We start from the raw sequence: 72,089 nt of genomic DNA on the forward strand, positions 1-72,089 counted from the left end.
AGTAATGATAGTGTAGAGAGGAAGTGCCCTCCAATAGGACTCTACTCTAAATTTTACAAAGGTCCTCTTTCGGTTTCAAAGAGTACAATTATTCGAGAACGATCATATTATGTAAAGTTTTGCACCAGTGAAAGTTAAAGTACCAAATACATGTTGTCTAGGTGGTGTAATGTCTCTGGTTAGCTATGCTCATCTCTCCCTCACACTCCCACCGACACTGTCACCTTTCCCTCACACTCCCACTGCCACCTCTCATCTCCCCCTCCCACTCCCACCGACCCTGTCATCTCACGTGCATTCCCACTGCCCCCTCTCATCTCCCCCTCCCACTCCCACCAACCCTGTCATCTCACGCGCATTCCCACTGCCCCTTAATCATCTCTCCCTCGCACTTCCACTCTCATCTCTCCCCCACACAACCACTGCTCCTCTCATCTCGCACACCCAACGCCCGCCTCTCATCTCACCCTCACACTCCCTGCCTCCTTTCTGTACTGCCTGCTCACACATGCTGCCTTCCTGTACCTCCTCTAGCTTAGCTGAGCACTTGTCCTCTCCTCACCCCACACCCCTTCTCTGGGTGACCCCCCACTCCTCTCGGTGCTGCTCTCACTTATGCTTGGAAATTGGAAGATGTGCACAGCCCGTCTCTTTCTCTGCTCTCTCTGTCGGCTCACACACCTCTCTCAGGCTGGTGCCCATCCTCGGTGCCCTGCATCAGCTGGGGGGGGGGGTCACTGCCTCTCTGAACGCCTGCCTTACTTTTGGTTATTAAGGTTTATCTGGGACGAGCAACCAGTCTCTCTCTTTTTCTCGTACTCTTTCTCACCCCTCTCTTTCTCTCATTCATTCACGCTTCCTGCCTCTCTCATGTGGTTGACTTCAGGTCTTAGAGCAGTTTGTTTCTTGTGTGTTTTCAAGGTTTCCATCCCTCAATCCCACGCTCTCCTCCTCTTCTTGGGGTATAATCTGCGTACACAGGCGCTTCATCTTCATGCATCTGCGTCCTGCTCTCCCCTTCTTTCTCTCATTCTTACACACTCTTTCTGCTCCTCTGTCTGGAGTTCATTCTCCACTTTGTGCACAAACTACTTATCAGAGGCTGCTCCTCTGCAATAGCGGAGTAGCGTTGCCCTACTGGCTAAGAGCCAGCAGCTGAAAAATAAAACAATATTTTATTATTGTTTTATTTTTCAGCTGCTGGCTCAGCAAGCATGTGCAGGGAGGAGAGAAGTGGAGTGCACTAACTGCGCTGTCAGTTTGGCCAGCTGTCTTAGGCCGGCCAAACTAACATGCGCACTTAGGTTTGTCCAACCCAGCTGTGTCTCACAGCTGAGTAGGAAAAACTGCACAGACCCGAGTGCCCTGTCTGAGCAGCAGACCAAGCTGCTCAGACCAATCCTGATGCTGCTCTCATGCTAAGAATAGCATGAGAGCAGCACCAGGATTTTGTGGGGGAGCCTGTGCTGCAGAGGAATGAGGTGTTGGGACTGTAAGTTTTTAAAAAATGTGCTTCCCACATTGTCATTTACAAAGCCAATAGCTCTAACTCTTGCGAATGGCCTGGTCGTTATTACTAGTCCCAGACCAGTAAAAAGTTTAAGAAAAGCAGTGAAATCCAATATATTTTGGATTCCGAAACATAAATGTTAACAGCAAACACAAACCTAGATCATTTAGAAAGTATGTGGCTGGTGCAAGAGCGGCTCACGGTGCTAACTGGGGTGGAGTAGAACACGGAGGGGGTGAAATTAATTTAAAAAATAAATAAATAAACGTACCTTTATTATCGCCGCCATCAGCACCGCCGCCGTCACTACTGTGCCAATGCTCTAATGCAGGCTTCAGGGACAGGCTCCCAGCCTGCCCTGCAGCCAATCCTCACATTGCTTAGAGCAGGTTTAGGATTGGCTGAGAGTGCCCAGCCATCGCGCTCCCAGGCAGACTGGGAGCCTTTGCCTGCTCTCTCCAGCCCGGCAACACAGTGCCTGGCTGGAGAGAACCTACTGCGCATCTGTGTTTGGCCGGCCTGAGACGGCTGCCTAAACATACATGCGCAGTGATGGGGAGTGCTGTGCACTCCCCCTCAGTGCTCATCAAGCCTGTGGTCCCACCCCTTTTACCAAAAACATAGTTTATTATCGTTTTTTGGTAAAAGGTTTGGCAGCTGTTGCTGCTGGTGGGATGCGATGCTACTCCACCCTAATGGAAGAGCCGTGCCTGGGCTGGTGACTAAATCGTTTCAGAATGATCATTAAGGCAAAAAGAGGAAGAATGTCAATTTAAGAAAACAATCCTGACAATTGAACATAAATTACTTTTCACCCGCCAGCTCTAATTGCCATATTTTCTTCTAAGAAAGGTGGCAACCCCTCTCCATGTACACACTGCACTGACACTTATAAAGCATCTTCCTGCTGCAGCAGAGAAATGTCCCCCCTTCAGACCTCTTGCAGTCACTCTGTGGCAACCAAGACCCCCAGAGCTCTCAGCTCATCACAGCAACATGGACTGGTTTCAGGAGATGTTACTCGGAGGGAAACATCAACTCTGAGCAAAGGTGTCCCTGAGATATACGACCAAAGTAATGAATACTGTTCTAAACCAAAATTTCTGCTTCCGAAGAATAAGCTTCCTGGACCAGCAGTCACTCCCTCTTGTGTAAATGAGCCTCTGTCCCTGAAATGTCGTTATTACTGGCGGAAACTCAATTACAGAAAAATACACGTAACAAAATATTTCTAATTCAGAAGTTATGAAAAAATGTGTTTCGACATATTAAACAGAGAAGAAATTAAACCTTCCCTAGACAAAATAGAAGTACTTAATGAAAATAAAATATAAATTCTTCCCTGACCGGGAATCGAACCCGGGCCGCGGCGGTGAGAGCGCCGAATCCTAACCACTAGACCACCAGGGAATCTAGCTTCAGATGTCGCCACATCGGTACTCCAAAGTTGGACGGTGTATGTTCTTTTCAAGGTCTTTATAAGTGGTACATTGCAGTAGGTAGAAAAAGCTAAGCTTTTGTTAAAAGAGGGGAAATAGCAATAGACACAGAAAACACACTACACTGAAGCACACTAAGACGAAGAAAAAATACTGCAGCTTAAATAGACAGAACTCTGCTGAGGGTGGATCAGACTTTTGTATCAGATGCTGAAGAATGAAACGATCAATAACAAATCAACCATCAAGATGCATAATAACTACAATTACAAGGGCATCGGTGCTTCTCCGCAGCGCTCCCTGGCGGCTGCCCTTAGGTTCCCCAGGTGCGCGAGCTGCTCCCCCTGTGCCGGGCTCCACCCTGGACACAGGGACCCGCAGTCCTAGTTTATAATTGTAAACACAGGAGTCTGAAAAATAAGCCTCAGTTACATGTTTTTTAATCAAGAAAGTACACAGAAGATTAATAATAAAAAAGGCACAAATCCTGCCTAAAAGGTAACACGCTTAGAAATTGCTCGTGACAGATTTTGAAAGGTGTGAGAATGCTTTGGCAAATAATGTAACTTTGGCGAGGTCTGGGCATAAATAAAAAGTATCACCCTCTATAGTGTCAGATCATAAATTGCATTAAAATAGGTGTTGAATCGTCAAAATGTAGGGTGGAAGTAAAAATACAAAATTTCTCCCCCCCGTCGGTCTCCCGCGTGACAGGCGGGGATACTGACCACTATACTAACGAGGAACTGGTACATTTTCGGCTTGAATATCTCCTCTCGGTGTTCCGCAACCCTCTCTGTCCTCACCCAGTATCCGATTCTTCACATTTCCTAGCTGCTTCCATCCACACAGGGGGCCACAGGTTCAACAAACACACACACCCACTGCACAAAACACACACACAAACCCGCTGCTCCTCAACACTTCACACAACCTCCTCCCCTCCCAGCAGACGCTCTCAGCAGCTCCCAGCAGCATCACCTTCCACACTCACAACAAGCAGCTCCGGGGCTGCTTCAGCCGGGGGTGGGGGGCACCGGCCTCGCTCCTCAGCCCAGGGGCCCCCGACTCTGTCTCATGGGGGGGGGGAAGGATTGCACAAAGGGACTGAGGGGACACTCTCCCACCCCCCCAGCTGGAGGGGGGAGCTGGACTGGGAGGGGGAAGTGAAGAGTGTATTTGGGCCCCTGGTGTGACCCTCACACAATTAAGCACTCATTGAGTGCGAGTGGGCCCCTGGTGGGGAGGGGAGGGGCTCAATGACAATCAGTGGGATTGTGCTGTCACTCACGGGGTGTGTCTACAGTGTGCGAGTCACATCACACACAGACTGATAGTGCGCACAGGGCTGTCATTCAGTAAGTGCGACTGAGCATAAGGTGTGAAACTCACAAAGTAATTAGTGGGATTGTGCGGGAAGGAGATCTAAGTGTAAGAAACGTTTAAATAATGAAAATGGAAGGAATAAAGGGCAGGAGGGATGGAACAAAAACAGGGAAGAGGGATGGAGCGAAGGATGATTGGGGGTATGGAAGGAGGAGAAGGGAAGAAGGAAGAAAGAACGAGGAATGAGGGAAAGGAGGAGGGAGCTCTCAGCAATGTACAGCTGGAGGACGAAAGAAAAAGAGATAATGTTGGTGAGTCTGGTTTTATTTCCCAAAGTATCTAAAAGTGTGACTTTTAAGTCAACAAAAAATTTCTGCCAAAACCAAACCAGGGACCTTTAGATCTTCAGTCTAACGCTCTCCCAACTGAGCTATTTCAGCCGATTCTATATTCTCCTGACTCTTCTATTTTTAGCCACGTTCCCCTGGAGGCGTGTGCAGCGCGGGGGAGATCCCAGGTGCCTAGGTCTCACACACCAGAAACACAGGTTCCATCCCCAGGGTCACAGGTCTCTTCCCAGGGTCACAGGTCTCACCCCCAGACACACAGGTCTCACCCCCAGGTTCACAGGTCTCACCCCCAGGGTCACAGGTCTCATCCCCAGGGTCACAGGTCTCATCCCCAGGGTCACAGGTCTCCCACCCCTTCTCTTACACTGACAGAAGCCGTCGCTGCCTCCTCCCAGCACTGAAGACCAGAGACTGAGCTGACATTTAAGCGGTAACTCCATCGATGCTCCGACTCTTCCCAAAGATCAACCACATTCGAGCAGGAGAAACTGCCCCTGACCTAACCCCGGCCCCTCCTACCCTCTATGGGCCCCTCAGAGACCTCACTCAGCTCCTCCATACTGCGTCCCCTTCTCACCAGGGCCCGGTCGGTGTCTGACCCGTCAGACCTCAGTCACCAGCTGACTCCAGCATCACCTCCCGGTGTCACCAGCATCACAGGTGTCTGACCTCTTCCTGCACTCTCTCCTGCCCCTTCTGTTCCCCCGTACATCCATGTGTATAGGCAGTGCTTTAAATGGAAAAATAGAAGTGCAGGTACTCTGTATCAGAGTACCTGCTTGTTCCTGAGAAGTGCCGGTACTCTCCAGTTAAAAGTATTACGTTTTTCTTGAAATATGCCGGTACTCTCCCTCTCAAAATAAAATAATTCCGGTACTCAGTACCGGTGAGTACCGGCCCATTTAAAGCACTGTTAATATGTACAGACACTCGCAGGAGGGTAGGAGTACAGAACAGGGCAGTACGGTCACGCATTATATGTGCGTCTCACGAGCAGACACGTCATGGATCACACCGGCCTCTTACCCCTCAGGTGGGTGGGGTCTGGCCCGGCTGCTGGGGTCCTCACAATCCCCTCACACTTCCCAGTGTCTCCCTCGGCTCACCCTGCTGCCCCCAGAGTGTGGGTTTAACACGAGATGCGCATCCCCTGCTGTAGGATTCTACGCATGTAACATACAGCCCCCCCTCCAATGCTGATGTGGCAGGGTACCCCCCCCCCTCCAGCTGTTTCTGCAGCTGCACCACTGGTCTGGGGCTCTGATTCTAGTGCAGCAGGTCCTATGTTGAAATTCACAACCATCAGAGGATATTTCAAAGTAGTTTGTTTCCCGAATCGTCTACTTTCTATTTATTGAAATATGACTTTAAGGATGAGTAAATTTAGGAAAAGAAAATAGGGCTCGTCCAGGATCTCTTGCACCCTAAGCGAGAATCATACCCCTAGACCAACGAGCCATCTGATAACTGACTGTTACACATGATATATGTTGTGTTGATTGTGTACCAACTACTGTTTTTTGGCTGTACCAATGTTAGATATAGCCAGGGAATCCCAGAGAACAAGAGGAGACTTCATAAGAGGGTCTTCTGACACAGATAATCTGAATTTACAAATTAAAGAAAATATCTGCTTCATTTATTCAAAACTGAAAACAGAATGGAAGACATCCATCACACAGATTGTGTGCGAGGATCACACATTGCGTCTGTCTAGCTTATAAAAGTCCAGTCCTTATTCCACCGAGGCCGGCGGGGGGGGTTTCATTGGGAAAATAAGTAAACGTGTTTCTCCTATCGGCGTCTTTTCACATTATTTATGGCTCCGCGGCAGAGGTGTTGCGGTTTGCATGTTAAAGACCACATCACTCAGATGAAGACAGACACCTAATGGTTGTGATGTCACTTTAACACTGATATGATGCGGGTCAGGGTGTTTGCTGCAGGCTGTAAGGGTATCGGGGTTTATGGAGCACAGACAGGCGCAATATTCTCCCTCGCCACCAGGGGGCGTCTACTGATCTGGGGCATTATCATTCACACTCACCCTTCCCTAGTTGTGTGCTCACTCTCTGCTGTGTTTGTTATCTTTGGTCTGTCAGACTCTCTAGAGCATCCTATAAATAGAAGTCACCTCTCCCTGCCCGGGGGGTGTCTCCTGTCCGGGGGCCACCATGGTTCTCTCTTAGAGATATCAGTCCAAGGAGCCCTCTAATGTGGTTATGTAGTATTATTAGCTCTGATGTGGTCGTGCAGTGTTACTGACTCTGCTGTGGTTATACAGTGTTATCTCTGCTGTGGTTATACTGTGTTATTATCTCTGCTGTGGTTATTTAGTGCTATTGTCTCTGCTGTAGTTATACAGAGTAATTATCTCAGCTGTGGTCATGCAGTGTTATTATCTCACCTCTAGTTATACAGTGTTATTATTCCTGCTGTGGTTATACTGTGTTATTATCTCAGCTGTAGTTATACAGTGTTACTGACTCTGCTGTGGTCATGCAGTGTTGTGGTCATGCAGTGTTATTGACTGTGCTGTGGTCATGCAGTGTTACTATCTCTGCTGTGGTCATGCAGTGTTATTGACTCTGCTGTGGTCATGCAGTGTTACTATCTCTGCTGTGGTCATGCAGTGTTATTGACTCTGCTGTGGTCGTGCAGTGTTATTGACTCTGCTGTGGTCATGCAGTGTTATTGACTCTGCTGTGGTCATGCAGTATTATTATCTCTGCTGTGGTCATGCAGTGTTATTATCTCTGCTGTGGTCATGCAGTGTTATGGACTCTGCTGTGGTCATGCAGTGTTACTGACTCTGCTGTGGCCATGCAGTGTTATTATCTCTGCTGTGGTCATGCAGTGTTATTATCTCTGCTGTGGTCGTGCAGTGTTATTGACTCTGCTGTGGTCATGCAGTGTTATTATCTCTGCTGTGGTTGTGCAGTGTTATTGACTCTGCTGTGGTCATGCAGTGTTATTGACTCTGCTGTGGTCGTGCAGTGTTATTATCTCTGCTGTGGTCATGCAGTGTTATTGGCTCAGCTGTTGTTATGCGGTTGTTGGAGCAGACTCCACAATTAATCATTCTGTGTTTTAATTGATACTAAAGAGTCACAAATGCAGTCTTTTTACTGTGTTTAATATAACAGATATATTAACCTTGGCCTTGCCCTACTCATGTGTTCAAACTGAACATTTCAAATGTGCGAGACTCAGTGCCTGACGCTCATTCTTTTCTCCCCCCGACAGTGCATTAAAAGCCTCAAATGTGACATTCATTACTTGATTAATTGCACAAAATTCAGTAGCTCTAAGGCCTTGTTTGCACTGCAACATTATTATATTGTATTATTTTTATGTTCATGATGTTACTGGAGAGGACAGATTTACAACTGTACACAACTGAAGGCCGGTTACTGAGGCCGGACTGAGGTACTGTTTATAGTTTTGAATGTGGAATTGTTCTCTCTGTAGGACAAATGCAGAGTTACTCATTAGATGTAGAGGGAAGGTCATGTGACCATGTGATGTGGTTTCTGTTGTACTGTTGGGTTATATAATGCAACTTCCTTCATCAAACCACACAACCTGTTCAGTTTCTCTGTTCAAAAGTGTAAAAAAAACTCACAGTTTCGGAAATGAGCCACGTTCTTTCACATCCCGCTTAGAGAGCAGACTCCAGGTTAGTCTGTTTATCAATCTGCAACTGGAACATGTTTCAAATGTTTTATTCTGGCCTATACTGAGCAGCATGACGCATGCGCCGTGGCTCTCATTTGCCTCATGCTAGACCGTGACCAGGCCTGACAATTGAGCACAGAGGGTTCAATTCCCGCTGCCAATGATATCTCACATTTATTTGCACGTTGCACGTTTTGAATTCTCTTCTTTCTATTCTGCATTGATTTTTTATGTTTAAATAAACCTTCGTGGTTTGCACTTTCAACCTAGTCATGTGTAGATTTACCTGTGGGGATTTTCCATGTAAACTCTCTAGTTTTACATGATTTACGTTTAGGGCTCTCGTCTTTAAGACAGTCACACATAGCCCTGACCCTTCATCCTTCTGGATGTAAAAAGCGGCGACCGCCTGTTCCGGGCATTTGTGCAGCGCACCGGGCGCCGCTGGGTCAGAGTCTGATCCGGCTCATGACAGGATGTTGTGTTTGTTGTTTTCTGATCCCAGCCTTGATGTGCGGTGTGGTTGTTTCTTGGAGCTAAGGGTATATGATTGTGCTGTGTCATCATCATAATAACTTTATTTCAATCACCAACTTCATAAAAGTACCAACAAAGCAAAGAATGATCACAGTAGTGCACACATAAACAAAAAACATAACTCAAAGGTCAGTAACACGTAATTCTTCACAAATCCTGCTCGAGTAGTACTACAACATAATTGCTTGGAGCTATGAATAGAGGGCGCCGGGATTAAAATTAATTATAAAATCAAATCAATTATGTGCAGAATCAAATAAACAAGTCGGTTGCTATACTTGATGACTATTGTTGTTTCAGAAGATACCACCAGCCTTCCCTTGAAAGTTTTAGGGTAAGTTATGCAATGCATACTAAAAACTACAACAGCCTCAATAATAAGTGAAAATGCTTAGAGGAGGGGATCCACTTAAAACAATAAAAGTGCAGGTGCAGAGAGAATTTGTAGTCTTGGATCATAGAGACAGAGTTAAAAAGCAGAAACAGGCCACAATCACTTTGGGCTGCAAATTATGTAAAAAACTCAAAGTTAAAACCAATCTCATCAGTACTAACATTATCAGGCTAACTTCATTTCTTACTAGCACAATAACTCATGTGTTTAAAATTGCTGCTCCCATTTCCAAATTGTGCGACAGCAGTAAAGAGCAATAGCTAAGAGTGACATATGCCCCACTTAGGATCCAAACTTTCGATATTAGCAGTATGTTTGTTGTTAGAAATTGGGTTTCTGGTTGTCAGAGTGTGTACCCTATACAAGCAGGAACCACCACTCTACTCAGGGTAAGTCAGATACACACTTTAAATTATCCTGTGCTCACACTCTGGTACCCTGGCATAAAGCTGGCAGGCTTAATTTAAGAGGCAATGTGTAAAGTATTTGGGCAATACACACACAGTAACACAATGAAAACACCAGAAAAATACTCTACAAGGGTTTGGAAAAATAGAGAATGTTTATCTGAGCAACACAAGACCAAAATGACAAAACCCCAATAAATAGAAGTCGAGATATGATATTTTTAAAGAATAAACTGAAAATAGTGCTTAGAAGTCACTAGCTGTCAAAAGGTTACTTCAGGTCACGGGGGACCGCTGCTAATCTGAAGTTCAGGCCGACCGCGATGGAGGGAAGGCCACCCGAAGAACCCAAGCAGGGTCCACTGAAAAAGTACCTCAGATGGAGCAAAGCATCAACGTCGAGGACACGATGCATTGACCTGTTCCATGCAGACGGGTCTGCATCTTTGGCTCCATTGGAATCCAGACAATGCGCCATCATCGAGCAGAGCAGAGCGTCGTCATAAAGTCGTGCAAGCTGTTAATCAACTGTCGCTGAACGGCCTCTGCGTCGAAGGACGATGCATCTGTTCCGACAGGCATAGTGGTGACGATGCATCCGTTTTTGCAGAAAGCAGCTACAGAGCCCACTTCTGTGGCACCTCAGGTAAGGGTAGGATTCACAGATGACAGTATCCAGCAGCACCAGCAGAGTTGCAAAAAGTATTTTGTGTTCCGGAGACTTCAGTAAACAGGAGGCAAGCTAGCAAGTCCTTGGAGTCACTTCGGGGTCAAGTCCTTGTCCTCAGCAGGGCAGAGACCAGCAGGCAGCCGAGCAGAGGAGCAAAGCAGAGAAGCGGTTCCACAGAACAGTCAGCGCAGGCAATGTTCAATCCTAATGCTGTTTACACTCAAATTCGCCCATGTAAAATGACCCCAGACGCCACTGAAGGAATCACCCCTGTTATTGAGATTATCATAGAGAAAAGGAATCTTGAAAGAAGTAATTGGAGGTCTGTGTAATTCACCTATATTGCCCTTACAAAAATCAAATAAGAAATGAAGGATTGAACAAGACCCCCGAAAGATTAATCAGATTGTCATTCCATGCTTTCCTGGGGTACCAAACCCTGCTGTGATATTGTTTCATATTCCCTCAGGTACAGAGTAGTTTATGGTCATTAATCTTTGCCAGGCATTTTTCTCTGTTTGTGGCTCGAAGAGAGCCAGTATCTCCTCGCGTTTCAGTCCCAAGAGAAAACCTGTGTGTGGTGCTGCGCCCCACAAGGCTATACAGAGAGTCCTTCAAATTCTTAAAAATAATTTAGTGACTTTGCAGTTATCTTGTAGCTCGACTCTAATCCAATACATGGTTTACTGATTGTGTCAATGACAAAGGAAGCTTGCAAACAAGACACCACGGCTTTACCTAATCAGTTAGCTCTGAATGGACATTAGGTTTTGCCTGAGACGTTTCAGCACTGTCAGGAGGTAGTCACGTACCTAGGTCACCAAATATCAAAAGGAGCGCAACAAGTGTCTCATGAACGAATAGAGACAGTTTTAAAAATGAAATGAAGCTTTTCATCCGCTTTGGTAAACAGAAAATCTGGATTTTGTTAAAGACACAGAGGCTAATATTATGTAGTAATTCATTTACTGCTACCACCCAGCAGCCATTATGAAGTCACCAGAACTCACAACATTCTAAACATTCCAAAGACTATCAAACTCCTTGGCACCCGGTCCACCTCCTTCTTTTATTGAAGCTGCAAGGTTACTTCATGAAGCAGAACTTGTTCCAAACGGAATCCTCCTCACACGTCAAAATCCTGTGTATGTCCACGTCCGCTTAATCTTGACCTGCCAGAAAAAGCAAACAAATTAGAGAGGGACAGACAACAAGGAGGGATAATACTCGCCTCTTGGTCTTTAATAAAATCCAGATTTTCTGTTCACCAAAGCTGATGAAAATCTACATTTTATGTCAGGACCCAGAGGCTGACAGTACGCAAGTTCAAAGCTTTGCAATCAATGACTTTGCTGCATTATCTATTAGTATGAAATAAAAGTGTTGAAAAGTAGAAACAGAAGACCAGTCAGCACAATATAGGATATCTTGCAAGCTTGCCTCCAACAAACAAGCCTTGGAAGCTGCAGCTCCTCTCACCGAATGGGCACCAAACACATTCACGTCTACACCAGCTCTGTACATTAATTCTGTCACCCATCTAGCTAGACTAGGTGCAGACACCCCTTTGTGTGGTTGTTTAAGTGAAATGAGAATCTGAGTCACTCCAGCCTGTCTCAAACATTCAGTTCTATTTTCATACTCTTTCACACAATTAACCACACACAAGTCCTTTCTTTCTTCAAAATATGAATAACAAATTCAAATTGAATACGTCTTAGTTATCTGCCTTAAATGAAAACATATTACTTCTGGAGTATAAGATCTTTGAGATATTTCCAAGGCTTGTACATCAGACATTCTTCTAAAAAGACCAAACACAGCAACATTGCTAGCTTGAAAGACAAATCTCTTCCACTTAATTTCTCCTTACATTTCCAACTTTCATTGAACCTCAGAACTTTGGCAACATCACAAAGTGAAGTTTATCTCAGCCCTGGTGGCTTAGCAATTTTAATACTGCACAAAAGTCTCCTAACCATAATATCCTGACCTACCGATAACCCTTTGACCAAAAAATGTCCGGCAGCAATTGCCGACTTAGACATGTTTACTGTTCTGTAAGCCAAGCCTTTCTCAAATAACTGAGATAGAACATTTATCTCAGCTACATCCACTGAAACGGGATCCAGATCTCTGTCCATTCAACAGCAAACCCATTTGTCCATTGCCAATCTATTCCTCTTTCTAGTTCCTGTTGCCCACAATTCTTTGATAAGTCCAGAAGCCTCTGATGAAAGGCCTGGCTTCCTCCAAACTCTCCTGAAAGATCCCACCCCACCAGTATTAACTGGTCGGAAATTACTAGATAGTGAATGGCTCCCTCTGGCCCTTGTAAGATTTCTGGAAACTGAGGGAGCAACAGAGGATAATCTACACTCATCTACAACATGATCGGGTCCCAAGCGTGGGACCTCCACAATGGAGTTACTACCACAACTTTCTCTTTCCATCTGCGTATCATGCCCATTACCCTGCTTATCAATGCAAAAAGTGGAAAAGCTTATGGGCGAAGACCTCTCCAATCCTGAAGGAAGGGATCTACCTCTTCTGCCTCCGGATCTGGCCTCCAACTGAAAATCTTTTCAAAGGAGCTTTTACTCTGTTTGCAAAAACATCTACCAGAAATGGACCTCTAAACCTCTCTAGCTCTCTTAAAACATCCACCATTTAATCGCTTGAATCTAGGAAATTCCTTGACAATCTGCCTCTGCTTTCCGTAGACCTGGAATATGTTCCGCCTGAACTTTCAGACCTCACTGAAGACAATAGTCCCAAAATATCTTTGCCAAATCTGCTAAGCCCCTTCAACGTGCACCTCCTAGTTTGTTGACATATCTCACTGCTGAGACATTGTCAATTCTCAGCAGTACAGAACACTTGACAATTTTGTCTGCAAAACATCTCACATAGAAGGATCTTGCTAAAAGTTCTAAACAGTTTATATGCAAATTCTTTTCCTGTTCTGTCCAATGACCCCCCAGTGCATTTTGATCCTCATCTCGCACCCCAACATCCCAAAATTACATCTGATTCCACAATCAAGTCCGTATTCTCTCCAATAATTGTGCATCCATTCCATACCTCGATATTCCTCAACCACCATGTCAATTCCTCTTTTGCTTTTAAAGTCAGACATGCAGATTTTGAATAGTGTAAACCATCTTTTAAATGTTTCGCCTTCAAACTCTGTAAAGCCCAATAATGCAAAGGGCCAGGAAAGATAGCTTGGATTATAGAATCTAAAAGACCCCCAACGGGGGGGCGTGGCTGGGCGCCATGACGGTAGCAGCCTCCCTATGAGGCTCCCGTCCTTCTCTCCCTGTCCCAGGAGATCCTGACCTGCATGGGCCCTACAAACCAGCTGGCAGTGGGGCTGAAGATATGGAGTGTCCAGCGAAAGCACTGCGGGAGCACTTTTAGCCCCAGGGACCATTTTTTGAGGCTGATATTTCGATCGTCGTGGAGCCGCGAGTGATCCAAGATGGCAGCTGCCATCTCTGGCACCGCGCTGAAACCGCGCTGACGCGGCGGAGATCGCCCGGACAACCCGGCTAGGAAACTGTCAGTTCAGGGACCGCCCGAGCCACAGGATCGGCCAGTGGGAGCCGCGTGGGGGCAGATGGACGCCCGAGGACTTGCCGAGCCCAAATTCGAAGAGCGCAACCAAACTTGAAAACCCCCTACTTTGATTTGATCTGAACCCAAATGGAACGAAGGCCAGGGGGACACAAACTGAGTTGAACGGAGGGTAAAAGCAACATTCCAAGAGGCGCTCAACCGCGGGAACCCCAGGTATAGCATCGACCACCTGGTAAATTGTTCAAAAACTTCCAATAAGAGGCGCACAAAAGACCTCACCCCTTTGGAGATACGAGGAGAAAGCCACTAGAACTATTAAAACCGGGTTCCCCCCACCCCCGAGGACCGCATCTTCCTGCAGGAAAGGAAAGGAAAAGAGCGGCCTTGTTGATGACCGTGGGAGGGATCGAGCGGGGCAGACCAGAAGCCCCATTGGAGCAGAACGAAATACTGAACACCTGAGCGGTGAGTTAGGACGAAAGTTGGTGGAGACCACTGCTAGGCGCTTGGGAAGAAAGAAGGGGCTATAAGGAGAGAAACAATCCCACAAACAGAACAAGCCTGACCCCTTATGTGAAAGGACCCCCACTGATCTGGAACAGAACCTAACACAGTGTCTATCTTGAAAAATGAACAGGATGGGTAGGACGGGCAAGAAAAAAGAACTAGAAACAAAAAGTGGACCCTTTCCGAGAGAGATGGCAGATCTGGGAGATCCATTAGATCCCGCTCCAGAGGGGAGGGGAGGAGACCCCACTCTTCAAGATGTCCTACTAGCTATCTCGGCATCCCTGGTCACCCTGGAAGGGAAAATCGACGCGCTGGCCTCTGATTTTACGGTACTTAGGGATGATCATCGTCGCCTGGCTGAGAGAGTGAATGCAACAGACAAACAACTTGAGGAACTACGGTCCGAGATCAAAGACAACATCAAAACAACGCTGCAAATGGAAAAAAGGATCCAAATACTAGAACTACGAGCAGATGCAGAAAACCGCTCTCGCCGGAACAATATTCGGGTAATTGGATTACCTGAGCGGGCAGAAAAACCTAACTTGGTGGAGTTCCTTGAGTGCTGGCTGAGAGAGGAGGTGGCTGAGAATGGTTTCTCCTCCTTTTTTGCAATTGAGAGAGCACATCGAGTTCCGGCTTGCCCCACCCCTCTGGGGCCCTCACCACGACCAATAATAGCTAAATTGGTTCACTACAGGGATCGAGACTTCATACTGAACCAGAGCAGGAAGAGAGGAGACAACACGATAGATAACCAAGTGGTCCGCATCTTCCCATTCTTCTCCAAAGAGGTACAGAAACAAAGAGCTTCCTTTAGGGATGCCAAACAGAGACTCCATAAAATGGGGATTCAATATGGAATGATGTTCCCGGCCAGACTGAGAGGGGTGACCAAAGCGGGCATACAATTTTTCAACACAGCCGAAGAAACCAGGCAATGGATTGACACACAATCCCAGGAAGAACAGTTACAGAGCTCTGAGATCTCTCAGTCAGAACGGCGGAAGAAAGTAAACCGCAGTAGAACCAGCAGAATGGGTAGCCCGTCTCCATCCGAAATATTGAAAGAGAGACAAAAGGCGATGGAGGCACCTGCCTCCTTTGGGAGCCCAGACCCGGACTCCTATAAACCGACACAAGAGGAACCCGAATTGTCAGGATCTGAGCTAGAATCGGATCTATCACGCTCGCCGGATAAAGTTGGCCCCAGTGTGACACCTGGCACCTCAGACTGCATCACTTGAGGAGACGTTGTCTGAACTTGATTATTGAAAATAGCAAGGCCAAAATTGAGAGGATGTTACAAGCAATGAGACGTTGAAGAGCTAATCTGAGATCATCTCTGGGCCCTACTGTGTAACAATAACTGAACTTGCAAAAACACAGGAACAATGTTGATCCAGTATATTACCTGCCCCGGGACGGGGAGATGGTGTCACAGTGCACCTTAGATTTGAGATAAGAGCACCCCCCCCCCCTATTTGACACATTGGATTATAGCTTTTCTTTGGTTTGGGCGAGAGACGTTCCTACTTTTGTCCTGGGGATGGGGAGTTTGGATGTTAGTTATAGGGGTTTAGGGGTGGGGACAACTGAGCTTCTGATAAGAATTCCTACAAACAAGGCGCTAACATGGATATCTACTAAACTGGGAGGAACGAGTGGCAGTGCTAGTGAAGGGGTACTTGGCCAGGTGGGGAGAGGGAAACACCAATATGACGACATTAAATTCATATAAATTCCTCACATGGAATGTAAGAGGCATGCACTCGATGACTAAAAGATATTAAAAAAAATCATATTTGTGCATTCACTCTAGAAAGTCACACAGATGGAGTTGGGGTGTGCCGTGCTCATCTTGATGGCCCATTACCAGGATGATAGGTCTTCCTGTGCTAGAGTTGTGGGAGGAGCTGACACTTGCACCTAAATAGGGCTGGGCCTGTCCTCACACAAAGCAGTCTCCAACCCTCTGGAGTGTGCCTGGGGACAGGGTAGGGAAAGACAGGGACTTGTGCACTACAAAAACTTCACTTTGAAGTTTGCCAACTTCAAAGACAGAAATGGGTATAAGTACTGGACCTCTGACACCACATAGCTAGAACACTTTTGAACTGAGGACATTCTGCCAGGAAGAAGAGCATGATGCTGTAGGAGGGACTGTCACTCTGCTTGTTGCTTTGTTGTGTTGGCCTGCTTCTTGCTGCTTCTGTCCTGGGAGTGAAAGGACTGGACTTTGCTTTCTACATCCTGCATTCCAAAGATCTCCAAGCACTTGAACTGAGCTTTCCTCCTGTTAGGGAGTCTCAGGGCCCTCAAAGACTTCACTTACCAGGACATGTGCTCTCTTGTTGAATGTCGTGACTTGACAAGTGGTGCTAAAACCAGTTCCTGGGCCCTTGCAAAAGAGTTCTGGTGCAACCAAAAACAAACTAGTGCATCGATGTCCAGAATGACATCAGGATCGGCACCGCTCTGTGACTCTGTGCCACTGCCTGCACCAGAGCCATGTTCCTCGCTCAGTGCAATGACTGCGACCTTCACCGCAGGCCCGACGCTGCTGCAGCACCTTCAAAGTCTTGCCACAACATGAGTCTCAAGCGCCACGTCACTGACATTCATGGCACCCGACTCCGACTCTGCCGCAGCAAATGTGGCCTGTGGTGTGATCGTGGCACACAAAGTCAACACCTCACGTATTCAGGTGCTGGATCCATCGACCCCGCCATGTCATAAGGAACCGATGCCTTTCCGCCAATGCCGCATTGTAGGAGGCTGGACTGGCTTGTAGTGAGTACCAAGGGGTACTTGCACCTTGCACCAGGCCCAGTTATCCCTTATTAGTGTATAGGGTGTCTAGCAGCTTAGGCTGATAGATAATGGTAGCTTAGCAGAGCAGCTTAGGCTGAACTAGGAGACGTGTGAAGCTACTACAGTACCACTTAGTGTCATATGCACAATATCATAAGAAAACACAATACACAGTTATACTAAAAATAAAGGTACTTTATTTTTATGACAATATGCCAAAGTATCTTAGAGTGTACCCTCAGTGAGAGGATAGGAAATATACACAAGATATATATACACAATAGCAAAAATATGCAGTATAGTCTTAGAAAACAGTGCAAACAATGTATAGTTACAATAGGATGCAATGGGGAAACATAGGGATAGGGGCAACACAAACCATATACTCCAAAAGTGGAATGCGAACCACGAATGGACCCCAAACCTATGTGACCTTGTAGAGGGTCGCTGGGACTATTAGAAAATAGTGAGAGTTAGCAAAATAACCCTCCCCAAGACCCTGAAAAGTGAGTGCAAAGTGCACTAAAGTTCCCCTAAGGACAAAAGAGTCGTGTTAGAGGAATAATGCAGGAAAGACACAAACCAGCAATGCAACAACTGTGGATTTCCAATCTAGGGTACCTGTGGAACAAGGGGACCAAGTCCAAAAGTCACAAGCAAGTCGTAGATGGGCAGATGCCCAGGAAATGCCAGCTGCGGGTGCAAAGAAGCTTCGACTGGACAGAAGAAGCTGAGGTTTCTGCAGGAACGAAAAGGGCTAGAGACTTCCCCTTTGGTGGACGGATCCCTCTCGCCTCGGAGAGTCGTGCAGAAGTGTTTTCCCGCCGGAAGGACGCCAACAAGCCTTGCTACACGCAAATCGTGCGTTTGGCGTTTTTGGACGCTGCTGGGGCCCAGGAGGGACCAGGAGGTCGCAAATTGGACCTGAAGAGAGAGGGGACGTCGAGCAAGACAAAGAGCCCTCACTGAAGCAGGTAGCACCCGGAGAAGTGCCAAAAACAGGCACTACGAGGATGCGTGAAACGGTGCTCGCCGAAGTTGCACAAAGGAGTCCCACGTCGCCGGAGACCAACTTAGAAAGTCGTGCAATGCAGGTTAGAGTGCCGTGGACCCAGGCTTAACTGTGCACGAAGGATTTCCGCCGGAAGTGCACAGGGGCCGGAGTAGCTGCAAAGTCGCGGTTCCCAGCAATGCAGCCCAGCGAGGTGAGGCAAGGACTTACCTCCACCAAACTTGGGCTGAAGAGTCACTGGACTGTGGGGGTCACTTGGACAGCGTCGCTGGATTCGAGGGACCTCGCTCGTCGTGCTGAGAGGAGACCCAAGGGACCGGTAATGCAGCTTTTTGGTGCCTGCGGTTGCAGGGGGAAGATTCCGTCGACCCACGGGAGATTTCTTCGGAGCTTCTGGTGCAGAGAGGAGGCAGGCTACCCCCACAGCATGCACAAGCAGGAAAACAGTCGAGAAGGCGGCAGGATCAGCGTTACAGAGTTGCAGTAGTCGTCTTTGCTACTATGTTGCAGGTTTGCAGGCTTCCAGCGCGGTCAGCGGTCGTTTCCTTATCAGAAGGTGAAGAGAGAGATGCAGAGGAACTCGGCTGAGCTCATGCATTCGTTATCTAAAGTTTCCCCAGAGACAGAGACCCTAAATAGCCAGAAAAGAGGGTTTGGCTACCTAGGAGAGAGGAAAGGCTACTAACACCTGAAGGAGCCTATCAGCAGGAGTCTCTGACGTCACCTGGTGGCACTGGCCACTCAGAGCAGTCCAGTGTGCCAGCAGCACCTCTGTTTCCAAGATGGCAGAGGTCTGGAGCACACTGGAGGAGCTCTGGACACCTCCCAGGGGAGGTGCAGGTCAGGGGAGTGGTCACTCCCCTTTCCTTTGTCCAGTTTCGCGCCAGAGCAGGGGCTAAGGGGTCCCTGAACCGGTGTAGACTGGCTTATGCAGAATTGGGCACATCTGTGCCCAACAAAGCATTTCCAGAGGCTGGGGGAGGCTACTCCTCCCCTGCCTTCACACCATTTTCCAAAGGGAGAGGGTGTCACACCCTCTCTCAGAGGAAGTTCTTTGTTCTGCCATCCTGGGCCAGGCCTGGCTGGACCCCAGGAGGGCCGCTGCCTGTCTGAGGGGTTGGCAGCAGCTGCAGTGAAACCCCAGGAAGGGCAGTCTGGCAGTACCAGGGTCTGTGCTACAGACCACTGGGATTATGGAATTGTACCAACAATGCCAGGATGGCATAGAGGGGGCAATTCCATGATCATAGACATGTTACATGGCCATATTCGGAGTTACCATGGTGAAGCTACATATAGGTAGTGACCTATATGTAGTGCACGCGTGTAATGGTGTCCCCGCACTCACAAAGTTCAGTGAATTGGCTCTGAACAATGTGGGGGCACCTTGGCTAGTGCCAGGGTGCCCTCACACTAAGTAACTTTGCACCTAACCTTTACCAGGTAAAGGTTAGACATATAGGTGACTTATAAGTTACTTAAGTGCAGTGTAAAATGGCTGTGAAATAACGTGGACGTTATTTCACTCAGGCTGCAGTGGCAGGCCTGTGTAAGAATTGTCAGAGCTCCCTATGGGTGGCAAAAGAAATGCTGCAGCCCATAGGGATCTCCTGGAACCCCAATACCCTGGGTACCTCAGTACCATATACTAGGGAATTATAAGGGTGTTCCAGTAAGCCAATGTAAATTGGTAAAATTGGTCACTAGCCTGTTAGTGACAATTTGAAAGTAATGAGAGAGCATAACCACTGAGGTTCTGGTTAGCAGAGCCTCAGTGAGACAGTTAGGCACCACACAGGGAACATATACATGCACACCTATGAGCACTGGGGCCCTGTGTGACAGGGTCCCAGTGACACATACATATAGGCCACAAACCTATGAGCACTGGGGTCCTGACCAGCAGGATCCCAGTGACACATAACAACCATACTGAAAACATAGTGTTTTCACTATGAGCACTGAGGCCTGGCTATCAGGATCCCAGTGAGACAGTGAAAACAGTGACAAACACCCTGACATACACTCACAAACAGGCCAAAAGTGGGGGTAACAAGGCTAGAAAGAGGCTACCTTCTCACACAACCCCCCCCCCCAAACGAAGGACAATAAGGCTAACCTTGGCCAGTTGAGACTTTATTGTCTAAGTGGTGATAAGTAGAGAGTAGCTCTGCAATAGACTGGTTACTCCCTTTATCATCCACTATATGGTTACTTCCCTGTGGGGATGTAAACCACCCTGTTTGAAGTTTTTTAGCTAAGCAACAATGTGAAGATGTATTTTCAGAGTTTCTATCAGTAAGTTTTAGTTTAGAGCAGTGGGAATTGTCCACTGAAACTATTTGTAGTGATGGAAATGCCAGACAGGGATGCTGTCTCAGAAAAGCCATAGCTGGGCAAAAACTTTGTCCATCTGGCTGGAAGAGAGAACAGGGATGCTGTTTCTCTTGAGTTGGAGCAGGGGAGGGATGCTGTCCTATGAGCTCCACACTAGGGCAGGGATGCTGTCCTAAGTGTTGTGAGGTAGTGCAGGGTTTCTGCACTAAAGTTTCTCTGGGAGGGTTGGAGGGATGCTCCATGTTAACTAAAATGGTGCTGTTTTTCTCACCAATGTTAGTTATCCCACAGAGAGGTACTTCCACCTCAGGGAGTCCAGCTTTGCCAGCTGATGATTCCCTTGGAACAGGTGCCACCCCAGGAGAGGTTTCTCCCACCACAGGAATAGTATCCTGAATGGTAGGGTGGTTAGGGGATACTGTGATACCCTTTTTACCTGTTGATGGAGAGGGATCCTGAGTTTTCAGGCCTTCTCTCCTTTGCTTTTTCATTTCACTTGAAATGAGAGGGAACAATTCCTCAGGGATGCCCAGCATGGCTGCATGGGCATACAACTCTACATCAGCCCAACCTGAGGCCTCTAGGTCATTACCTAAGAGACAGTCTACAGGTAAGCTAGGTGATACCACCACCTGCTTAGGGCCAGTAACTCCACCCCAACTAAACTGAATTATAGCTAAGGGAAGAAACTTAGTGGAGTTATGGACATCAATAATCTTATACTGTTGTCCAATGATGTGTTGATCAGGGTGCACTAGGTTTTCAGTCACCAAAGTGAAACTGGCACCTGTGTCCCTGTAGGCCAAGGCCTCAACACCATTTATTGAAACTGTCTGCCTGTACTTATCCATTGTAAGGGGACAAGCAGCCAGTGTGGCAAGGCCAATGCCACTAGGTGTGACAGAAACTGTCTTGGGACTCATTACATCAGTTTCCACTATGGACCCATAAGTGAACCCAACTACACCCTTTGCTTGACTGTTGCCAGCAGTCCCACCACTAGTACCACTACTGCTAGGGGCACTAGAGCTTGATGTATTAGTGGTGGTAGGCTCAGGGGGTTTACCTGGACAGGACTTATCCCCTGGCCTATGGCCTCTATTTTTACACACAAAGCACCAAGGCTTTTTAATGTGTGCAGGTTGAGAAGAAGAGGAAGAATTTGTTCTATCCCCACCCTCTGAAGAGTGTTTAAGATTTGAAGTGGGATCTTTGGTTTTACCCTTATCCCCATGCTTATCTTGAGATTTTTCACCATCTTTCTTCTTATTGCCATCTTTGTCACCCCCTGTATGAACTTTTCTGTTCACCCTTGTTCTGACCCATTTGTCTGCCTTCTTTCCCAATTCTTGGGGAGAGGTCAGATCAGAGTCTACCAGGTACTGGTGCAACAAATCAGACACACAATTATTAGGTATATGCTCTCTCAGGATTGTGTTATACAGGCTTTCATAATCAGTAACTTTACTGCCATGTAACCACCCCTCCAAGGCCTTCACTGAATGGTCAATGAAATCAACCCAGTCTTGTGAAGACTCCTTTTTGGTCTCTCTGAACTTTATCCTGTACTGTTCAGTGGTTAAGCCATAACCATCCAGGAGTGCATTCTTAAGAACTGTAAAATTATTGGCATCATTTTCTTTCACAGTAAGGAGTCTATCCCTACCCTTTCCACTAAATGATAGCCATAGGATAGCAGCCCACTGCCTTTGAGGGACATCCTGTACAACACAGGCCCTCTCAAGTGCAGCAAACCACTTGTTAATGTCATCCCCCTCCTTATAAGGGGGAACTATCTTGTGCAGATTCCTGGAATCATGCTCTTTTGCAGGATGACTATGGGGAATACTGCTGCTGCCACCATGGGTATCTAAACCCAACTTCTGTCTTTCCTTCTCTAATTCAAAAGACTGTCTATCCAAATCCAGCTGTTGCTTTTTAAGCTTCAGTCTGGTTTGTTCCACCCTCAACTTATTGAGTTCCCTCTCTAACATTCTGTCATCAGGGTTGGTGGGAGGGACATTTCTAGAAACAGAGCTATGATGGGAATGAACAGAAGGAGACCTGTCCCTTACAGAAGTCAACTTAACAGCTTGGTTTACAGAAACATTACTACCAGTATGGTGAGAATAAATGCTTTTGCTATGATGTGAGACAACACTATTTCTTTGGTGTGGCTCATCATCATTACCATCTATGCTAGATTGTCTAGTAATGGGCAGCCTAGGAAGTTTCTTTCCTGAATCTTTTCCTGGGGGAGTCCCTGAATCAGATTGGGAACTATTAGGTACTTTTTCAAGAGATGGCCCACCTCTGGCCTTATCCTGTTCTCTAAGCATGTTAATTAACAGTTCCAAGGCAGGATTCTTCCCTACACTCAAACCTCTCTCTATACAGAGACTCCTTGCTCTTTTCCAGCTAAGGTTGTCATATGCAAGTTTGGACAGATCAACACCTTGGCCTGTGCCAGACATCTTTTAGAGAGAGTTAAAGTGATAGAGAAAGAGACAAAAGTTTTCAGAACTTTTTGGAAAGACAGAAAAAAAACTTTTTAAACTTTTAAGAACTTTTTGAAAGTTTAGGAGTACTTTTCAGCACTTAGAAAAGAGTGAAAAGAGGAAATGCAAAACTTTTTGGCTATGTGTATATACACTGACCTTGTTTTGTATATTTTTCTCTTATGAAAAGTACAATGACAAGAGTGGTAAGTAGTCTCAAGCACTTATCCCACCACTGCACAACCAATGTAGGAGGCTGGACTGGCTTGTAGTGAGTACCAAGGCGTACTTACACCTTGCACCAGGCCCAGTTATCCCTTATTAGTGTATAGGGTGTCTAGCAGCTTAGGCTGATAGATAATGGTAGCTTAGCAGAGCAGCTTAGGCTGAACTAGGAGACGTGTGAAGCTACTACAGTACCACTTAGTGTCATATGCACAATATCATAAGAAAACACAATACACAGTTATACTAAAAATAAAGGTACTTTATTTTTATGACAATATGCCAAAGTATCTTAGAGTGTACCCTCAGTGAGAGGATAGGAAATATACACAAGATATATATACACAATAGCAAAAATATGCAGTATAGTCTTAGAAAACAGTGCAAACAATGTATAGTTACAATAGGATGCAATGGGGAAACATAGGGATAGGGGCAACACAAACCATATACTCCAAAAGTGGAATGCGAACCACGAATGGACCCCAAACCTATGTGACCTTGTAGAGGGTCGCTGGGACTATTAGAAAATAGTGAGAGTTAGCAAAATAACCCTCCCCAAGACCCTGAAAAGTGAGTGCAAAGTGCACTAAAGTTCCCCTAAGGACAAAAGAGTCGTGTTAGAGGAATAATGCAGGAAAGACACAAACCAGCAATGCAACAACTGTGGATTTCCAATCTAGGGTACCTGTGGAACAAGGGGACCAAGTCCAAAAGTCACAAGCAAGTCGTAGATGGGCAGATGCCCAGGAAATGCCAGCTGCGGGTGCAAAGAAGCTTCGACTGGACAGAAGAAGCTGAGGTTTCTGCAGGAACGAAAAGGGCTAGAGACTTCCCCTTTGGTGGACGGATCCCTCTCGCCTCGGAGAGTCGTGCAGAAGTGTTTTCCCGCCGGAAGGACGCCAACAAGCCTTGCTACACGCAAATCGTGCGTTTGGCGTTTTTGGACGCTGCTGGGGCCCAGGAGGGACCAGGAGGTCGCAAATTGGACCTGAAGAGAGAGGGGACGTCGAGCAAGACAAAGAGCCCTCACTGAAGCAGGTAGCACCCGGAGAAGTGCCAAAAACAGGCACTACGAGGATGCGTGAAACGGTGCTCGCCGAAGTTGCACAAAGGAGTCCCACGTCGCCGGAGACCAACTTAGAAAGTCGTGCAATGCAGGTTAGAGTGCCGTGGACCCAGGCTTAACTGTGCACGAAGGATTTCCGCCGGAAGTGCACAGGGGCCGGAGTAGCTGCAAAGTCGCGGTTCCCAGCAATGCAGCCCAGCGAGGTGAGGCAAGGACTTACCTCCACCAAACTTGGGCTGAAGAGTCACTGGACTGTGGGGGTCACTTGGACAGCGTCGCTGGATTCGAGGGACCTCGCTCGTCGTGCTGAGAGGAGACCCAAGGGACCGGTAATGCAGCTTTTTGGTGCCTGCGGTTGCAGGGGGAAGATTCCGTCGACCCACGGGAGATTTCTTCGGAGCTTCTGGTGCAGAGAGGAGGCAGGCTACCCCCACAGCATGCACAAGCAGGAAAACAGTCGAGAAGGCGGCAGGATCAGCGTTACAGAGTTGCAGTAGTCGTCTTTGCTACTATGTTGCAGGTTTGCAGGCTTCCAGCGCGGTCAGCGGTCGTTTCCTTATCAGAAGGTGAAGAGAGAGATGCAGAGGAACTCGGCTGAGCTCATGCATTCGTTATCTAAAGTTTCCCCAGAGACAGAGACCCTAAATAGCCAGAAAAGAGGGTTTGGCTACCTAGGAGAGAGGAAAGGCTACTAACACCTGAAGGAGCCTATCAGCAGGAGTCTCTGACGTCACCTGGTGGCACTGGCCACTCAGAGCAGTCCAGTGTGCCAGCAGCACCTCTGTTTCCAAGATGGCAGAGGTCTGGAGCACACTGGAGGAGCTCTGGACACCTCCCAGGGGAGGTGCAGGTCAGGGGAGTGGTCACTCCCCTTTCCTTTGTCCAGTTTCGCGCCAGAGCAGGGGCTAAGGGGTCCCTGAACCGGTGTAGACTGGCTTATGCAGAATTGGGCACATCTGTGCCCAACAAAGCATTTCCAGAGGCTGGGGGAGGCTACTCCTCCCCTGCCTTCACACCATTTTCCAAAGGGAGAGGGTGTCACACCCTCTCTCAGAGGAAGTTCTTTGTTCTGCCATCCTGGGCCAGGCCTGGCTGGACCCCAGGAGGGCCGCTGCCTGTCTGAGGGGTTGGCAGCAGCAGCAGCTGCAGTGAAACCCCAGGAAGGGCAGTCTGGCAGTACCAGGGTCTGTGCTACAGACCACTGGGATTATGGAATTGTACCAACAATGCCAGGATGGCATAGAGGGGGCAATTCCATGATCATAGACATGTTACATGGCCATATTCGGAGTTACCATGGTGAAGCTACATATAGGTAGTGACCTATATGTAGTGCACGCGTGTAATGGTGTCCCCGCACTCACAAAGTTCAGTGAATTGGCTCTGAACAATGTGGGGGCACCTTGGCTAGTGCCAGGGTGCCCTCACACTAAGTAACTTTGCACTTAACCTTTACCAGGTAAAGGTTAGACATATAGGTGACTTATAAGTTACTTAAGTGCAGTGTAAAATGGCTGTGAAATAACGTGGACGTTATTTCACTCAGGCTGCAGTGGCAGGCCTGTGTAAGAATTGTCAGAGCTCCCTATGGGTGGCAAAAGAAATGCTGCAGCCCATAGGGATCTCCTGGAACCCCAATACCCTGGGTACCTCAGTACCATATACTAGGGAATTATAAGGGTGTTCCAGTAAGCCAATGTAAATTGGTAAAATTGGTCACTAGCCTGTTAGTGACAATTTGAAAGTAATGAGAGAGCATAACCACTGAGGTTCTAGTTAGCAGAGCCTCAGTGAGACAGTTAGGCACCACACAGGGAATATATACATGCACACCTATGAGCACTGGGGCCCTGTGTGACAGGGTCCCAGTGACACATACATATAGGCCATAAACCTATGAGCACTGGGGTCCTGACCAGCAGGATCCCAGTGACACATAACAACCATACTGAAAACATAGTGTTTTCACTATGAGCACTGAGGCCTGGCTATCAGGATCCCAGTGAGACAGTGAAAACAGTGACAAACACCCTGACATACACTCACAAACAGGCCAAAAGTGGGGGTAACAAGGCTAGAAAGAGGCTACCTTCTCACACGCATCACCTCCCCTACAACCGTAAGGAACCGAAGCGTCAACTCCCCGGTGGCAGTAAGGAACCAATGTCGCACCAGCTCCAGCAAAGCCTCACTTCCCATACTCTGTGTAACGTCTTTGTTTCCTCATAGTTTTCCAAGGTACTGTTATCGGAGTCCGTGGGACTCTGTAACCGGCCCGCCCTCGCGAGTGGCGTCAGACTGGAGATGACCCTGTCAAGACGTTGTGATAGCCCCAGTTGGAGCTATTGTGTTTCTCAGTGCTATACTACATTTAATCTTTAAAAATGTGTATCTTACTTGTGAATGTTGGATTTTGCTGATGTGGTCTTGTTTTACTCAGATAAATATTGGCTATTTTTCTAAGCTAGTGTGGAGTACTTTTGTGCTGTTTTCACTGTGTTACTATGTGTCTATACACATACTTTATACAATGCCTCTGAGATAAGCCAGACTGTTTGAGCCAAGCTACCAAGGGGTGAGCAGGGGTTATCTTAGCTGTGTGACTCCCTCACCCTGACTAGAGTGAGGGTCCCTACCTGGACAGGGTGAAAACCACCGCCAACTAGAGACCCCATTTCTAATAATGACATTCTTTACTCCTTTAACTAACAAGATCATTACTGATCATAACGTGCATGATGTAGCCTGTAAAATTAACGCAGACAAAAGAATATTCACAGATGAATTGAATGAAAGGATAAGAGTAGATGAAGAAAGAGAAGAGAAAATGAATGCTGTCCGTATTATTGGGAAAGGAGAGGAGATTTTAAAGGAAACTCCTCCTGAATTGAGTCCTGAAGTGAATAAGAAAAGGAGCACTGTATACAGTATGTCAGCCAGAGGGAAATGAGACAGTCAAGAAATTAGGATGCAGTGAGTGTGAACACAGCTATTTAGTAAAAGGAAAGTCCTTTTCCACTGTAGAAGCTAGCATTAAAGACCTACATTATGTATTTGGCCAATCAGCTTATTTTCAGGGACCACCTAATTAAGTAGGAAGTTTCTATGCTGCATTAGGTTTTCTTCAAATTTACAAAATTAATTAATTAGATTCTCCTCTTGATAATTATATTAAAATAAGTAGAGGAAGCTTTAAGTAGATTCTTATTGATATTTTTGGAGCATTAATACCATCTGTAGGAGTAGCGCTGAATGATATAAAGATTAGAAAAATGTCTGCCTTGGTTGACAGCTTGCTACTCACACTGTACGCACACTGATTAATAAAGGGGTGCTTGCAATACGGGCTATGATTACACAAAACCGTCTTATGTTGGATTTGCTCCTCCCAAACAAATACGGAGTTTGCAAAGCCTTTAATTCTCGATAGGGGTGGCTCCTTCGCAATGGCGCAGAAGCGTCGCCCACTGGCTCAGAGCAAGCAGCTCAAAAATAAAACAATATTTAATTATTGTTTTAATTTTCAGCTGCTGGCTGAGCCAGCATCGGCAGGGGGGGCTGGGCCATGGGAGGAGGGAGGAGGAGGGGAGTGAGTGCACTTAAAAGTGCGTATGTCAGTTTGGCCAGCTGCCTTAGCCCGGCAAACTGACATGCACAATTGGGTTTCTTCACCCTGGCTGTGTTGTGCAGCCGGGTTGGAGAAACAACACAGGCACCGCTCAGACCAATCCTGACGCTGCTCTCATGCAAGGTAAAGAATGAGAGCAGCTCCAGGATTGAGTGGGAGTCTGTGCTGGTGTCCCAGGGAGTGCTGGGACACCAACTCCATCGAGAGAGGAGCAGGGCAGCCAGAGACCGAAGATAGGTATGTTTAACAAAATATATATTTTAGTATTTCCCCCTCACCTTTACCCCCCTTTTGAGATTTGAGGCAGCCGCCACTGATGCTCGAGAGTGCTGTGCTTACATTCCTCTCATAAATTATAAGCTTAATGGCTATAATGTTAATATTACACACATAAGGCATGAATTAACTGAAGCAGAAGAGACAGGTGCATGGGAAGAATCCAGATCATTTTTGGGATCGGTCGGTCACAGGTTTGGGTAGATGGGCCAATGGCTGGGGGTGCAGATGGTGGAGTTTAGAAGCTGCTGTTATCACCAATGTTTGTCACATTAGTCGGTATTGCACGTGTGTTTATTTTCTTGAAATGTTGCAAAAGACTTTCATCATTGAAGGAAAACTTGTGGGACTAAGATGATGGCAGCAACGAGAGGAAGAAACCGAAAGAGACGGATGTCAAAGTCGAGGAGATGCAAAGTGAACTTTATGATAACTTGAGGGATTTGCAAGAGACCAAACAGAAGAACCGAAGTGAATGAAAGATGCACTTTAATAAAGAATTGAAGTGATGATGAAATCATTGGGGGGGCGCTAATTTTCTATTAATAAAAATCACTCACGTGAGCTATTGCTAATATTTAAACCTGCTTACACTGTCCTTCATGTTGTTTAAACGCCATCCTGTGTCACGTGATATTAATATTGATTTCTCTTCTAAAATAAACTTTAATAGTTTCACACCAGTAAGCAGGAAAAGACTTCAGAAAAGGTCTCCTGGATGTACTAAGCCACTGATAAGCTTTGTGAACCAGCAGTCACTCACTCCTCTGGCAGTGGTTTGTGACTGTCCATAAAATGTTTAGTTACTGGTGACAACTCAAGTGAAGAAGAAGTACATGTAATGAAACAGTTCCAATTTCAAAAGTAATAAAGTGCGCTTAGAATTGAAAAAATAAAATGAAACCTTCCCTGACCGGGAATCGAACCCGGGCCGCGGCGGTGAGAGCGCCGAATCCTAACCACTAGACCACCAGGGACTGTGTGAGAATGATGCCTAAACCTCTCTAATAATGTGCTGTGGACATGTATGTTGTGTGTCCAGTTTTATATCAGGAACTAAATAAGGTAGAAAACACTGGTGGTAATTAAAGGGGGGGAAATAGCAGTAGACAAAGAAAACACACTACACTAAGGAAGAATGTGAGGAAAAAAAAGACTGCACCTTAAATGGACTGAAATCTGCTGAGAGTTCCCAGTCTCCAAGGTGTATGAGGCTCACATATCACATACTGGAGAATGAAACCATCAGTCACCAATTAAGTATAAAGATACCTAGTGAGTACAATTAAAAGGGGTCAGTGCTTCTTCTCAGGGCTCCCTAAGGGCAGCTCTTAGGTTTCCAGGTGCACGAGCAGCTCCCCCTGGCTAGAGCCCCTCACTGGATGCTGGGACCCGTGGCCCTAACGTGAGAGTGTTATAAACAGGACTACAAGTCCCAGAATGCAGTGTAAACACCTGGATCTGATGGGGATGGAGGGACGGGCACCTCGGGGTCAGTGTTTCTTCTCAGGACTCCCTAAGGGCAGCTCTTAGGTTTCCAGGTGCACGAGCAGCTCCCCCTGGCTAGAGCCCCTCACTGGATGCTGGAACCTGTGGCCCTAACGTGAGAGTGTTATAAACAGGACTACAAGTCCCAGAATGCAGTGTAAACACCTGGATCTGATGAGGATGGTGGGACGTGCACCTCGGGGTCAGTGTTTCTTCTCAGGACTCCCTAAGGGCAGCTCTTAGGTTTCCAGGCGCAGGAGCAGCTCCCCCTGGCTAGAGCCCCTCACTGGATGCTGGGACCCGTGGCCCTAACGTGAGAGTGTTATAAACAGGACTACAAGTCCCAGAATGCAGTGTAAACACCTGGAGCTCATGAGGATGGTGGGACGGGCACCTCGGGGTCAGTGTTTCTTTTGCTCTCACAATGTGTCTATAAATTCTGAATTATTGCACGTAAATAAAGAAAAATCGTTTACCTTCGGGTTAAACGATTCCCCATTCAGAGCCCGCCCAGCATTTCATTTATTTGTCACGAAATACTTTATAATTTCCATCTAAAATAGCCCTCCATTATATTTCATTTATTTCGCGTGACAATAACTAGTTAAAACGCATGGTATTTATTATTTGGTACTTTGATTTTTATCTCAATAATAAACTTTCATTACACCTTTCCATTTTCAAGAAAGTACACAGAGTCCCAAAAGATGAAGCCCTTACTTATTGCCCGTGATAGATTTTAAAAGCTGCATTAGTAAATATTTCAGCTGGTGGGAGCTGTGGCCATAAATAAAAAATATCAGCCCCCTAAAGTGTCATTGTGACGTCATAAATGTAAAACAAAAAAAATCCATCCTCCCCGTCGGGGAATTGAACCCCGGTCTCCCGCGTGACAGGCGGGGATACTGACCACTATACTAACGAGGAACTGGTAGAAAGGTGACTCCTCTGTAACTCCTCGACATTTCCGTCAATCTGCTCTGACCTGACCTAGTGTCTGACTCTTCACATTTCCCAGCTCCTTCACACCAACACAGTGTGTAACAGGCTCAACAAACACACACACTCACACTGCACAAAACACACACACAAACCTGCTGCCCCTCAACACTTCACACAACCTTCTCCCCTCCCAGCAGACGCTCTCAGCAGCTCCCAGCAGCATCACCTTCCACACTCACTACAAGCAGCTCCGGGGCTGCTTCAGCCGGGGGTGGGGGGCACCGGCCTCGCTCTCCAGCCCAGGGGCCCCCGGCTCTGTCTCATCAGGGGGGGGATTGCACAAAGGGACTGAGGGGACACTCTCCCGTCCCCCCAGCTGGAGGAGGGAGCTGGACTGGGAAGGGGAAGAGAGGAGGCAGGAAAAGCGAAGGTGTCTGAGTGGCTGAGAAAGGAGCTGCTTGGGACTGGAAAGCGGAGGAAACAGAGCAGTTTGGAAAAGTCCTTGGAGGCGGATTTGAAGCAGCGACCTGAGGATCAGGGGCGTAGGAGACACAAAATTTCTAGGGGGGACAGGGACAACCCTGAGGTGGGCCCCCTGCACAGTTTGCAGCCAGAAGGGTTGCCGCGGGAGGGGCGATGGGGGAGGCGTTGCTTCCAGTCGAGTCCTGTGCAGCCTGCAATTCCCTGTCTGCTGGGCCCTTGGCTGCCTATTAGGCAGCGACAATCTCTGTGCTGCTGTTCGCCTGTGTAAAGTCCTAAGAGGCCTGCACTGCCTGCTGGGCGCGGTGCTTCCTGTCGATTCCTGTGCTGCCTGCCATGCACTGTGCTGCCTGTTGGGAGCTTTCTTTCCAGTCAGGCGGTGTCAGTCTCTGGCCCCCCGCCTGCCTGTGAAGGCCAGTAAGGCCTATGATTGCTTCTAGGCCCTTGTCTGACTGTCAAGTGGCAGTCTCTGTGCTGCCGCCTTCCTGTGACCTGCTGTGCTGTCTGACGGGGCGGCCTTAGTTCTGGTGGCGCCCTGTGCGACATTGTTTGTTGCCGCCCCCCAGTGACCACCTCCGCCACGGATTCCCTCACTACTATCCATCACCACTCTCAGATGCATTTCATTAGTTTTTTAGCACCACTCATACCAGGAAACATCACTTACAATGTGATCAATGCAATGCAATGCCTTGACCACGCTGCCATTACCACAAATATGGGGCTAGCATGGATGCCATTACCACACATGTCTTTTCCATGCATATGCGTGGTTACAGCATAGAGAGCGGTCTAGCTGTCCGGGTGGAACAGGAAGAAGCAGAGGAGAGAGAGGTAAGTAGGGCTGTGGCCAGATTTAGGGTGGGAGGTTGGGTTCATTTTTAGGACAGGGTAGCGTCGGGGTAGTTTTTAGGACAGGGTGGGGGTAGGTTTTAGGGTACAGGGTGGGGGTCATGTAGTATTTAGGACAGAGCGGGGTAGGTTTTAGGGTTCCGAGGGGCAGGGGCGTCAAGGTAGTTTTTAGCGCAGTTCAGGGTAGGTTTTAGGGTTCAGAGTGTGGGGTGGGTAGTTTTTAGGACAGGGCAGAGTTGCTTTTAGGGCTCAGGGCGGGGGGGTTAGGGCTCAGGGCAGGGGCAGTTTTAACTGATTGGGCAGGGTGGAGTATGGTATCAGGTGTAAGGGGGCAGGGCGGGGAGAATTTACCACGCATGTTCCTTTACCAAACATTCTTTTACAGCGAAATTTGTTGTAAAGGCATGAGTAGTAAAGACACGGTCGATGTTAAGGCATGCATGATATACGCACGTGTTGTTCCATCATTCAGCCCTTATACCAGTCTAGGGTGTCAAAGCACTTTACATCACACAGACATTACGCAGAGACAATCATCATATATGTGTAAATCAATGTATATGAAATGTTACATAAGACAGAGGACGACAAGGTGTAGGTTCACAGGTCATCCGTACTGGTAGCAGGTATAGTTTAAGAGTGCTTTATCTGGAGAAGCGCAAACTCAGAATTTAAAACATAACACCATGGTTGGGGGCTCTCTTTAATAATAAGAATTGATTTGCGCTCAAATTAACTTGTTTTGCAACATTAAGTTAATGAAAAAGTGGGGGGAAATCATAACGCTCTAATCTATACCTTGATGTTTGCATGCAGCTCTTTGATGAGTTCATTGCTCACTGTTCTATATTCACTTTTAATTTATATATTGCAGGGGACAAAAAAGGAGCTCTCTGATGTAGAAAGCTGGCCCGGTGTGTGGTGAGTACCTATGGTATTATCACCTTATACCAGGTCCAGGTATGCCCTCCTAGTGAAGTGTAGACAGTGTCTGTAGCTGTGGATGAGCAGCCAAGACTTATCTAGGACACATGCAAAGATCATGCAATACCACTGCAGTCACACAGCACATGAAAGAAACACGTGTAACGAAAATTAAGGTTCCTTATTACAGTAACACAAAAACTAAAACACTAGATAGGCAATAATCGAATAGGATGTAAGTAGCACACTATTATATGTACAGTGGCAATCAGAAATTGCCATAAAAAGCAATAGAAAACAGTGAAAAGCAACAGGAAATACTGAAGGCCTAGAGGGGACCAGACCATGGGGGTCATTCCAACTTTGGCGGGCGGCGGAGGCCGCCCACCAAAGTTCCGCCGCCAGAAGACCGCACCGCGGTCAAAAGACCGCGGCGGTCATTCTGGCTTTCCCGCTGGGCTGGCGGGCGACCGCCAAAAGGCCGCCCGCCCGCCCAGCGGGAAAGCACCACCAACGAGGATGCCGGCTCCGAATGGAGCCGGCGGAGTTGCTGGTGTGCGACGGGTGCAGTTGCACCCGTCGCGATTTTCAGTGTCTGCCAAGCAGACACTGAAAATCAATGTGGGGCCCTGTTAGGGGGCCCCTGCAGTGCCCATGCCAGTGGCATGGGCACTGCAGGGGCCCCCAGGGGCCCCACGACACCCGTTCCCGCCAGCCTGGTTCTGGCGGTGAAAACCGCCAGAACCAGGCTGGCGGGAAGGGGGTCGGAATCCCCATGGCGGCGCTGCTTGCAGCGCCGCCGTGGAGGATTCACACGGGCAGCGGGAAACCGGCGGGAAACCGGCGGGAAACCGCCGGCTTCCCTTTTCTGACCGCGGCTTTACCGCCGCGGTCAGAATTGCCCTTGATGCACCGCCAGCCTGTTGGCGGTGCATCCTCCAACCCCGGCCCTGGCGGTCCATGACGGCCAGGGTCGGAATGACCCCCCATATACTTAAAAAGTGGAATGCGAAAGCTGGTTCCCCACGCAAGTAAGTGGAATCAGTTGAGGGGAGCTGCAGGAACTAGGAAACCCCAAAGGTAAGTACCAGAATGCCCCCCAGCGACCAGGAGAAAAGAGGTAAGCTACTGGTTTTTCCCCAACCCACCAAAAGGACTTCAGAGAAGGATATTGCAAAACGCAGGCAACACTGCAAGAAACTAGAGGTGGATCCTGGAAGAGGAAGACCTGGAAAAGAAGGGAACCAAATCCAGTTTACGTAGGAGTGTCCGGTTGTGGTAGGAGCCACTACCCACCCATCTGTGGATGCAGGAGTTGGTCGATGGGGAAACAAAGATGGTCAGCAATGCAGCACTGGAGCAGATGAAGAGTTACTAGGTGACGTCCCACGCCGGATGAAGAATTGCAGCCAGTCTGTTGTGTGGAAAACCTAACAGCAAGCCTTGGCAAAGGCAAATGTCGCAGTAGGACAAAAGTGGAGCTGCCAGGGACCAGCAAGGTCCAGGGGGACTCAACCCATGGAGGGGAGTCCCAGGTGACCCTCAGCAAGGCAGAGAGTCTGGAGAAGGAGAGGCAGCCACCACAGAAGACCTAAAGGCAAGGAGCCCACGAGCTGCAGAGAGGCCCACGGAGCACCCCTGAAGAGAGGTCCCACGTCACAGGCGAAGCACGTTGAGGACTGTGCTTCACAGAGAAGAGTGCTGGGGGCTGGGGCTACATGGAGCCTGAAGATCCCTTGGAGGAGATAACAACAGGCCTTGGTAGCTGCAAGAGACGCGGTGCATGGGGGTACTGTCCTGCATGGGAAGGCAAGGACCTACCTACTCCAAAGTTGGACAGCTGGTAGAGAAGACCAAGGAGACCACTCCAGACTATCACCCCTTATGAAGGATCCACGCAGCTCAGGAGGAGAGGAGATCCACGCACCCGGTCGTTGTTGCAGTGGGTGCCTGCGGATGCAGGTAAGTGACTCCTTCACTCCAAAAAATGTTCCTTCCTTCTTCTCATGCAGACTGAAGACTTGCTGCCCTCAGAGGAAGCACAGCCGGGCTAATGTTGCAGTTGCTGGAAGGAGCTGGAGAAACAATGTTGAAGGGTGAGGTCGCTGCTGGAGCTGCAGATTGTAGATTTCTGTGAAGTCCAGTTGCGGTTCCAGTGGCCAGAAGTCAAAGCAAACGTTGCAGAGGAGTCCTGCTGGAATCTTGCACATTGAATCTGAGGACCCATCCAAGAGGAAAACCCTAAATAGCCCAGAAAGGGGGATTGGTCACCTAGCAGGGTGACCACCTAGAAGAGGGCTGTGACGTCATCTGCCAGGCCACTCAGATGCTCACAGAGGCCTCTGCCCACCTTGGATTCAAGATGGCAGAATCAAGTGGCCACCTGGAGGAGCCCCAGGCACCACCCCTGGGGTGGTGATGGACAGGGGAGTGGTTACGCCCATTTCCATTGTCTAGTTTCGCACCAGAGTAGGGGCTGAGGTCCCTGAACTGGTACAGACTGGTTTATGCAAGGAGGGCACCAAATGTGCCCTTCAGAGCATATCATTAGCTTGGCGAGGCTACCCCTCCCAACCCTTGTAACACCTATTTCCAAATGGAGAGGGTGTTGCCTCCCTCTTCCAAAGGAAATCCTTTGTTCTGACTTCCTGGGCATGAGCTGCTCAAGCAGCAGAAGGAGGGCAGAAATCTGTCTGAGGGGTGGCAGCAGTGTGGGCAGCCCGTAAAACCCTAAAAAGCTGATAGGAGCAATGCTGGGGATCCTCTAAGGAGCCCCCAAAGTGCATGGAATCATACAAACAATACTGACAATAGGATTGGGGTATGATTCTGACATGTTTGTTACCAAACATGCCCAGGTTCGGAGTTACCATTATGTAGCTGGACATAGGTAGGGACCTATGTCCAGTACACGCGTAAAATGGCGTCCCCGCACTCACGAGATCCAGGAAAATGGAACTGGAGTTTGTGGGGGCACCTCCGCTCATGCAGGGGTGCCCTCACACACAGGTACTTTCACCCTGCCCTCTGGGCTAGGAGGGCCTACCAATGGGGTGACGTACAATGACCTGGTGCAGTGACCTGAAGTGAAAGTGTGCATGCACCTTTTCACGCAGGCTGCAATGGCAGGCCTGCAGATACAGTTATATGGGTTCCTATGGGTGGCATAATACATGCTGGAGCCCATGGGGGATCCTTTGTCCCCCAATGCCCTGGGTACCAAATACTAAGCACTTATAAGGGGCACCAATATGCCAAATGTGGGGTGTGTGTGGTCCAAGCAACCAAATTTAATGGGAGAGAGCACTGGGGTCCTGGTTAGCAGGATCCCAGTGAACACAGTCAAAACATACTGACAACAGGCAAAAAGTGGGGGTAACCATGTCAAAAAGTTGGTACTTTCCTGCATCTGACAAAAGCAGTAACCCAGTGACCTATTCACATTATATAGACTTTGTGATCTGCATGTAGATGTTCTTTGTAGCAGGCATAGTAACCCTGTACGTTATGATGATTCAAAACTCCGACTAGACAAAACTTCAATCTCTCTCCAGGAAGACCATTAATTATCTTGAGATTTTTATTGTTGCCTGAAAACTGTTGGTGGCAAGGAACACCCAGCAGGTGCTTTTAAAGTCACAATATACTTGCAAACACAGTGTCCCACCCTAAGTCAGCACCTGGTGCAGCGGCACCGGTTGCATCGCCCTAGAGCCGGCCCTGCTGCCTTACCTAGCCCTGTCCATCTCTCAGGCCATCTGGTTCTTCCTGGGACCCGTGCTGTGTGCTGGTCTCTCCGCCGTCTATCCAGCAGTGCCAGGCTCTGTTCCACCACAGCCTGTGAAGTCCTGTAAAGCCTGTGAGCTGCCACAGTGCTGGCTTCGCATCCACAGGCCATTGGCAGGAAATGAGATTTACAGACGGCCCTTGGCCTTTAGAGCGGGCTTTCACAAATACCAGGAAGGCTGAGGGAGAGACAGGGGACCGAAATGTTGGGGGGACAGGATGTCAACTTAGGGGACAATAATTAGCACTGGGGCAGGCAAGCTGGAGACAGAGGAGAGAAGAGAGTGAGAGAGAGGCGACAGAAACGAGGGCCCTTACAAACACTGGCGCACAGGGTGCCACTAGCGCGCTAAAGCCTGCCCGGCTCATATCTCACAGTAACTCAACAATGCTGTTTTTAGAAAGGGAGGTACTCTGCAACACAGCACTGGACTTAAAAAGAAAGGGAGTTACTTGGCAATACTTTATTGAATTACCCAAACCTCCTTACCTTCTCAAATCTTGCTGCTGTCTTCAGGGATAGATTTTCAAGGGAAGGGAAGGGAAGGGCTCAGGAGGGCCGGGATGCAGACAGCAATCAACAAAGGGCCTCTCCTCTCCCTCTGCTCTCAGAAGTGCAGACTGCAGGCAGCTGTGGCAGCAAGGTGAGAAAGAATCCCTTGTGCTGCAGCACAACAAAAGGGCAGAGGGCGAGTGTCCTGGGGGCAGGTCACAGGCCAAGTGCAGGGCCAGTGTAGGGAGCGCTTTCAAGTGCTAATGGCCCTGCGAATTACAGAAGAGAAGGGAAAATCCTTCTGTCCCATAGTCCCCCCCACCCTTGTCCTCCGTGTCCCCCCCACTCCAACATCTGGGGGGGACAAATCCCCCGCGTCCCCCACACTTCCTACGCCCCTGAGCGTGAGATCACTCCCTGTGACATTCGCGCAGGCACTTATGTGAAGTCGTTTCAGGTGATCTATGGTAATCAGTCCCCTGCTTTGTTCAGGACCTGCGGCCTGCACAGCACGTCTAAGGTGTGTCCGCTTCACGTCAGTTCCAGTGATAGATCACCCGCGGTCACTCAGTCCGGACTATGCAGTGAGAGGGACCTTTCGGTGAAGTATTTTATCATCGAGCGCCATCTTGTGGCTGGTCAGGGACATGATCATGAAGGGAGCTGACGGGGTGTGATGTGAATGGCGCCAACTTTGTAAAACAAAAAAAACCACCAACATGTGAAGGGTAAATAAAGGAAATTCGAAATCTTACCGTGAAGTTTGGTTTCCTTGGGGGCAAATGACGCACTGTACACGTTTTTACATATATGGCAAAAAAATCGGAAAAAGCAACTTTTGTTTAAAAAGATTTTATAGCTTCGTCAATGGAGATTAAAAGTTCTGCTACTGGTTTCACGTTGCTAGTATTTGTTAATGCAAAGTTTGTTTTGCTAAAACAAAGAAAACGTTTTAATCAAAAGGTGATGTCAGAAGTGGGATTCGAACCCACGCCTCCAGAGGAGACTGCGACCTGAACGCAGCGCCTTAGACCACTCGGCAATCCTGACACACATCAACTATTCACCAAGATCACTAATACTGACATGACAGTGTCTGTTGATTCTTGGGTGACATCTGTATGTTATGGCACTTCAAAATATAATTGAACCCTGGGATACCAACGGGGCTGCCTTTCTTCCAAATAAAATGCAAGATATTTGTTTACATTTTCTTACTCTGGAGCAGCCAAGCGGTGGGAGGGGAAAAATAATTCCCTCAGGATTGGCACCCCAGGTGGCATACCTAGGTGAGGCACGCCTGCCAATCACTTTACATTCCATTCTGTCCTGACTGACCCATTCCCCCAGGTCCTCGAAGAACAGGTTCTTAGATGATGCTCTCGGATATCAGGTGCCATGTCTTGTGCAAACACACTGACACCTGACGTCACCAGTCAGGCATCAACACACACACATCTCACTCGAGCCAGGCCCAGCCTATGTGGCCCATTTAAAGAAAGCTTGGCGCGCTTGGCCTCTGTTTTCACGGTACCACAAATCATAAGTTGCTGAAACACCTGTGCCATGCACTGCTCCTCACCCCCTGCCCAGGGGCAGTTCCTCCCTTAGGGCAGAAGAACATCATCCCCCCTGATGACAGCGCAATAACCATGAAAAATAAAACTGTAATGAAGAGATTTCATTGCCATTTAATTTTTTATTTCAGCTGAGCTGAGCGACAGCGCTGGGCGGGGCTATAGCTGCTGATTGGCTGCAGGGAGCAACGCTGCTGGCTGCTCCAGTTTACACTGCGCATGTCACTTTGGTCGACTGTCTTGCAACGGTCAGCCTGATATGCACAGTTTAAACCTCTCTACTCAGCTCTCTTAGACAGCTGGGTGGAGAGCAGGCCCAGGCCAAAGCAGCCCGCTTCAACCTATCCTGGCACTTCCCTCATGCTGCTAACATTATCAGCAGCATGAGAGCAGCATTGGGATTTGCGGAGGGGAGTCGGCTGAGACTCCAGGAGGACTCGCGCTGACTGCATCCAAGAAGAAACATGGGGCGAAGGACAAGGAAGAGTGGGTAAGTACTGTTTTTATTCATTTTTATTATTTCCGGTCTTGCGCTTTAACAAACAACTATTACTTTGTGATGAGCTTAAGGGGTTAGTAGCAGTGCTTTGGTCTCCCTTTCTCTGTATAACAGGGACGTGCAGAGAGGTAGAATTCTGAATATCCTAGAGGACTGAGGGGCAAGAGAGCCGTGGCTGGACGCAGCGCTATTGTTCGTGTGGAAGTGATAATTTTAGATCCCAAGTGCACATCCTAACTTTGGGGCACCTGTAGGAAAGTACCATCTTGCCTGGCATGTTACCCCCATATTTCACTGTATATATGTTGTTTTAGTCTATGTGTCACTGGGAACCTGCCAGGCAGGGCCTCAGTACTCATAAGTATGTGCCCTGTATGTGTTCCCTGTGTGATGGCTAACTGTCTCACTGAGGCTCTGCTAACCAGAACCTCAGTGGTTATGCTCTCTCTGCTTTCCAAATTGTCACTAACAGGCTAGTGACCAATTTCACCAATTCACATTGGCATACTGGTACACCCATATAATTTGCTAGTATATGGTACTGAGGTACCCAGGGTATTGGGGTTCCAGGAGATCTCTATGGGCTGCAGCATTTCTTTTGCCACCCATAGGGAGGTCTGACAATTCTTACACAGGCCTGCCAGTGCAGCCTGAGTGAAATAACATCCACGTTATTTCACAGCCATTTACCACTGCACTTAAGTAACTTATAAGTCACCTATATGTCTAACCTTCACCTGGTGAAGGTTGGGTGCAAAGTTACTTAGTGTGTGGGCACCCTGGCACTAGCCAAGGTGCCCCCACATCGTTCAGGGCAAATTCCTCGGACTTTGTGAGTGCGGGGACACCATTACACACGTGCACTATACATATGTCACAACATATGTATAGCGTCACAATGGTAACTCCGAACATGGCCATGTAACATGTCTAAGATCATGGAATTGTCACCCCAATGCCATTCTGGCATTGGGGAGACAATTCCATGATCCCCCGAGTCTCTAGCACAGAACCCGGGTACTGCCAAACTGCCTTTCCGGGGTCTCCACTGCAGCTGCTGCTGCTGCCAACCCCTCAGACAGTTTTCTGCCCTCCTGGGGTCCAGGCAGCCCTGGCCCAGGAAGGCAGAACAAAGGATTTCCTCTGAGAGAGGGTGTAACACCCTCTCCCTTTGGAAATAGGTGTGATGGCTGGGGAGGAGTAGCCTCCCCCAGCCTCTGGAAATGCTTTGATGGGCACAGATGCTGCCCATCTCTGCATAAGCCAGTCTACACTGGTTCAGGGATCCCCCAGCCCTGCTCTGGCGCGAAACTGGACATAGGAAAGGGGAGTGACCACTCCCCTGACCTGCACCTCCCAGGGGAGGTGCCCAGAGCTCCTCCAGTGTGCCCCAGACCTCTGCCATCTTGGATTCAGAGGTGTTGCTGGCACACTGGACTGCTCTGAGTGGCCAGTGCCAGCAGGTGACGTCAGAGACTCCTTCTGATAGGCTCTTACCTCTCTTAGTAGCCAATCCTCCTTCCTAGGCTCCTTTTCTGGCTATTTAGGGTCTCTGCTTTGGGGAATTCTTTAGATAACGAGTGCAAGAGCTCACCAGAGTTCCTCTGCATCTCCCTCTTCACCTTCTGCCAAAGGATCGACCGCTGACTGCTCAGGACGCCTGCAAAACCGCAGCAAAGTAGCAAGACGACTACTAGCAACCTTGTATCGCTTCATCCTGCCGGCTTTCTCGACCGTTTCCAGGTGGTGCATGCTCTGGGGGTAGCCTGCCTCCTTCTTGCACCAGGAGCTCTGAAGAAATCTCCCATGGGTCAACGGAATCTTCCCCCTGCAACCGCAGGCAACAAAACACTGCGTCACCGGTCCTCTGGGTCCCCTCTCAGCACGACGAGCGTGGTCCCTCGAACTCAGCAACTCTGTCCAAGTGACTCCCACAGTCCAGTGACTCTTCAGTCCAAGTTTGGTGGAGGTAAGTCCTTGCCTCCCCACGCTAGACTGCATTGCTGGGTACCGCGTGATTTGCAGCTGCTCTGGCTCCTGTGCACTCTTCCAGGATTTCCTTCGTGCACAGCCAAGCCTGTGTCCCCGACACTCTAACCTGCAGTGCACAACCTTCTGAGTTGTCCCTCAGCATCGTGGGACTCCCTTTTGTGACTTTGCGTGGACTCCAGTTCACTCTTCTTCCAAGTGCCTGTTCCGGTACTTCTGCGGGTGCTGCCTGCTTCTGTGAGGGCTCCTTGACTTGCTGGGCACCCCCTCTGTCTCCTCATCCAAGTGGAGACATCCTGGTCCCTCCTGGGCCGCAGCAGCAACCAAAAACCCTAACTGCGACCCTTGCAGCTAGCAAGGCTTGTTTGCAGTCTTTCTGCGTGGGAACACCTCTGCAAGCTTCTTCACGACGTGGGACATCTATCCTCCAAAGGGAAAGTTCCTAGTCCTCTTCGTTCTTGCAAAACACCAAGCTTCTTCCATCCAGTGGCAGCTTCCTTGCACCGTCAGCTGGCATTTCCTGTGCTCCTGCCCACTCTCGACACTGTCGCGACTCTTGGACTTGGTCCCCTTGTCTTACAGGTACTCAGGTCCGGAAATCCACTGTTGTTGCATTGCTGGTGTTTGTTTTCCTTGCAGAATCCCCCTATCACGACTTCTGTGCTCTCTGGGGGTTGTAGGTGCAATTTACACCTACCTTTCAGGGTCTTGGGGTGGGCTATTTTTCTAACCCTCACTGTTTTCTTACAGTCCCAGCGACCCTCTACAAGCTCACATAGGTTTGGGGTCCATTTGTGGTTTGCATTCCACTTTTGGAGTATATGGTTTGTGTTGCTCCTATACCTATGTGCTCCTATTGCAATCTACTGTAACTTTACATTGCTTGCATTACTTCCTTTTGCTATTACCTGCATAATTTTGGTTTGTGTACATGTATCTTGTGTACATAACTTATCCTCATACTGAGGGTACTCACTGAGATACTTTTGGCATATTGTCATAAAAATAAAGTACCTTTATTTTTAGTATATCTGTGTATTGTGTTTCTTATGATATTGTGCATATGACACCAGTGGTATAGAAGGAGCTTTACATGTCTCCTAGTTCAGCCTAAGCTGCTTTGCCATAGCTACCTTCTATCAGCCTACGCTGCTAGAAACACCTCTTCTACACTAATAAGGGATAACTGGACCTGGCACAAGGTGTAAGTACCTATGGTACCCACTACAAGCCAGGCCAGCCTCCTACATTGGTTGTGCAGCGGTGGGATAAGTACTTGTAACTACTTACCACTTTGTCATTGTGTACTTTTCATAAAAGAATAATATACAAAACAAGTTCAGTGTATGTACACCTAACCAAAAAGTTTTGCTTTCTTCTCTTACACTTTCTACTAATTGCTGAAAAGTACTCCAAAACTTCTAAAAAGTTGTAAAACGTTTGAAAAAGTGTTTTTTTCTGTTCTTTTAAAAGTCCTGAAACTTTTTCTCTCTTCTCACTGTCTCTAAACATTCTTCTATCATGTCTGATGTAGGAACTGCTCTTAAAATGGTCAATACAACTTCTGACAATTTAAACTTCAAGAGCCCAGGGAGTCTCTGCATCGATAGAGGTTTAGTGATAGGAAAGAACCCTTCAAGAGAATTTGTATTTAACATGCTCATTGAGAATGATAAGTCCCTAGCAGGCACTTCAACTGAGAAGTTAGTAGATAGCTCCCATTCTGACTCAGGGGAACCCCTTGAGGGAGGTGTGGAGGGTTCTATTCCAAATCTGCCCCTCAGTAGACCTCAGAGCAATGCTGGTAGTAATAGAAGCTCCCATCATAGTAGGGATGTTTTTTTTCCTGGAGGCCAGGTTGTTAGAGTCCAAACTGTTAGGGACAGATCTCCTTCTGTTGTTTCCAATTTGTCCTCAGTGTCCAAGCATTCCCAATCCACCCACCCTGAAGACAACATGTTAGAAAGGGAACTCAAAAAGTTGAGAGTGGAAGAGACCAGACTGAAGCTTAAACAGCAACAGCTGGCTCTAGACAGGGAATCCCTAGACCTGGAGAAGGACAGAGATTGGGGTTAGGACCCCATGGTGGCAGCAGCAGTATTCCTGATAGTAATCCTGTGAGAGAGCATGATTCCAGGAATCTGCACACGATAGTTCCCCCTTACAAGGAGGGGGAATGACATTAACAAGTGGTTTGCTGCACTTGAGAGGGCCTTTATGTTACAGGGGGTCCCTCAAAGGCAGTGGGATGCTAGATTGTGGCTATCTTTCAATGTAAAGGGTGGGGATAGGCTCCTTACTGTTAGAGAAAGTGATGCTAACAATTTTGCAGTTTTGAAGGATGCACTCTTGGATGGATTTGGCTTAACCACTGAACAATACAGGATTAAGTTCAGAGACACCAGAAAAGAGTCTTCACAAGACTGGATAGACTTTGTTGACTGTTCAGTGAAGGCCTTGGAGGGGTGGTTACATGGCAGTAATGCTTCTGACTATGAAAGCCTATATAATCTTATTCTGAAAGAGCATATTCTGAATAACTGTGTGTCTGACTTGTTACACCAATATCTAGTGGACTCAGATCTGACCTCTCCCCAAGAATTGGGAAAGAAGGCAGACAAATGGGCCAGAACAAGAGTGAACAGGAACGTTCATACAGGGGGTGACAAGGAAGGCAAGAAGAAGGATGGTAAGTCTTCTGACAAGGGTGGGGACAAATCTAAAAATTAGTCTTCATCAGGCCCACAAAAATCCTCTGGTGGGGGTGGTGGGCCCAAATCCTCTTCAAATCAAGTTAAAAAGCCTTGGTGTTATTTGTGTAAAGTCAAAGGCCATTGGACATCTGATGCCAGTTGTCCAAAGAAAAACACCAAACCTCCCACTACCACAACCCCTACTGCAAACTCTAGTGTCCCTAGTAATAGCAGTGGTGGTGGGAGCAAACCTACTAATAGCCAATCCAAGGGAGAAGCTGGGCTCACTTTTGGTAATTTAGTTGGGGTTGGTCTTGTTAGGGAGACCACAGAGGCTGTGTTAGTCTCTGAAGGTGCCATTGATTTGGCCACCTTGGTTGCTTGTCACCTTAATATGGATAAGTATAAGCAACTTCCCCTAATAAATGGTGTTGAGGTTCAGGCCTACAGGGACACAGGTGCCAGTGTTACCATGGTAATAGAGAAACTGGTACACCCTGAACAACACCTACTTGGTCACCAATACCAAGTGACAGACGCTCATAACAACACTCTTAGCCACCCCATGGCTGTTGTGAATCCCAAATTGGGGGGGGGGGTTTACTGGCCCAAAGAAAGTTGTGGTTGCTTTAGATTTACCTATAGACTGTCTACTAGGAAATGATTTAGAGACATCAGCTTGGGCAGAAGTGGAGTTGGAGGCTCATGCAGCAATGCTGGGCATTACTGGGCATATTTTTGCTTTGAGAAGGGCTCAGGCCAAAAAGCAAAAAGGGCAGGATAACTTGGATCCTGGAACAATGGACCAAGTGTTCCCTAAAGCTAGGGGTAGCAAGGGTAAATCCCTACCCACTATCCCTCCCTCTACTGATGATTCTCCTTCTGAGGAAGAATAATTTCCTCCCTGTGCAGAACCTTCACCAGATGAGCTGGCAGCAGACACTGCTGAGCTTTTGGGTGGAGGGGGGCCTGCCAGGGAAGAGCTGAGTGTGGCACAGCAATCCTGTCCCACATTAGAGGGTCTCAGACAGCAAGCTGTCAAGCAGAAAAATGGGGATGTCAGTGACTCACATAGAGTTTACTGAGAGGACAACCTCTTGTAGACAGAGGCAAGGGACCCAAAACCTAGAGCAGCCAGGAGATTTGTCATTCCCCTGCAGTACAGAGAGTTCCTCCTAACTCTGGCACATGTCATTCCTTTGGCTGGGCATTTGGGCCAGATCATAACATGGGAAAGGCTTGCCCCCCTGTTTCACTGGCCTAGGATGTCAGAGGACACAAAAGATTTTTGTAAGTCTTGCGTGACCTGCCAAGCCAGTGGCAAGACTGGTGGCACACCAAAGGCTCCCCTTATTCCACTACCTGTGGTTGGGGTTCCCTTTGAAAGGGTAGGGGCTGACATAGTTGGCCCCCTTGACCTTCCTACTGCTTCAGGCAATAGGTTTATCTTGGTGGTTGTGGACCATGCCACAAGATATCCTGAAGCTATTCCTCTAAGGACCACTACAGCACCTGCAGTGGCAAAAGCCCTCCTGGGAATCTTTTCCAGGGTGGGTTTCCCAAAAGAGGTTGTATCAGACAGGGGTAGCAACTTTATGTCTGCATACTTGAAAGCTATGTGGAAGGAATGTGGTGTAACATACAAATTCACCACACCTTATCATCCACAAACTAATGGACTGGTAGAGAGGTTTAATAAAACTCTCAAAGGAATGATAATGGGACTCCCTGAAAAACTCAGGAGGAGATGGGATGTCCTGTTACCTTGCCCCCTTTTTGCTTACAGGGAGGTACCCCAGAAAGGAGTGGGCTTCAGCCCGTTTGAACTCCTATTTGGGCACCCTGTAAGAGGTCCCCGAACACTTGTGAAGGAGGGTTGGGAACAACCTTTAAAAGCTCCCAAACAAGACATAGTGGACTATGTACTTGGCCTAAGATCCAGAATGGCTGAGTACATGAAAAAGGCCAGTAAAAACCTTCAGGCCAGCCAAGAGCTCCAAAAGCAATGGCATGACCAGAAGGCTGTTCTGATTCAGTACCAACCAGGACAGAAGGTGTGGGTATTGGAGCCTGTGGCCCCAAGAACACTCACTGCACCCCACTGCACCTACACCAAGGGAGACAACCCCAGACATGAGCATCAACTGCAAAAAACTACTCCCCACTGCACACCACTGCACCTATGCCAAGGGAGAAAACCCCAGGTATGAGCATCAACTGCAAACAACTACTCCCCACAGCACCTAAGCCAAGGGAGACAACCCCAGACATGAGCATCAACTGCAAACAACTACTCCTACTGCACCTATGCCAAGGGATACAACCCCAGACATCTGCATCAACTGCAAAAAACTACTCCCCACTGCACCTACGCCAAGGGAGACAACGGCAGACATCTGCATCAACTGCAAGAAACTACTCCCCACTGCACCTACGCCAAGGGAGACAACCCCAGAGATGAGCATCAACTGCAAACAACTACTCCTCACTGCACCTACGCCAAGGGAGACAACCCCAGACATGAGCGTCAACTGCAAAAAACTACTCCCCACTGCACCTAAGCCAAGGGAGACAACCGCAGACATGAGCGTCAACTGCAAACAACTACTCTTAACTGCACCTAAGCCAAGGGAGACAACTCCAGACATGAGTATCAACTGCAAACAACTACGCCCCACTGCACCCCACTGCACCTACGCCAAGGGAGACAACCCCAGACATGAGCGTCAACTGCAAACAACTACTCCCCACTGCACCTACGCCAAGGGAGACAGCCCCAGACATGAGCATCAACTGCAAACAACTACTCCTACTGCACCTACGCCAAGGGATACTACGCCAGACATCTGCATCAACTGCAAAAAACTACTCTCCAATGCACATACGCCAAGGGAGACAACCCCAGACATGAGCGTCATCTGCAAACAACTACTCCCCACTGCACCTACACCAAGGGAGACAACCCCAGACATGAGCATCAACTGCAAACAACTACTCCCCACTGCACCTAAGCCAAGGGAGACAACCCCAGACATGAGCATCAACTGCAAACAACTACTCCCAACTGCACCTACGCCAAGGGATACAACCCCAGACATGAACATCAACTGCAAACAACTACTCCCCACTGCACCCCACTGCACCTACTCCAAGGGAGGCAACCCCAGACATGAGCATCAACTGCAAACAACTAGTCCCCACTGCACCTACGCCAAGGGATACAACTCCAGACATCTGCATCAACTGCAAAAAACTACTCCCCACTGCACATACGCCAAGGGAGACAACCCCAGACATGAGCATCAACTGCAAAAAACTACTCACTGCACCTACGCCAAGGGAGACAACCCCAGACATGAGCATCAACTGCAAAAAATGACTCCCCACTGCACCTACGCCAGGGAGACAACCTCAGACATCAGCATCAACTACAAACAACTACTCCTCACTGCACCTACGCCAAGGGAGACAACTCCAGACATGAGCATCAGCTACTTATGGTGATCAAAAGCTGCAGAATGTTGAACTGCACTGATTTGCACAGGTAGCCCTTAAATTGGAGAAAATCTGGGGTTTGCATAAACTGCCCCACAAAGTCAAAACAGCCAATGGCCCAACTTTCCAGGGCACTGATATTGCTGAATACTTATAGATCCAAACATTTACCACTTCTGGTGGAAAGGCTTCAGCACATGCAGCAGCACAGAGGCAGCCACCATACACATCATAGACAATACCCTTGTGACCAGAGATGAAGATGACCTTGCCTCCTCATATTTCTGGACATCCCAGCCGCCTTCAACACTGTCTACCACTCAACCATCGCCCACACTCTGAAGCCTTGAATAAGATTCACTAGCAATGTGCTTTCCTGGTTCTCCTCCTACCTTTCCAACCAACACCCGTGTGTTCACAGGCACACCTGCAGGTCACAGAAGATCCCTATCACCGGCAGAGTCCCGCAACATACCATACAGTCGCTGTCATTTTAAACCTGTACATGGCACTCCTTGAGGCTCTACTCACTGATAACAGCATCAGAAGTAACCTATATGCAAACAATACACAACTCTAGCTGAAAGTCTGCTCTGTTCCAGAAATCCACTGTTTCACACACTGACTGCACCTCATCTATACCTGGAGGTCCAGAATGTATCTGGAGCTGAACCCCACCAAGACAGAATTTCTGTTATTTGCAAAAATAGCTAACACAGAATAGTACAAATTTGGCTCAATAACATGAAGCTTGACAGCTTCAAATGCCATCTTACACTCAATGTTAAGTCAGATATGGTCTGGTACCAGCTTTCTCTACTGAAGAAAGTGAAAACAGCTCTCCCAGAAAGTAATTTCAGAACTCCAATGTTAGCCCTTGTACTCTTGTATCTGGAAGAGGAAACACCCTGCTCAGGGCCTCTCAGATAACACTCTGCTCCTGCCTACCCCACAAGGGCATCCAAGAGGCCACAAGACATCTCATCCAGGCTCTGAAGAAAAATCATGACATGACCCCCATCATCATTGATCTCCACTGTATCCTCTTTCTGGCCTGGACCATCTTCAAAACCAGTTGCATCAATTACAAAGCATTGCGATCAGCACCCCAGTCTTTCTGGCTGAGAAACTCACCATCTCTGGCGGTTCTTGGCACGCCCACAGCCAGGACACCATCAGACTGCAGACAAATCAGTGTAAGGATGTAAAAAATAAGATAACCAGCCTTTTCCATCTATGCACCCAGGATCTGCAACATACATCTGTGTCAATGTGGATCCCCTCAACCATGCTCTGATTCCAGAAATGGTTGAAGACGCACCTCTTTAAATAATACAACCTCAGGATGCGGTAACAGTCCACAAAACAGCTACCTCTCAATCAACTGTTGGCTATGTCCTTGCAGTTACTGCAGTACAACGCTCCACTGTCTTTGGCAGATTAATGATTTGCACATACTACATACTTAATGATTTGCACATACTACATACATACACACAAGGCTAGTCCAAACTCTCAAGAAGACAATGAGAACCAGAGTAGAACAACAGGAAGAGCTGGAGCTTTTTGTGCATGTGACACAATCCCCCCTTGCTGCTCTCCTTGGTGTGCTCCTACCTCTGTGCTGAATAACTAAGCACTCAGAGACACCATTCCCACCACTGAAGGATGGCTACTGATTACAACCCTTCCTCAAGTCTGGGAACAAAGAATGTGAAATAAAATAAAAAGCTGTATCCGACACCATGGAAGAAAATTCTGCACAACTTTTGAAGGTTTTCTGTGGACTCTAACCAACTGAAAGGGCATGGCGGTAGCTGCACAGTAATAATGTAAACGTGTGACAACGAACATTTCAAAGTTCAAGAGCATTGTGACTGAACCTGGAATTATGAACCCATCTAGATCACACTGAGTGCTGGCACCTAAGGGCAGTAACCTCAGCTCTTTGTTGCCCTGAGAGCCACCCTGGCCAGTGACCCACCTACAACCCAATCTTCACATGGCCAAGGTGATCCTCCCGGATCGGGAGAAGGACACTATAGACTAACGCCCCGAGAGTGACCCTGGCCAGTGACCCACCCACAACCCAATCTTCCCATGTCCAAGGTGATCCTCCCGGACTGGGAGATGGACACTCTAGACTAACACCACGAGAGTGACCCTGGCCAGTGACCCACCCACAACCCAATCTTCCCATGACCAAGGTGATCCTCCCGGATTGGGAGGACACTCTAGACTAACGCCACGAGAGTGACCCTGGCCAGTGACCCACCCACAACCCAATCTTCCCATGACCAAGGTGATCGTCCCGGATTGGGAGGACACTCTAGACTAACGCCACGAGAGTGACCCTGGCCAGTGACCCACCCACAACCCAATCTTCCCATGGCCAAGGTGATCCTCCCGGATGGGGAGATGGACACTATAGACTAACGCCCCGAGAGTGACCCTGGCCAGTGATCCACCCACAACCCAATCTTCACATGACCAAGGTGATCCTCCCGGATGGGGAGAAGGACACTATAGACTAACGCCACGAGAGTGACCCTGGCCAGTGACCCACCCACAACCCAATCTTCCCATGGCCAAGGTGATCCTCCCGGATGGGGAGAAGGACACTCTAGACTAACGCCACGAGAGTGACCCTGGCCAGTGACCCACCCACAACCCAATCTTCCCATGACCAAGGTGATCCTCCCGGATCGGGAGAAGGACACTATAGACTAACGCCTCACCAATCCTAGACGATGAACTGTGCCACAATTGTATTCTGCATTTTTGTTTCTATTAGGGGAGATAAGTTATATCTTGCGCACTCCCATCTATGTCACAAGTCCCCAGTCAGGTTCCACCTCTCACACACAGACACACACACACACACACACACTCCTGAGCTAGGGTGCGTGGCAGATTGAAAGGAAGGGTGGTGTGCTCGGTGCCAGTTTGGACCTGCACTGTGTGTTTTCATGTAACTGGAGTTGTGATCTAGGTAGCCATTGTGGTCTGCTGCGAGTCTCCCTTCTCCATACAAGACACCCTGTCTCAAGTATGAGCGCCCTGATAAAGTCTGTATGTGTGCGGTAATTACCACATCCAATACATTCTGAACACGTTGATGCTGGATTTTATCAGGAGCTATTATTATCTTACCTGTCATCAGCACACACAGAATCGAAGCTCACGCAGAGGTGACTGCTGAGTCATGATCCTGCTGCTAGGAGACATAGGACCTCGTGCACATGCATAAGAGCTGAGTCAGTCAGTGTCACAAACTGCACACTGACTTTCAGTGAATTGATTATGGTTTTGAAAATCGACTTGTGTATTAATAAGTTGATTTGCAAGAACATCATTCATAGTGATTCAGAATCCAATCAACTTCATTAATATGCATGTTGCAGGCCCCAAATTACAATGCACTTCGATTTGCTACCAGCACAGGGATGGTGGCCTGAGGTCAGCAGACCACAAGTCTGTGATTGCTTTTCAATAGCACAATACTTTTTCATATAAATGCAGCCTGTTTTCCTAGAAAAAAACATGCTGTATTTTAAAAAAATCAAACCTTTCACAAACCTTATTTACGAGGAAGCAGCGGCCACATAGACTTACCTCAGTCACATTAACAGTGAATAGACGAATACTTCTCACTATCGGAGTAATAAACGAATGAGAGAAAACAAGGAGAGGGAGCCACAAGCAACCCCAAAAGGATGAGCTGCCCTGTGTTGCAGGAGAGCTGCCCCCTCTTCGCAAGGAGTCCCAAGGGGCAAGCCAGGGGTCGCGGCTGTGACCCCTGGTGACCTATAAATGGCTTCTGAAATTACCACTTGGCAGAGGGTCTGGGCTGCACCTGATGTTTTACTCAACCTGTGAGCAGCAATAAGAGGGAGAAAGGCTTCAGTGATTGCATCTTCCCATTGATTATAATAATTATCACCTTCGGCCCTGATGAATTATCCAATTTCACATATGCCCGGGGATCACTGGCTGACAAGTTGTCTTAAGTGTGAACACTGTGTGTACTGCACTTGTAATAGGGTGGACAGGATATCTGTCAGGTTTGTGATGAGTAACCTTCAACCAACTTCTAAGTGAGGTGCTTAGCGCCTGCTACAAGGCGCAGTAGGCATGGCAGCGCAGCGTGAGCATGCGTCGCACTTTGCCTCAGGTAACAATGGGAAGGGCACGCACAGTGCGCTACATTCAAAGAGGCCAAGAACTGAATGGGCACACCGAGTACATGTGGCAGTTGCACATTGCAAAGAGGGTATAAATAATATGGACATAGACATTGAAATCTTGCATCAACCAATTGAAGCAGTGTCCATGAAAGAGAGGCCAAGGATTGAATGGTAGTTGGGACTTCCCTACTTTCTCCCCTTGGAAATTAACTTCCTCTGAATTATATTAAATATTACATGGACGTAAAGGCTGACGTGTGCTGCTGCCAGGTAAGCATGGTTCTGCCTGTTCTGTCTTCCCTTCTGTTTGATGTATCCTGTGCTTACTACAGTAATTGTGGTATATGTGGTTGTTGTGATCCTCGTCGGTCTTTCCCTTCCTCCTTCTGTGTGTGTGGCCCCCGGGGTGCCTCTGAACACTGGGGGGGGTTTGGTTCCTACACCCCGCTGCAGGGCAGTCACACTGCTGCACAACATGGATAAACACTGACAAAGCCAACAGCTTTTGTCTCATAGGAGTGACTTACTAGCTTTGCCAATATTCTTTTTGTTAATGGCTGAAATGGAAATCCAGGTTTGGGTCCCTGATGGGTGAATCTCTGGAGTGAGAAGGGGGCTGACATGGGACTAGCCTGAGAAATTAGGACACATATTATTTTTGGCCTGTCAGGCAGTCACATGTTTTATCGTCGGCTGTATTGTTTTTACTGTTGTCAATTCTTGTGTGAAGAGAGGCGCTATGCTGTGACTGGTCCTTGTCATCATTGTGAGATGTAGGATGTAACTTCAGGAGCAGATTACATCTGCAGCGTGTGATGGGTGGTGTAATATTCGGACGTGTGTACAGTTGCTGCTTTCTATCGTCGCCTCTATAAGATCCACATTTGAAATTCGGGTGCACGGAGTTTATGTACACTGTAAAGGCAGAGCATCGCCTTGTCTTGCTACGTGAGGTGTACATCTTCAATGTGTCCATAAGTGCACTGTCCCCTGTTACTTATATGTTTTCATCCACTTTCATAGTCACTTAATTAAATAAATAAATAATCTGCTTCCTTGTTTCACTTAAAAAAGGTATTAATTGTAAGTAGTTTACTAGCGCCTAGTAGAGTGTAAGAGACTTCAATCCATGTACAAGTCAATAATTGTACCCAAAAAACACTGAGTTGCGGCAGTTTCCTGCCACAACGGACAGACTGCAAGTGCTACTCCATGACCATCCGTGCCAGTGGTGTAGGGGTATCATGCAAGATTCCCATTCTTGCGACCCGGGTTCGATTTCCGGCTGCGCACATATTTTATTCATGACTTAGATATTTTTAACACTTGAATAAGTTTATTTTAAAATGTACGGTTGGGATTTTTTTTTATCTTGGAGGAAAAACAATGTTGCTTTGATAACGAAGTACACATGAGCCAGGTTTTAACTTAGAACTAAAGATATCTTCTCACTCAGTGAGATTTACCCTCTTCTGTGGCCGCGTCGATCACATCAGCCCGTGGACCCCCGGGGTACCGCAGGGTCGGTGTTAGAGGGACCGCGGAGCTGCTGAGGGGAACCGCGGAGCTTCCAAAATCAGCCCCCAGAAGGGGCGGAGAGGAGGAGAAGCCCCTCAATCTCAAGAGCTGCTGAGCATTTATATCCAGAGGCGGAGAGGAGCGTGAGGAATGTTTACAGATCTTTAAATCCACAAACGTGAGCAGCTGTTTAGATCCTGCCCTAGAGGACAACCGGGCGGGTGTCAGGAGTTCATCTTAGAGCCCGCGGTGACCCTGCAAGAGGTGATGTGTGACTGATGCTGAACAGTGCACAGAGACAGACTTTTTGAGGTGTACTCATGAGTATTTTTAAATTGTGCTTCCAGTTCGTGTAATTTTTGCTTTCAGGAAACTGGTTTGGAGAAATATTTTGCGGATCTGAGAGCCTAGAATGTTGCTGCTGCCCCGTGACTTGTGCTAGAGATGCTCATCTTGTAAATTTAAAAATACACAGGGAGATGCACTGAGCATGTATCTCGCGTGACATTCAGTACTAGAGCATGGCTCCTGGACAGAGACAACCCCACAAGCTTACTTGGCGGAATAGGAATAATTCTCATGTAAATTACACCTATTCCATATGTAAACTGTTTGCAAATCCTCCCATCCCTAAAAATAAACCCTGAAAGTGGCAAATTAATTCTAACTGCCTGGATGGTTAAATCTCACAGCAAACAACCAGCTGTTTAAATAAGGATGCCTATGTTCCAGTGGCTTCGTAGAATGACGAGTAATACAAACAGGGCAATACCAATGCCAGGGACGGCTTTTGGGCTGTGCGACCGGTGCAGCCGCACCTGGCGCTGACTTTGGTGGGGGCGCTGTGTTTAAAAATACCTTAAAAATGGGCGAACTTCCTTGTGCGTCCAGCAATTTTAATGAAACTATAAAAATCTCAAGATAACTGGTGATTAATGTCCCTGCTGGTGAGGATCGGAATTTTGTTTAATGGCAATTTAGACTCATCATAAAGTAATGCAGAGGATACAAAATGTTCTAGCCTTGCTACAGGAATACAAAATATTTGTAGCTACCACATCAAGAATTTTCAATTCTATTAAGGACATGGAGGCGAGGATTATGCTTCTCTTTCTTTACAGTCAATAGAAACAGCAGCCAATAAGTTTACAGAAAATGAAAAACTACAACTCCCATGAACACCTGTAGTCCAGCCTGACACATCCCAGGTTAGCCCCTCACTGTAAGAGTCACCATAACAATCATCCTTCCTGTTTATTTGCTGCTGCACAGCTGGAGTTAAGTCACATTTTTCTCTCATTAAAACAATTATCTTGTATTGTTTTTTATTGTGTGTACTAGGACAGCGGAGCGGGAGCAGGGCTGAACGGCGCTCGGTTTCTGGGCCTGTGATTTTGGACACGCTTGGGGTCCTGCTCTTGTGCAGTTAAGCCACCCGCGGGGTCAAGGACCTTTTCCCTTTCCCGATCACGCGGTGTGCCTTTTTCCTTGCATTCTCACGAGCGTGAGGTTTCTCCTCTTCTGCGCGGCGGGTCGGCGATCCCCTTAAACACACTAGTATGAGGCTTTGAACCACGCCCCTCGCATAACGCACCAATAGTAGTCCAACACAGTCTATAAACTAGAAAGGCACCATCTGACTTCCTCTTTCTTTGCAAAGTCCAATACCACTCTCAGATGAACAGTTCTGGACATGATCCTCCTGGATAACTTCAACATCAAAAAGACTTATCGACAGCTCTTGCCAACAACGAAACATGGAAGATCCACAAATCTTTACGCCTGTTTGGAATCAGTTCCAGTATGAAAAGAAACAAGCATTTGCAATGCAATGGGTCTCGAATTTCTCTGAGTAAGAGCTATTAGCAGTTGTAAACTCCCAACTGGATTTTTCTTGCATCATTAAATAGAAAAAAAGAGCGCAATCGCGCTGCTACAGTTCACTCATAGCGAAACCTATCGGCAAAAGTGCAATTAGCTATGTAACCGGCAAACTATGTAACAGGGTCGATGTCATGCAAAACGCTTGACATCTGCCCAGCGAGATCGCGCTGCAAAAAAAGAGAAAAAGTATGTTGTGTTGTCCTGTGAATGTTAGAGAGCCTGGAACCTCGTTGGCACTGGTGTTCCAGCATGGGGAGCCTGGAACCTCGATGACACTGGTGTTCCAGCATGGGGAGCCTGGAACCTCGATGACACTGGTGTTCCAGGTATTGACGTGAAGCTGGGTGGGTTCCATGGCGGTTGAATGCTGCTGTGGGTTGGTTACCTTGAATAAAACTCCCTTATTGAAATCAATTGTCTCAGCATCTTAACACTGGCGACGAGGTAAAACCAACCCAGAACCCACGGATCCTTACCTGCAGGAGAGCGGTGCCCGACATTGGCTGGACCTTAAGGGAGTGGTCGGAGTGGTGTGTACCAGTTCTACCGATGACTGGTCAGGCTGTATCCTGTGCCCGACATTGGCTAGGACTCAAGGAAGTGGTCGGAGCGGTGACTGTCCCGGCTTTTCAGCTGCTTTACCCTGAGCCCCAGTGAGCGCAACGCAGGACAATCCAGAGTCTCAGCGACCATTGCCAAGAACTCCAGCGGCAGTTTTGGTCTTGGTGTCCTACCGCACCGAAATCTCGGTGGACAAGTGTTGCGGAGCGGCTGGTGCCCGAAGGCACATACTGAACACTGGACATCCTGGGGCTTCCTCAATTCTGGGCCCGGTATTTTGCCTTATTGTTTTTTCAAGGGCCCGCGAGAGCGAGGTAACTGCAGGCGCTCCTTTGCGCGCCTCGCGTTTTTCGTGTGCTGAATGAGACACGTTACCAGGGCGCGACGTCACGCGCGTGCTCAAAGTTGAAAGCAGTCAGAAGACTAGACTGCACACCGTTTTCCACATTGTTGTGTTCGCGCGCGTGCCCAAGGTTGTGCATTGTGGGAAAAAGACTAGACCGCACACCGTTTTCCCACATTGATGTTTTTCCACTAGTTAAGAATTTTTGTTTTTTCTCTTGTCTCCTCTTCTCCACTGAACACTGGTCTGTTCATTTTTTTTGTATTATCCCAATTCAGGCCAGTTGGGTTTATGATTCTACTTGATTGCTTCTGAAACAGACGTTATAAATATTACACATACTATTCTTGTCCTTCTCTGCAAATCTATTGAGTGCTCTACTGTTAACACATTATGGCTACGCCCACGATGTCTCAACCACCCCCTTTTTTATCAGACAAAGGGGACCCGATTCTTCCTTGGAAATGTTGGAAGAACCTTTTTGACTCCTATTTAATAGCCATAGGGCGAGAAAAATTCTCTCCGGCTAGGAAACAGGCTGTTTTATTGCACAATCTGGGAATCGAAGGCAGGAACATTTATGATAGTCTAGAAACCCTAACCATCGGGGGCGGAAGGTGAACCCAGAGACATCTATGAAATGTCTGTAGCGATGCTGGCGGCACACTTTGAGTCTAAGCTCAATGTTGTTTTGGAAAGACACACATTTTTTGCAAGGTCCCAAGGTAACGCTGAGAGTGTTGGTAATTTTGTTGCTGCTTTACGCACATTAGCGTGCACTTGTGACTTTGGAGATATCACGGATTCTCTTATTCGTGACCAATTAGTGCGTTGCACAAATAACAAGAGAGTTCAAGAGAAACTGTTGACGAAGAACCCCGACTTGAGGGAAGCTATTGCAATTGTTGAAGGGTTGGAGAGTACCAACAACTGGATCAAGGAGATGAACCACCCAGAAGGGGAAAATCTGTGCATGGTACAGGCACCACGCGTCCAGGAAGAGGTACTAAGAATTGGCAATGACAATAGGATACAGGCATCGACTCAGGAGAAGAGGAGAGAAATTAAGCATCTGCGTTGTTACCGCTGTGGCAACACGTGACATGCAGCGAATAGCTCAAATTTCTTTTCGCGTAATTCATTGTGTAGGAAGTGAGGGAAGAAGGGTCTGTAATAATGACAAATGCAACATAGATTCGGTGACTGAGAATGTTAACAAGATGGTTTTGTGTGTTGAACATGATGTTGACCAGGTTGGGGGCAACACTGGAATGGTGGACGAGGGGCCCGTAGTTATACCTGAGTGCACTATTAGACTTGATGGTAAAACAGTTACAGTCTAAGCAGACTCTGGATCTCCCTACACCATGGTAGGTGAAAAAAACTGGCAAGTAATCTTCGGGGAGGATCCTGACTCCTTGATTAAACCTGATATTAACCCAGTCAGCTATGGTGGTGCCAAAATAGAAGTGATTGGGTACAAAATCATGAATATCCAATTTCAAAATAAGACCACTATAGGGAAAGCCTATCTAGCGAAACGGGGTAATAATCTTCTAGGTTGGTGACACCAGCGGGACATGGGAATTAAGTTAGACCCTAATTCTGAATACCAAGTCATGGTGGTGAATGATGAGAATGTTACTCTAGAGATTTGTAAGGAATTCCCAGGAGTGTTTAGTGAGGAATTGGGTTGTCCGACTAATTTTGAGCACAAGATCATACTGAAGAAAAATGCAGTCCCTTCTGTGCATAAAGCCAGAAGAGTACCTAAGTTGATTTTAGAACCCCTAAGGGCGAAATTGAACAAGTTATTGAAGGCAGGGGTAATTGAAGAGATAGAATCTTCCGAATGGATGGCCCCTGTTGTCCTGGCACCGAAGGACAATGGGAGGCAGATCCGCATGTGTGTAGACCTTAGAGATCTGAATATGCATATATGGGTAGATCGCCAACCTTTACCTAACATTTCGGAAGAGTTGTCGTGTTTGGGTGGCTCGAAAGTGTTCAGTGTGTTGGATCTATCCTCGGCTTATCATCAAATCGTTTTACATCATGAGTCTAGACACCTCACCTCCTTTGTAACGCCGTTGGGGGCCTACCAATTTTTGAGGATGCCTTTTGGGCTGTCCTCTGCGGCCGACTGTTTCCAACGGATTATGAAGAGGGTCTTAGAGGGAATTTCTGGTACCTTATGTTTTCAAGAAGATATTTTGGTTCATGGCAAAACTGTGAGTGAGTATGACAAAATTCTAAGGGAAGTTTTGAGTAAGTTAGCCAGGGGTGGTCTTACTGTGAAGAAAGAAAGGTGCGCGTTCAGGGTCACTTCAGTGACTTATCTGGGCCATACTATGGGCCATATGTACCAATGTATTTTCCCATAGACACAGAATGGGTAAAACCCTTTGCTACATCTGGCCCTGTATCTGGTGAGGGAATCAGGCCCAAGTTGGAACTAGTTGATTCCATAGTCCGAGCACCTGAACCCAAAGACAAGGATGGTGTGAGATCTTTTCTGGGGTTGGCGGAGTATTACTCCAAATTCATTGCCAACTTTTCAAGAGTGACTCAACCCTTGAGATCTCTCTTAAAGAAGGGATGCGATTTCATTTGGACGGAGGAGTGTATGGCTGCGTTCATTTTTGTGAAGAACTGCATTGGGAAGATGCCCACTTTGGGGCATTTTGATACGTGTGCTAAAACCTTCTTGTACACAGATGCCAGTGTCAAAGGTTTAGGGGCAGTCTTAATCCAAAGGGTAGACCAGGAAGAGAAAGTAATCTCTTTTGCTTCCCGTTCCCTCAGGGAGGCTGAGCAGCATTATTTGGTTATAGAAAGAGAGGCCGTTGCGTGTATGTGGGCGGTTAAGCATTTCAAATTTTATTTGTGGGGCTTACCTTTTGTGGTGAGGACAGATCACAGGCCTCTTGTCCAAATATTTTCTTCTAAGAAAGGGGAAGAGTTGACGCCAAGGATAAGAAGGTGGGTGGAAGGATTATTGGAATACAATTTTGTTGTGGAATATGTACCAGGGCCAAAGAATATAGTAGCAGATTTCCTGTCCCGATCTTCAATTGACAGTAGACAGTAGTGAGGAGTCTGATGATGAGGGTGTGGTCAATTGGATGAGGGAGACGGCCATAAATGAAGAGGAGTGGAAGTCAGCAGCGGATCGGGATTCTGACAGGCATAAACTTGTCGAATTCATTGTGAAACGTTGGCCAGAGTACAAGGATATTTCCGACTCTCTGAAGGGGTATTCGAATGTGAGAGATGAGCTCTCTTTAAGTGGAAGTGAATTATTCAGAGGTACTAAATCTATACCTCCTATGGGCGTGAGGAGTAAAATCATAAATTTGGCCCATGAGGGACACTTGGGCAGGAATTTGACCAAACCCAGACTGAGAACAGTATACTGGTGGCCAGGGTTGGATTGTGATGCTGAAGCAGTGGTGAAAGACTGTGTAAATTGTGCACGGAATGACAAGAACAAAGTTATGGTGAAAGCCCCACTTTCTCCAGTTGTGATTCCTGAAAAACCCTGGGTTAAGCTAGGCCTTGACTTCATGGGTCCTTTCCATCTTCTGCCTACGAATGAATGCTACGTCATACTCATGGTGGATTATGCGTCCAAATGGGTGGTGACTAAATGTGTGAATTCTGTAGACACCAGAACGGTGATTGAGTTCTTGAAGGAGGAATTCTCTCGAGAGGGTATACCTAGCCATTTAGTCACGGACAATGGTGTACAGTTCACATCTCAAGATATGAAGTTTTTTTAGACTCCTTAGCCATTGTACATTTGAAAACAACGTTGTATCTACCCCAGGCCAATGTTCTTGCTGAACGTATGAATAGAATGGTGAAGTCCTGTGTGCAGGAAGCTATTGAATCCAGGGTTCCTCTAGCTGATCTCCTTAGGGACATGTGGTGGGCACATCGCAATACCCCTAATGGCATCACTAACATTGCCCCATTTGAGTATATGAGGGGCAGGTCGGGTTGCACTAAATTGTTTCCGGCATGGTTCAAAAACAGTTTGGGGCAGGATGAACTTGATCAGAAGAAATTTAATAAGGCACCTGAACTTAGAGAGAGGTATCAGCGTAAATACAAATTGCGTTATGATTCTAAATATAGTGTTTCCAATGTTAAGTGGAAAATTGGTGACATGGTGTTGGTGAAGAATCCTGGTTTTAGAACCAAAGGTAAGTCATCTTTCAAAGGTCCATTCCGCATCAGAGAGGTGAAAAAGAATATTGTGATCCTTGACAATGGGGATGCATGAAGCATGTCCAGGATCGTGAAATGGAGTGATTTGGCGGAAGATTCCTCTAACTTGGAAAACCAGGGAGGAAGTCACTCCTTGAATGGATCGAAAGGGTCACCACGCACCAAAGTTTCCTTCTGGATACGCTCCAAACCATTATGGTTGAAAGACTATGTATCCTGATACTTCATAGACTATGGTCCTGACTTTTTAACACCTTGTAACACCTATTATGCATGCATCCTACGTTGTGAATTATTATGTTTTGATACACATTTTATGTTAGGTTTTACCTTGTTATTTTCTAATTGTTCTTCTTTATCCTTTAGTATATTTAGTGTAAGGGAGGGGGATGTGTTGTGTTGTTCTGGGAATGTTAGAGAGCCTGGAACCTCGTTGGCACTGGTGTTCCAGCATGGGGAGCCTGGAACCTCGATGACACTGGTGTTCCAGGTATTGACGTGAAGCTGGGTGGGTTCCATGGCGGTTGAGGCGGTCTGAGAGGGTGTGCTGCTGTGGGTTGGTTACCTTGAATAAAACTTCCTTATTGAAATCAATTGTCTCAGCATCTTAACAAAGTAGTCCATAAACCGGACCGAAAACAGTGAGCCTCATATGTTTTCAGTACTTGGTCGCTGCGCTCGAGGAAGGCTAACCACCGGAAAAGGCATGACGTATGCATGCCTTCCACTAATGAAAGCAAGCAGACTTTAAAAGGCAAGCCCACAAACCAATGAAAGACACTGACGTGACATGGACGGGGCTCCGAGCCCTTTTCTAACTACTACAGAGTCTTGCAAGCGATACGCATGTGCAAGCGCATGCTAGCGCAGGCTCGACCCTAAAAATGAGATCCAATTCTACTCCAACAGACAAAATCAAGGGGTGCAAATACACCTACATAATAATGCAATACAAGCAATAAACATCCGTAATATAAATATATTTGACCCAACGGGTGGGATAATCCTCGCCCCGTGTCCTTAATAGAATCATAAATTCTTGTCGCAAAGCTAGACAATTTTGTATTCTATGTCAGGACCGGAGGCTCCGATTATGCTGGTTCAAAGCTGATCCACCACTAAATAAGAAACATGTACCACTGGCTTATAATAAAACATTTTAAACATGGAATCACTGGACTGATCAGCGGCTGGAAGAATGTCTTTTAATCTAGAAACCAAGAGAAAAGCTGTTGACGCCATAGCACCTCTGGTGGAATGAGCACCATATAAAGATACATCAATGCCAGCGTCTGACATTGACATTACCCACTGAATCCAGCGGGCCAAAGTGGCGGCTGAGACTGGTCGAAAAGGTTTTTGAATAGAAATCAGGAGAGGTCCGAGGATCCATTCTATAACTAGCTGTGTGCTCTTCATGAACCTTTAAACATTTAACCACACAAAGATTTTCGTTATAAGGAAAAGCAGGATAATCAACAGGAATTAGACATGCATTTTGTATGTCTAGAAATAACAAACGAAACTCTAGAAGGAGAGAATAACCTACCTGCTAAATCTAAAGCTCTCACATCAGAAACTCTGTGCCATGGGATTAAAAACAACAACATGTTCAACTTCGCTGATAGTTGTTTCATTGTTAACAAATGACTGTCAGGCCAGTCGCTCAAAAAAAGAACACAATATGTACATCCTACAGTTGAAAATAACATTGTTTGGGAGGATTCGCCACGCTGATCCCTTTAAGGAATTTTCATAACAAAGGATGTTGACCTACTGGTTTATTATTTATCCATTCATGACCTGCAGAAATAGCTGATCTAAAGTTATTTACTGACCTGTAGCATAAGCCTGTTTCTGCGCATTCTGACAAAAAGTTTATGATGTCTTTGATCTCGGATCCCATGGGATCCACTTCCCCTCGAAGGCACCAACCCACCCATTTTTTCCATGCCAAAAAGTATCTTTTGCGGGTGGATGGAGCCCAAGCTTGTTGTATAAAAGAGGTAGCTGAAGACGAAAGACCTTGCACTTGTGTATGTCTCTTGATATCTTCCAGGCCATAAGAATCAGCTGCCCTATCAGCAGAAAGGGATGAAGAGATCCCACAGGGTCCAGAAGGAGCTGTGGGAAGACTGGAAGTTGAAGAGGTAGAGCAATAGACAGCTTCAGAAGAGATGGAAACCATGGTTGACTCTTTGACACAGGAGTGATGAGAATCAAAGATGCTAGTTGGCGTTGCGTGAGCGCCGCTACTCTTGGGATCATGGCAAATGGAGGAAAGGCATAATTCATTTGAGTTGACCAATCCTGTAAAAATGCATCCGTTGCCAGCATCAATGGATCCATTCTCCAGCTGTAAAAGTTTGGAATCTGAACATTGAGACGAGATATAAACAGATCCACCTGACACTGACCCAGCAAATACATGATCTTCTGAAAGACAGATGGGTGAAGTTTCCAGTCGCTGGAATCTTTCAGGAACTGGGAGTTCCAGTCCGCCACTTGATTGTCTTTTCTCTGAAGAAACTCCATTATCACCATGATCTTTTGTGATAGGCAGAGATGCCAAAATTCTCTGGCAGTATTCGCCACTAGGCGGGACCTTGTCCCTCACAAGCGGTTGATGTACCACACCGCGGACACATTGTCCATCCTCAAGAGAATGCAACAATTACTCTTGAGAGGGGAGAGGGCTCTGATGGCGAACAAACCCGCTAATAGTTCCAGGCAATTGATGTGGAGCCGAAGCTCCTCGGATGACCACCGACCTCCTCTCGAGAACTGTCCGCATCTCACTCCCCAGCCCAAATGACTGGCATTGGACTCTATCACAATCTCTGGTGACACTCTAAAAATGGCTCTGCAGTTCCAGGCTTCCATATGAGAAAGCCACCATTGGAGTTCTTCTTGGGCTTCGAGAGGTAACGGAACCAGATGATCGTAGGAAAGGCCCTGTTGAAGGTAATGAATCTTCAGTCTTTGTAAGGCTCTATAATGCAGAGGCCCCAGAAAAACTGCTTTAATCGAAGAAGCAAGTAGCCCACAATCCAAGCTAGGAATCTCAAAGAGACTGTCTGATTCGATAATGTCACCCTCAGTTCTCTCTTGATCGATTTCATTTTCTGGGAAGGAGGTAGCAATTGAGCTTTGACTGAATCCACTTGGAACCCTAAGAACTACATTTGCTGTGACGGAATCATGGAAGATTTCTGGTGGTTGATCACAAACCCCAGCTCCTGAAGAAGAGCAACCTCCCATGACAGATGAGGTAACAGCAGGGACCGATCTTGTGCCAAAAGAATCATATTGTCTAGATAGAGGATCAAGCAGATACCCCTCCCGCGTAGGTGTTCCACCACTGGTTTCAACAGTTTGGTGAGCACTCACAGGGACGAAGACAGGCCAGATGGGATGTCAGGTATTTGTACTAATTGCCCCTCCAACTCGAATTTTGCAATCGATAAAGGATTTGTCTAGTTGGGAAAAAAGGATAGGATGAGGAAGCGAAGGTTGTAGAAGTGTGGAAATTAGCTCTATGGCGTAACCTTGTACTATATTCAGTCCCCATACATCTGAAAAAATGGAGTCCCAATCTTGAACAAAGTGTTTGACTCTGCCTCCTAAAGGAATAGAAAGGTTTATTACCTGCAGGGGTGTTGTCAATGGCTCTGTAGCCTCTGCCGGAGCCTCGGGAGTTGCGGTGCGTGCACCTCTAGATCTACAGGGGTAGGAACCCACTTGTGAAGGCTTCTGGGTACAACTTCTGCGTCTTGGAAAGGTTCCCCTTGAAGGACCTTGCTGATATCCCCGGCCGGTCGAACGTCCTCGAAAACGACCGGCCCTTCCAAAAAGATGGTTGAACATTCGTTTGAGGGAGGACTGAGACTTATCTAGAGAGGTGAAAGTGCTCACGAACTTCCCAATACCTTTACAAATCGATCTCCAAATAATTGACCTTCAACCAGGGGTTCCGCTTCAGCAGAAGCTAAATCCACCAATTCAGGGTCAATTCGAAGTAAGATGGATTTTCTTCTTTCGGATGTTAAAGCACAGTTCGCATTCTCCAAAAACAAATGGCCCGTTGGAGTTCATCCGGCCAGGACCTCTGTGTGGATTGCAGCCCCCGTTTCCTGAGCTTGAAGAGCTAATTTTAGAATCTTAGCTAGTGGTCCTAAAATATCTAGGACCTTGTCCTGGCAACCCCTCAGAGCTCTATCTATCCCTTTTTTCAGATCTTTATTATATTTCTTAAGGAATGTCCCCATAGTATTGTCAATATCAGAGGTGAGAGCGGTTTTATGGGGAAGATCAGGGCAAGGGCACTCAGACTTCACTCTGGATCTGACATCTTTCTCAAACCCTTTCCTAAAATGCAACTGCATATAGTTCACCACTGCAGGGGCCGTCAGGTGATCTGGGGTGGATCATATCAGAGGGTTCAAAAGTGACAGGAGGAGGAGCAGCAGGGGAAGAGTGTTTGCTCTTCTTAGTGAGATTTCAAGCTTCATGGTATTCATGAGAAGAAGAGCTGGAATCAGAATCCGAGGGAGGGGAAGTTGAAGGAATAGGCTGAGGAGGGTTAGACGCAGTGGTGTAAGCATGCTCAGGAAGAGAAGGCAGGGAAATGTTGGCCGACTTGCTGGAATGGGGCCAAGGTTGCTCAGAGGGAGGAATAGATGGAGAAGAGAGATCTCCGGAACGAAGAGAGGGCGCTGCAAGCCATGCTCATTCATTGAGATGTTTGCAGAAAGGTTGCAGGGCTAAAGAGATAACTTTATCTAGTGATTCTTTCACTGAAGAGTCAATGACCTGTTCAAAAAAGGGCTCAAAGTAGTAATCTTCGTCCTCGTAAGGACCATAGATCTCCAGCCCTTGATCACAAGATTCATAATCCGACATGATAATAAATATCACAGTCCAAGTTCCAAAGGGAAGCAAGTAAGACAAAGCAATATTCAAGATGTTCCAAAGAATTGTTGGGAAACCCAATCTAATTATTGCAGCCCCAGCCTTCCTTGGTCAGGGGCTTCAGATTAAGAATGAAGCTGCATCAGGAACTGGTTCCCAAAAGCTCTCAGACGGGAACGATCCCATAAGAGCAGGATCTCTTAATTACACCACTCGACAAACCCCTGTTTTGCAGCCTGGGGTTGGCGTCAACCGACATATGGAGAGGGCACTGCTCCTCCCATAGGCTGTGCGCACGTGCATGGCCTAATTGGCTATGTCACGCGTCTCACGGGCGCTCTGGTACTTACCTTTTGGGGTTCCTAGTTCCTCCAGCTCCCCTCTACAGATTCCACTTACCTGGGTGGGGGTCTGACTTTCGCATTCCATTTTTTTAGTATATGGTTTGGTCTCCCCTATGGTCTCTATTGCTTACTGTGATTTCACTGTTTTCTATTGATTTCTATGCCCATTCCTGATTACTAAGGTTTTATATAATAGTGTGTTTACTTACCTGCTAGTAGAGTATTGCCTGTATAGTATTCTCGTGTTTGTTTCATTAAAATAAAGTAAGTTTATTTTTGTAACACTGTGTGGTTCTTTCATGTGTATAAGTACTGTGTGACTATAAGTGGTATTGCCTGAGCTTTGCATGTCTCCTAGATAAGCCTTGGTTGCTCATCCACAGCTACCTCTAGAGAACCTGTCTTACAAGACCCTGACTACACCTCAGTAATAGGGGATACCTGGACCTGGTATAGGGTGATAACACCATAGATGCTCTCCACACACCAGGCCAGCTTCCTACAATAGCCATGTTGCTTATATACTGGATGCACGCTAGCACAGCCTTAGCAAGGCCGTTGTATGATGCTTTGTTGTACCATGTTGCTTATATACTGGATGCATGCTAGCACAGCCTTAGCAAGGCCGTTGTATGATGCTTTGTTGTACCATGTTGCTTATATACTGGATGCACGCTAGCACAGCCTTAGCAAGGCCGTTGTATGATGCTTTGTTGTACCATGTTGCTTATATACTGGATGCACGCTAGCACAGCCTTAGCAAGGCCGTTGTATGATGCTTTGTTGTAATCCAAGCAGCCACCAATCAGAGCAGAGACTGCTGTGGTAATGAGGGTAAGAACAGGGCATCACAGTGGTTCTCCAAAGAACTTATGAAGGGGATGAGACGATCGGAGTCATAGAACACACCTGTCATCAAAGCAAACGCTGGAATACTTCAAATCAAGTGTAAAGAATACAAACACCACGTTTTTGAGGTAATAGCGGAACTCTGAGGTCTTTGATGTCCTGGTGACCTTTGGTAGAACTGGGGGCAAGTCAGCAAGTCCTTGGGTCACTCTGGAAGCAGTTCTTTGTTCTCTTCCTGTAGGGCAGAGGTCAGCAAGCATCATGGCAGCTCAGCAAAGCAGGACAGCAGTGCCCTGAAACTGTCAGGCACAGCAAAGTGACAATCCTTCAGCATAGCAGCCTTCACTCCAGCAGGGTTCTGTCTTAGGTCCAGACGTGTACTGATTTTGGGGGTTTAGAGACCCAGAACTTATACCAAAATGTGCCTTTGATGTTGGGGTGACTTCAGAAGGTTTCTCTAAAATGCACAGGTCCCGTTTCACCCAGCACCGGCTCCAGACAATCAGCGGGAGGTAAGCAGCCCCATTTGTGTGGCTCAGGCCACTACCCTTTGATGTGTAAGTGCGAGCCCTTCCCAACCTCTTCCCCATGAGGACCTATCAGTATGCAGATGAATGCAGATACAGTGGCGTATCCTATGTTTAGTGTTTAGTAATTGGTTAACACTTTTGGGTCTGCTTTTCAGAGGAGGATACCATGGTAATGTTTGCAGATTATTGGTACAAACCTGAGGATCAAATACATAGAACTGTTTGTGTTGTACATCAGACAGAAACCAATAGTTAGCTTAGCTAAAACATTCCATGAGCGAGTCACCTTAATTCCGAAACCTTGGGCACAAATAAAAGACATGCTTAATAACAATGTTCAAATCTGCATAGGTGAGTGATCAAGTGGTTCTGAACATGATGTTTAAGTGCATTAATAAATGTACACTAGTGATGGATTAGTTGGGGTCTTTGAGAACATGTTGAATGCGCCCCTTAGTTTATTTTATAATTAATAGTAATAAGAATCACTTTTTTATACAGTGCTTCAACCCGTGCTTCTGCCATTTGTAAGTGCTGTCAGTGTCAGGTATTAGACATATTAATTGTACTCAAGACACTAGCTGTTCTTTTCCAGGGGTACCGGACCCCTGGGTGTCCTCAACACCCACTCAGGGGGTCCACAACTGCTTGGAAAATGAATTCATGTTAGCAGAATAGTAAAGTATATAGAAATAAGAATGTTGGATGTAAAATTGAAAATGTTAAAATGTTTCGTAAATGTGAAGGAATTTGAAATTGGGGACTAAAAATCTCACACCAATTTAGCAAAGTAGAGTAAACTTTTAGTAAATTATTTGATACCAAAACAACAAAAGTCTGATCAGTAGACCCGGGGACATGCAATTTTAAAGATTTCAGGTTAGTAAGGTGCCCAAAAGCGCAAACTACCACTTGCAGTTATCTGGTCGTGCGAAACCAGGTGCAAATCACAAGTTCAGGCTTACCGCGATGGAGCGCGTTGGCTGGATAAATAGGCCAGGTTAACCCAGCTGAAAGAGTCACCTTCAAGGTGCAGTGCAAATAATTCCATTTGCAGTGAAAGGGGCGTTGCGCATGGTCGCCATTGTAGCGCGATGATTCTGTCAGGTGTCACGAACAGTCATTGCTGGAGCTTCGTGGTGGTGGTCATCACGAGTTGTCAGGCGTTGCTGGCAGTTGCAGTGGCATGAAGAGTCGGGTTCACTGGAACTTCACAGTGACAGATGGCACGGGTTTGTGTTTATGAAGAGTCCAAATCTTCAGAATTTCTCCTTTTCTTTGAAGTGGAGCTCAACTAGGGCCATTTCGAGGTTCCAGGACCTGAGGAGCACCTCCTGGGCATCAGGAATTCACTCCTGCAGAGGCCAGCAAAGCTCAAGCAGCTCTAGTTGGAGGTCCAGGCAGCAGGTCAGCTGAGCACTTGCAGGTAGCCTTTGGAGCTTGTGATGTCATTGTAGCTCAAAACAGGTGTCAGCTGACCTTTGGAGTCACTTAAGCCTGAGATGAAGGGTGCAGGTCCAGTCTTCCTTCTCAGCAAGCAGAGCATCAGGCAGCAGAGTAGCAGGGCAGCAAAGTGGCAGTCCTGGCAGCAAAGCAGCACCGCAGTCCTTCTTCTGTAGCATCCACAATTTCACAAGCATCTGAAGAGTTGGGTCTGAGGGTCCAATATTTGTATCTGGTGCCCACTTTGAAGTAGGAGAAGCATCTGAAGGTTTTCTTTTGAAGATCTTGAAGTCTCCTGCCTCCTCTGCTCTGGCTCCAAGCTGGCTGCATGAACAATGCAGTGGTGGCAAGTCCTTTGTGTGAAGGCACAGCACAGCCTATTCAATTGCAAGTGGGGCTATGCCCCGCTCTGCCCCCCTCATCCAGTTGGTGGTCCATCCAGGCACCCCTAATCCATCTATTAAGTAGCTGTCTAGGAGGAATAAACAAAGTCTAATGGCTAACTACACCTATTTATGTAACCCAGGAATGGGCTGCAGACACCAATTGGCGATATAGGAAAAACAAGAAGAAGGCGCTCAAAAAACGGGCAGAAAAGCAAGGAGAAAGCAGTGAAAACGATGGAAGAGAAAGGAGAAGGCACTCAAACAACAGGGGAAAAAACAAGAAGGCAATGAAAACGAGGGAAAAGCAAGGAGAAGACACACAAAACAACAGGGGGAAAAGGAAAGGAGAAAGCAGTGAAAATGAGGGAAGAGCAGGGGGAAGGCACACAAAAAACGGGGCGATGGAAGGAGAAAGCAGTGAAAATGTGAGAAAAGCAAGGAAAAGGCAGTCAAAAAAATGGGGAAAAGAAGGGAGAAAGCTGTGAAAATAAGAGAAGAGCAAGGGGAAGGCACTCAAAAAACGGGTGACAGAAGGAGAAAGCAGTGAAAATGTGGGAAAAGCAAGGAGAAGGCGCTCAAAAAAGGCAAGGAGCAGGCTGAAAACGAGGGAAAAACAAGGAGTAGGGACTTAAAAATGGGAAAAATCGCGGAGAAAGCAGTGAAAATGAGGGAAAAAGCAAGGAGAAAGCAGTGAAAACAAGGGAAATGCATTGAGAAGGCACTCAAAAAATAGGGAAAAGACACAGAGAAAGCAATGAAAATGAGGGAAAAGCAAGAAGACAGGAGGGATGCAGCAGCTTGGTCTTTCCAGTCATGATTCATTGGGGTCCAAAAAAGTCAAAATGTTGAGTACCGCTGCGATACAGTACTCAGTATTATTCAAAGCACAGAATCGAAAAATATGGTAAAACTACAGAAATTGTAAGTGTGTGTGTGTGTGTGCGTGGGTGTGTGTGTGTGTGCATGTGTGTGTGTGTGCGCACATGTGTGCACATGTGTGTGCATGTGTGTGCGTGTGCACGTGTGTGCGTATGTGTGCTCGTGCAGCAGTACTTAATCTGTAAAATAATCAGAGCCGGTGCCCAAAGCTCTGCTCAGAAGACTGCAGCCGGCACTATTGAATGTCAGTGCACTGAAAACCAAGGTGTGCAATCTTCAACCCTCTTCATGCCTCTTTAATCCACTACCAGACACTCCCTGCTCCTTGATCTCACTCTTGCAGGTTCCTGCTTTCTCCCTCTGTGACAGGTTTTCCATCTTTCTCTTCCTCCTTCTTTCCTCTTAATGTGCTTTTCTCTCTTGTGCTCTTAAGAAATATCCGATGCGATAAAATAAGTCCCAGTCCCTAAAAATGCTTGTCTGACCCTCCACCGGCAGCCACCGGCTCAAATTAAGCACTGACGTGCACCCAATGTCACCAATGTCTGTCATATTTATTGTCCCCCTGAAAAATGCCAGAGAGGACCCTTAGAAAGGCACAGACGCCTGAGGCTGTTCAGTGGCCTCCAGAGGTCTCCTGGCACTTACATATTTACAAATTAAGCACTGATTCACTGATTACCAAGCACTAATAAAGATGTTCATTATTGCAGCTCTACCTGCTGTTTCTAAGCACTGTAAATAACGGGTGTTTCTATAATTTAAATGCTCAGTGTACTAGGTTTGAAATAATGGAAAGCTGAGTTACCCTTCCCAGGATTTAAACTCTCGAGCTGCAGATCATAAGCTGCAGATCACAAGAGGTGTCAGTGGCAGCCATATAACACTGTGCTATTTCACTGCCCAATCTACCTATGTTAGTGATAACAAAGGATTGTGAAGCAACTTTTTCAATTGTCACTTACACGAGTGACCCCCACATTGCATACATGGGATAAAGTCCCCCAAACCGAGCATTATAAGGTGTTACACGTCATCCAGGCACGTGACTCGATGGAGAGAGGAGGCCACAAGCCGAGTGTGTCTACAAGGCCACAGAGCTCCCAGGGGGACCTGCACCCTCTTCTTGCACCGAGGTTGGTGATTCTTTGGGACAGTTTTACCATAAAGTTGCACAAACAGCGCAGCAGGCGGGGTTGCTTCACTGTGGAGAAAGCGCTGCAGAGCCCTCTCTGCTGTGGCAGGGTCTGCTGCTCTGCCCCACAGCGCCACACACACAGCCTGACACCACAGAGCTGCACCCCCTCCCATCTGGAACCACTGCTTGCATCTGGGCTCAGAGCCGCATCTGTGCGGCCCGGGGAAGCGGTCTGTGGTTTGTGAGTAACTCTGAGGGGTCTGTGGGGGGTAATCTGGTGCTGTGCTTGTGTCTCCTGGGGAAGCGGTCTGTGGTTTGTGAGTAACTCTGAGGGCGTCTGTGGGGGGTAATCTGGTGCTGTGCTTGTGGCTGCACCAGACTCACTCTCTCACCGTGGTTAGTGGCGGCAAGGAAGGGCCACGTGGCACAAACCAGTGTCTGACTATGAAACGTCACTGAAAACTGCTATAATGTCAGCAGGGGGCGCTGCTGGCTTTAAGAAACCGGAGTGATAACAGATTAAATGTTAGCAAGAGATGAAAGAGTGAAAAGCAGGAAAAAATCATTGATCATTTTAATACTGTTTAATAACAGGTAAATGTTGAAAAAAATAAATAAATAATGTTCCGCCCGAATAGGGACTTGAACCCTAGACCCTCAGATTAAAAGTCTGATGCTCTACCGACTGAGCTATCCGGGCTACAGACTTACTGATGTGGGCCCCCGTCTCCTCTTTCTGTACCTATTTAAGCAGACATGGTGCTCCTGTTTTATTCATATCTGGGGTCCACCTCCTACCCCTGGGTGCATCTGAGCTGTCATCCAATCACAACACGCACAGCCAGAGTCAGCTTCACTGAAGCCAGCGCCTAGAATCCCACTTTAACAGCTGCTGGCGCCCCACCGATCTCATTCCACACGTGGCCTCTCTTGTGGGAGCTCGGGCGGTTCTCAAGTCTTACAACCACTCATTTGCATATTAACCCCATCACTAGACGTTGGAGCACTTACATGTGACGCAATGGTGACGTCATCGCAGCACATCACATACATTGTGTGGGAATCCGCGCAGAGAAAGAACAAACCGGGGGGCTTCAGCCCCAGATGGATTTAAAAAGCCACCTTGACTCGACTGTGCGACCTTTCACCCTCACAGGAAACAATCTGATGCTGGAAACGCGGCTGGGATGTCCCAACAGTGCAAGTGAGAGAAGAGAACCGAGTGACTGCCGTGGGCGTCAGAGTGAGACCCCCGTGGAGAGTGTGAGGGAGTGTGAGACTGACACAGAGAGAGACGTGTGAGAGTGAAGCAGTGAGCATGTCACAGCTGTGAGGGGAAGACTGATGTCTCTACTGTGGGGCTTCGTGATACAGGATTGCATTGTTCTCACGCCCGACAGGAA

At 47.4% G+C, this 72,089-nt stretch overlaps 5 non-coding genes across 5 annotated transcripts; all 5 read right to left on the reverse strand.

The window, feature by feature from the left end:
* Nucleotides 1-2,848: 2,848 nt before the first annotated feature.
* Nucleotides 2,849-2,920, reverse strand: TRNAE-CUC (transfer RNA glutamic acid (anticodon CUC)). Its single transcript has one exon. It is a non-coding gene; the product is annotated as a tRNA-Glu (tRNA).
* Nucleotides 2,921-29,167: 26,247 nt separating this feature from the next.
* TRNAE-CUC (transfer RNA glutamic acid (anticodon CUC)) lies at nt 29,168-29,239 on the reverse strand. The gene has a single exon. It is a non-coding gene; the product is annotated as a tRNA-Glu (tRNA).
* A 1,366-nt stretch (nt 29,240-30,605) lies between these two features.
* Nucleotides 30,606-30,677, reverse strand: TRNAD-GUC (transfer RNA aspartic acid (anticodon GUC)). The gene has a single exon. It is a non-coding gene; the product is annotated as a tRNA-Asp (tRNA).
* Nucleotides 30,678-38,194: 7,517 nt separating this feature from the next.
* Nucleotides 38,195-38,277, reverse strand: TRNAL-CAG (transfer RNA leucine (anticodon CAG)). Its single transcript has one exon. It is a non-coding gene; the product is annotated as a tRNA-Leu (tRNA).
* Nucleotides 38,278-71,313: 33,036 nt separating this feature from the next.
* Nucleotides 71,314-71,386, reverse strand: TRNAK-UUU (transfer RNA lysine (anticodon UUU)). Its single transcript has one exon. It is a non-coding gene; the product is annotated as a tRNA-Lys (tRNA).
* Between the last annotated feature and the right edge of the window lie 703 nt (nt 71,387-72,089).

Source organism: Pleurodeles waltl, unplaced genomic scaffold (assembly GCF_031143425.1).
Source record: "Pleurodeles waltl isolate 20211129_DDA unplaced genomic scaffold, aPleWal1.hap1.20221129 scaffold_67, whole genome shotgun sequence".
In the NCBI taxonomy this organism is placed as follows: domain Eukaryota; kingdom Metazoa; phylum Chordata; class Amphibia; order Caudata; family Salamandridae; genus Pleurodeles; species Pleurodeles waltl.